At 33.7% G+C, this 72,089-nt stretch overlaps 13 protein-coding genes across 13 annotated transcripts in view; 6 read left to right on the forward strand and 7 right to left on the reverse strand.

Moving 5' to 3' along the window:
• The window catches only part of LOTGIDRAFT_228109 (hypothetical protein), a gene marked incomplete at both ends in the record, with an annotated part of 2,281 nt that extends 1,900 nt beyond the window's left edge, over nucleotides 1-381 (forward strand). The window contains one exon of the mRNA XM_009045888.1: nucleotides 1-381. This exon is cut by the window's left edge and continues 692 nt beyond it. Within this exon, the coding sequence (XP_009044136.1) occupies nucleotides 1-381 (381 nt within the window).
• A 1,229-nt stretch (nucleotides 382-1,610) lies between these two features.
• Nucleotides 1,611-4,991, reverse strand: LOTGIDRAFT_152449 (hypothetical protein; the record flags this gene model as incomplete). Its single annotated transcript, XM_009045889.1, has 6 exons — nucleotides 1,611-1,713; nucleotides 2,451-2,605; nucleotides 2,943-3,142; nucleotides 3,392-3,470; nucleotides 4,059-4,244; nucleotides 4,677-4,991. 6 exons carry the CDS (start codon nucleotides 4,989-4,991, stop codon nucleotides 1,611-1,613), a joined length of 1,038 nt encoding a protein of 345 aa, XP_009044137.1.
• Nucleotides 4,992-8,536: 3,545 nt separating this feature from the next.
• Nucleotides 8,537-11,292, reverse strand: LOTGIDRAFT_152450 (hypothetical protein; the record flags this gene model as incomplete). The annotated part of the gene is made up of 4 exons (XM_009045890.1): nucleotides 8,537-10,310; nucleotides 10,446-10,619; nucleotides 10,840-10,979; nucleotides 11,266-11,292. 4 exons carry the CDS (start codon nucleotides 11,290-11,292, stop codon nucleotides 8,537-8,539), a joined length of 2,115 nt encoding a protein of 704 aa, XP_009044138.1.
• A 2,910-nt stretch (nucleotides 11,293-14,202) lies between these two features.
• LOTGIDRAFT_152451 (hypothetical protein) lies at nucleotides 14,203-14,859 on the forward strand (the record flags this gene model as incomplete). The annotated part of the gene is made up of 1 exon (XM_009045891.1): nucleotides 14,203-14,859. The coding sequence occupies one exon, from the start codon at nucleotides 14,203-14,205 to the stop codon at nucleotides 14,857-14,859; it is 657 nt and encodes a 218-aa protein (XP_009044139.1).
• A 2,627-nt stretch (nucleotides 14,860-17,486) lies between these two features.
• Nucleotides 17,487-21,296, reverse strand: LOTGIDRAFT_228110 (hypothetical protein; the record flags this gene model as incomplete). The annotated part of the gene is made up of 4 exons (XM_009045892.1): nucleotides 17,487-19,659; nucleotides 20,233-20,397; nucleotides 20,832-20,980; nucleotides 21,270-21,296. 4 exons carry the CDS (start codon nucleotides 21,294-21,296, stop codon nucleotides 17,886-17,888), a joined length of 2,115 nt encoding a protein of 704 aa, XP_009044140.1. The 3' UTR covers nucleotides 17,487-17,885.
• Nucleotides 21,297-25,868: 4,572 nt separating this feature from the next.
• LOTGIDRAFT_152453 (hypothetical protein) lies at nucleotides 25,869-28,730 on the forward strand (the record flags this gene model as incomplete). Its single annotated transcript, XM_009045893.1, has 4 exons — nucleotides 25,869-26,004; nucleotides 26,845-26,997; nucleotides 27,326-27,708; nucleotides 28,380-28,730. The coding sequence occupies 4 exons, from the start codon at nucleotides 25,869-25,871 to the stop codon at nucleotides 28,728-28,730; spliced, it is 1,023 nt and encodes a 340-aa protein (XP_009044141.1).
• A 1,494-nt stretch (nucleotides 28,731-30,224) lies between these two features.
• On the forward strand, nucleotides 30,225-31,440 carry LOTGIDRAFT_152454 (hypothetical protein; the record flags this gene model as incomplete). Its single annotated transcript, XM_009045894.1, has 2 exons — nucleotides 30,225-30,765; nucleotides 30,848-31,440. The coding sequence occupies 2 exons, from the start codon at nucleotides 30,225-30,227 to the stop codon at nucleotides 31,438-31,440; spliced, it is 1,134 nt and encodes a 377-aa protein (XP_009044142.1).
• A 129-nt stretch (nucleotides 31,441-31,569) lies between these two features.
• LOTGIDRAFT_152455 (hypothetical protein) lies at nucleotides 31,570-32,731 on the forward strand (the record flags this gene model as incomplete). Its single annotated transcript, XM_009045895.1, has 2 exons — nucleotides 31,570-31,768; nucleotides 32,274-32,731. The coding sequence occupies 2 exons, from the start codon at nucleotides 31,570-31,572 to the stop codon at nucleotides 32,729-32,731; spliced, it is 657 nt and encodes a 218-aa protein (XP_009044143.1).
• A 2,234-nt stretch (nucleotides 32,732-34,965) lies between these two features.
• Nucleotides 34,966-35,606, reverse strand: LOTGIDRAFT_152456 (hypothetical protein; the record flags this gene model as incomplete). The annotated part of the gene is made up of 2 exons (XM_009045896.1): nucleotides 34,966-35,357; nucleotides 35,531-35,606. 2 exons carry the CDS (start codon nucleotides 35,604-35,606, stop codon nucleotides 34,966-34,968), a joined length of 468 nt encoding a protein of 155 aa, XP_009044144.1.
• Nucleotides 35,607-36,147: 541 nt separating this feature from the next.
• On the reverse strand, nucleotides 36,148-36,885 carry LOTGIDRAFT_152457 (hypothetical protein; the record flags this gene model as incomplete). The annotated part of the gene is made up of 1 exon (XM_009045897.1): nucleotides 36,148-36,885. One exon carries the CDS (start codon nucleotides 36,883-36,885, stop codon nucleotides 36,148-36,150), a length of 738 nt encoding a protein of 245 aa, XP_009044145.1.
• Nucleotides 36,886-44,933: 8,048 nt separating this feature from the next.
• On the forward strand, nucleotides 44,934-48,954 carry LOTGIDRAFT_152458 (hypothetical protein; the record flags this gene model as incomplete). Its single annotated transcript, XM_009045898.1, has 4 exons — nucleotides 44,934-44,997; nucleotides 45,087-45,264; nucleotides 46,635-46,808; nucleotides 47,181-48,954. The coding sequence occupies 4 exons, from the start codon at nucleotides 44,934-44,936 to the stop codon at nucleotides 48,952-48,954; spliced, it is 2,190 nt and encodes a 729-aa protein (XP_009044146.1).
• A 3,953-nt stretch (nucleotides 48,955-52,907) lies between these two features.
• On the reverse strand, nucleotides 52,908-54,550 carry LOTGIDRAFT_228111 (hypothetical protein; the record flags this gene model as incomplete). The annotated part of the gene is made up of 2 exons (XM_009045899.1): nucleotides 52,908-53,561; nucleotides 53,986-54,550. 2 exons carry the CDS (start codon nucleotides 54,548-54,550, stop codon nucleotides 53,011-53,013), a joined length of 1,116 nt encoding a protein of 371 aa, XP_009044147.1. The 3' UTR covers nucleotides 52,908-53,010.
• Nucleotides 54,551-58,428: 3,878 nt separating this feature from the next.
• Nucleotides 58,429-58,704, reverse strand: LOTGIDRAFT_68744 (hypothetical protein; the record flags this gene model as incomplete). Its single annotated transcript, XM_009045900.1, has 1 exon — nucleotides 58,429-58,704. A coding segment is annotated over one exon (276 nt), but the record flags the coding sequence as incomplete, so codon positions are not given.
• Nucleotides 58,705-72,089: the final 13,385 nt, after the last annotated feature.

Below are 72,089 nucleotides of genomic sequence, written 5' to 3' on the forward strand. Positions count from 1 at the left end.
GCGGAACACGTCGATTATAAGATGGCGATGAAGGATAATATAGGCACTAATATAGTTAGAGCTATTACACTCGAGGACCTCAAATTCGTTGTTGACTTTAAATCAGTTATTTTAAAAATAGATCTTCAGGGTATGGAACATTCGGTGTTTAAAAACAGTATGGGATTCTTCGACCAGCGAGATGTTCCTTATATCTTCATGCACTGGCAGTATGACGAATATAAGCAAGCTACACTTGAGACTGCTGATTTCCTGGTCCGAAAAGGATATCAACCTAAAATAACTATTAATGGTAATAGCGTTGGTGTGAGTGCTTTAACTCGGGATCAACATCTGCTTATCTGGGTGAAACAATACGCTCAACCAGAACAACAGGAGTGATTTTTAAGTGTTTAAATGGATTGGAAAGGGACCATTTAAGTGTATGGGGATCAGATAAAGCACAATTTACTACCCGACGGCTGCAATTTCAGAAACACGTTACAACGTTATGACGTCCGGAATACTGTTCATTCGATAGATGCTACTATTTCCCCGACACTCAGGTCTCTTTCCAACCCTTTTGAAAGTGTTTCATCTCATCTCCTAAGGACATCCATAACAGAGATCGTAAGCTAACAGTGCAATAATTACCCTTTTCGTCCTCTTAAATACTCTGTTTTCTAGATGTGAATAACATAAAAGTTATGATTTTTTTTGAAAAAAATGATGTAGCTTTGCCGATAGGATTTAATTTCAGCTTAGCATTCAATTTATTGTAGTGTTTAGGTTATTGTAGAATATCCAGGCGTCAGATATATTCTATGAACTGTGATTAGCCGAAAATTGAATTAGATTTCTTCCAGATTCCACCTGTGTTACTAGAGATACACTTTGATTATGATATAATCCATAGAATTAATCCATCATCTTATTATATCCATCATAGATTATAATCTTCATAATCCTGGCTAAATGATTTAAGATTCATTTTTGACCCATGGGAAAGCTTTAAATTGAAATGTTTATAGAAAAAAGTTTTAGTCTTTGAGGGAAGGTGTTGGTACATATCTTTAGAATAATGTAAATATAATTAATTAAACAATTGAATAAAATAAATGTGTTAATGTTTTGCATTCATTAATTAAAAAAAGGTCATCAATGACATCTGAATAAAGTATTGAACCTGAATCACATGGTGACTAAACTTCCGCTTAGTGCTGATTGTATATAATCACGAACCCAAGGCTCTGTTTTCATCATCTTATTCAAAAATTTCCACACAGAAATATCTCGTGACTTAGTTTGTGATAGGATGACGGACTTTTTCCACAACGGCTCTCTGTTCCAATACATGTCGTGGTGGTGACCCGGGGGGCCTCTCCCAAGAAAATGTGGGAAGCTTGGAAGTACATCTTACGCGATTTTGGAGGTGGGAGTGAATTTTTTTCATTTTTCTCTTGGGAGGCGGAGTTGCATGGTTCCAAAATTACCGCCTCAATACGGCACTGATTTTGCATTCCATAGTTGCTGCTGTAGGAAGGTATAGTTGTGGTTTATATATACATAATATAGAAATGAGAATATATGGCTTTCGTGATAATTCCTGCTATTCCTGTCACTGTCTTTTATCACTCCAGTTTCTTTGATTTCCGGAAAATATCAGCTTGATTGGGTCTGGATGTCAGTAGATATAAGGCTTGTTCATCCAGGAACTGGGGCCAGAATATGCATCTGAAATCAGAAAGAGCCAAGAGAGTTCATTTAATCAACTTACAGACTGCATTCCTTAGGCTTTCTAGCTATAGTTTTAGCATCATATGTTCAGCCATTTAGGTAGTGTTGCTTATATGATGTGGGGAAGATTTTAAAGCATGTTTTCTATCCATTTGTCTTGGGAATAATCCCGGTCCACAGGTAAAGCATCAAGTTCTTGCTTACACAGACACATTATAATGTAAAACAGACCTGTTCGTTAACTGATTTTAAGTTCAAACCACAGAATGGTCTACTGTTTAGTGCTGCAGAAATTCTCAATTGTGACTCCATTAATATTAAGAAGTATATGAAGATAATATTCTGATAAAAAAAAAACACTCAAAAACTTACTCGTGATCTGCGTTTTCCAAATTGAGAAACATTTTAGTGTTCAAGTTGACATGAAATTCAACAGCATCATAACGTCCGGACGATCCGCTGGAAGAAAAGCTTATATATAGTTATTCCCCCTTTTTGATATACCGTCGATCGATCTTCAGTCCGTTTTGACCGCTATTGATGCAAGTCGGCAGGGATTACAAAGACAAGATGTTTTTCAAATAAAGGGAGACAAAATTGACCCTTAAATTGAGTTTTCTAATGCTTGGCGCTGTGAGTTCGAAGGCATCTACTCGCATCTACACGATTCATAAAAGTGTCACTGTCAATAAGAATAAGGATAAGGACATCATGTTTGATTTCATACAACTTACCCAGTTGTATTGGTATCGATTTGTTGGTACCAGTTTCTATAAGCAGTTTTAGCACCCATTTCCGTTATAAATCCTTTATTATCTTTATCGAATGTTCTGAATAAAGATTTGGCTTTTAAAACTTCCTTCTCTGTTAACAGTTCTACTAATTCATCCTGTAATTCGAGAAGGGTTGTAGTCCTGTCGATAAGAGGTAAGGCGAAAGGGCTGAATGCATTGGCTGTGGTATAAAAGTTTTCTTGCATTGAGAAGGATTCGAACCCATGGCACCCAATAGCATAGACGACAATCCAACACAGCTTTAGAGGGCACAGGCAACAGCAAAATCGTTTTATATTTTTTTGAAAAAAGTTGACAGAAAAAAGACTGAGGACTAAGGAGGATGATCGTTTTCATCAGATGTAATTTGTATATATATAATTCACTGAATCCATTTCACAGATTTGGACATGTATATAAATCTGAGTCTTGAAATGATGTAAAGAAAGTTACCTTTGGCCTCATCATTAAAATCTTTTGAGCTTCATGATTTATAAATTCCCACCAATCAAGAGAACCATTACTATCAATATCAGCCAATCGAAAGTCGAGTTTATACCTCTGCATATCAAAGTCATCTGGTTGTTTCCACTCTCTGTCCGAGTGCTCTGTTGCTCTACTCAGCACGTACTCACTCAATGATATGACCGAATCTGAAAACATTGTCCTAGCAGTCGATCATCGACACACATTTCATTTGTTAGACGAAGGAAATAAATTCATTATTGGATTATGAGCAATATTTCAGGGGGAAAAATCTGACCAGACGCGGGGAACTAGGTACTATGCTTCCAAAACGAGTTTAGGATATTAATATGGGTGAACTGGACTGAAAATTTCGAGTTCAGATAAATCAAAGGCGGAATCAAAGTGAATCTTCAGAACAAAACAAAAATGATTACCTTGGTTTCTGTCAAATCTCTCAAATTTTGTGCCCAAATCTTCCATTTCTTCATCTGTTAACAGCAACCCAAGATTTCCCTACAGATAAAACATGATTGTCATGTTAATTTTTAGCCAATATACCTTGACCAAGTGAAGGACCAGATGGAGAAAGCCAGCATAGACCTAATTCAAATCGTAATGTTAACAATATCCCAAATTCGACAAAAATAATGCAACGAGTCCATTAGAAATGATTGGTCATTTACAAGGATGAGCAGACTAATTGTCTTCACTGTCTTCACACCTCCTTATATCTCTCTTTTATTGGTATGAGGAGAAAAACTAGCAATGACCCTGGACCCTCTTTCTGTGCTTTTCCTCCTGGCGTACGACTTTTATATTACAGAGAATAAATAAACCAAGTATTAACGATCCGTACAGAAAAACGAATAACGAAATCCGAGAAACTTTTCAAATGAGGAAGTATATCAATCAGTAGTGAGTAAGAATTTCATGAAAAGTGGAATCATGTGTATAGAAGAATCAGAATACCCTACTGTCTGGCGCCACACCCATCATAGTCAAGAGAGGGAACTGATCTCAATAATTATTATATTATAAGGAAAAATGTAGCTAACACCAGAATCCACGAGGAAGCATGAGATAAGTGAGCACAATACTTACACAGATATAGCAGCTCCAGCCAGTGTTCGTTTTAGCTCTAGCACAGAGTTCTTTATCAATCACCCTACACTCTCCAGACTTATTTAAACATTGTTTATGAAATATCCTCGTACATACTCGACATGGGTACCCCAATTCAAATTCTATGGGTTGATTACATAGAAAACATTTAGTGTCTGATTCAAACTGCAACGCAAAAGTATTGGTTAGTTAACTGTGGCTTGTAATGAATATATAATACATTATCTCCCTTTAGTACCTAATAATATAATACAATCAGGTCATAGAATCCCTCATCTTATTGATCAATATAGTTTTCTAAATGAAACACATTTGTTAAGATTTAAATAATATATAATATATAGTTAAAGAAGATCAATAACAACGTTAAACATAGTTAATATTTACTGCCAACATGTTACAATTCCATTTTTTCATCTTTAACGTTGTCATTGATCTACTTTTATATTTTATATTTTTCAGACCTCTTATTGGAAATAAAACATGCCACATGCAAGTTTAACCAAAGAATTTCCTAATGGCCATGACTCATCAAGCTCTGGAAATAAAAGTTGTATACATAATTGGATAACTGACAATGTAATAGAAAAGTCTTACAGCGGCCCAAAACGGTTTATCTGAATTTCTGGTGACTCTTCCGAAATCTGGAACTTGAGTGGACTTTCTTCTGAATCTAACAGCATCGTCGTCTTCTGAGTAAATTTTATCAATCTCTTCGTACATTTCTTTCTTTTCTTTTTTTAACTGATCAAACTGTTTACGAAGCTCAATTCGATCGTTTTCACGTTGCCGCCATTTTGAAAATTTTGATAACATTCCGACAGCTTTGACTTTGGCTTGAAGAGTAATTCGCTTAGTTTCATTGTCTGTACGACCATTTTGAGGATCTGATGTTGAAGCTCCACTACCCATGATTTTGTTTAACGTTAGACCTATAAATAACAAAGAACAGTGAAGGGAGATAGTTTCCCAGTATTTAATATCTTTATATTTATATTATATATAGTATTATTCCCATGGGCTGAATGTTGAACATGTCTCTTTGTTGTTTGGTCCTGGATCTAATTCTGACCCATTTAAAGTAAAGAGTTCCCCTTAAAATAAAAACATTTATTACGTACAAAGAGCCCTAAAATATTCTCACAAATGTTTCGTACCGCTGACATGAGTTTATAATATCGATCCAAGAATATTCTTAACGACCTGGTAGGCGGTAGTCAAAATTGTCACCCTACTTTTTAGCTAAACTTGTAGGTGGACCGACGTTGGCTGATTTCTATTCCGAAAAATGTGACATATTGTTAAAATTGAGCACCGTTTGTTGAACTCTGTAATTTTGAAAGAGGTGTATATGTGTTATTAATGTTCAATGTGTATATGCTTCATGAAGATTTTTATAAAGCGAAGAAAGGCGATATAAGGATAATATAGTATAGCCTACCTGCAGTATAGACGAATAACGATAGTCCACTAATTACAATCAGTATAGAGAAGAAATAACATATAACTAGGCTAATCGCATTAACAAATCATATTGGCATACACCAAGGATTACCAATTTATCCTATGTTATTACTTTATTCAATCGATGATATTGAACTTTCATTGGAGGGTCAAATGATATAGGCATGTCATAAAGTTCAGCGTAGTCGTGCGCATTTGACTCCGATCTAGACTTGCTGACCGCTATAATAAACGAATGCAAGACTTTTCCATTCCACAACCAAGGTTTAAAATTCTCTTTACTTTCACATTATAGGTGCACGACATTCGGTGGCGTTCTAGGGCGGTATTTCGAGGTCATGCGAAAGGTCGTGCCCCCTCCCCTCCCTACAGGCCTGTGAAAGATCGAATGCATTCATCCACGTCCATCTGCATGAGGACCCGAGGCTCCCAGCTTCAGGCATTTTCTAGATACGCTTCTGTCGACATTGGAAACAACATATAAAGATTGCCCCCATTTTTCGGTGTTCAAACTCTTTTCAGCCTCTGTGATTTATTATTGTAGTAATAATCGCCATATCCGCATGTTAGGCATACTCACTTTTCTGTTGCCTCTGGGTTTTCTCGAAGATATTTTAGGGCGTACACATAGAAAATAATTTGATTTTGTTATATTCTATCATGTATGGCTTCCAAAACAAGGGACATCGGTCGACATTGATAAACAAAACACTTGTCAGAATATTCACCCATAATTGACCTCATAAAGAAACAATCCCATACAGATTATATTTCAATCTTAAACTTCTTACATTTACTGTTCGCGCACCTGTTTTTATTTGCGTAATTCTTATACATTCCTTACTATCAATACTACTTTCTGGCTTTTATATCAAATCACATACAATTTATGGGTTAAATCGATTTACTGAGGAATGTGTGAAGATAATAGGTCATGTGATATTGGCTTTCCATTCAAAACACCAGATTTCACCTGCGGAACCAACCCGTATTAGGATATAGATTTCCCAGTTGGAAATTTAGGACAAAAGATGCCGAAGAAATGTCAGTCAATATAACGAGACATATAAAATTAGTTTTCTGCTTAAGATGTCGAATGAAAACTTTCCTTGAAATTGAATAATCTTAGTCTCAAATATGGAAATGTGTACACCATAATATCAGCATCAGTGATTTTAGTTGTGAGCAACCCAACTCAGGTGATTCCTCTCTTCAAATTATCGATCAGCACTGCTCAACTTGTATGTAAACGGATGGCGAAAAGTCTACTTATGGTCTAAACATTTAATTTCCAATGGCCCCTCTGACTGCGATTGAATGAAAAACAAAGTAAAGTATTGTCTAAATATAAAATATATTGGTAACAAAAGTAAAAATCATAACAAACTTTGTTTTAAAAACAAAGAATAGTCAATAAAATGTTATAGAACTTCGGTTTAATACTACGAATGTTTTATTTTTTTTTATCACACAACGGTCAGTTCTCGGGTACATAACACAGATTCATACAAACGATATGCAAATTAGGCCATGTATTCATGCACAAGGTAAACAGAACAACAGGGGCATGAAATTGTTCCAAATAACATAATTTTGACTAAAAATTTCAAGTTAGTAATCACATGGTTGTTTTTACAAAGATCTTTTTTGTTACGCGCAAGGACATTTTGTAGAAAGGTGTAAAAATGCTGACCTAAAAATGAAGGACCTATATAGAAAAAGTGGAATTTAAGGAAAATATGCATTTATTGTTAGTTGCGTGATAAATAGAATCTTTCACTCCTGTTTATGTCATAAGAAATTCCTTGCCGGATTAAATATTTCCCTGCCCAAGGATTGTGAAATATTTAACCCGGCAAATCATTTCATAAATTTCATAAGACATAAGCACACCTTTAAGATCCTCTATATATCACACGTTTGTTTGGGCACATTTTTTAAAGGGGGTTCAACTATACCGACTCAAAAAGTCATGTAAGTCATCATTTTCAGGCATGGAAAAAGCGTCTAGTCAATCGGATGGGACAATAAACTGAGGCCCGTGTGCTACAGACTGGACACGTTAAAGATTCCTCAACAGTTGGAAATCGAAAAAGAGCAGGCTAATGCCGCTGTCCTGGCAAAATTTCCCTCATTGCACCCTGCATGGCGTTGCCCGTCTTCATTAGCCCACATGGTGCAGAAGAGTAGATCGTAAAACTCCATTCATTTCATTTCATCATTATTAAGGGGGGGCCAACATTTTCTAGCTACGGGCCTGTGTTCAGATCAAAGGCTTGGACTCAGTTCACTTAAGTATACATGTACATTTAAAGCTATCATGCTCGAATTAGACTAAAATTAATTATTAAAAAATTTAAACTTTCAATCGCCATACTTGTTGAAGAAATGTGGCCGCCACACACCCACGATAATGGCATTTAAGACATTCCCATAAATCAAATTAATATCTATTTTACTGTTTTGAAAGACAGGGTTGGGTAGTTTTCTGGTTAGTTGGTTTCATTATGAGTTGTGATTATCGATGTTGACAGTCTCAATATCAACAGACTGATGAGCGTGTCTAATCTGACTTTTATATTGGGTGAGTGGCGGCCCTATTTCTTCAACAAATATTTCGACTGCCAGTAGTTAATATGACAGGTCAATGGCGGACATATAGGCGTATTTAGAAAAATAAATATATCGTTTATGTAATACAATGCAGAAAATCGTATGCAGATCGAGCCGTAAATACACACTCCAGTGTTTTCCGTAGTTAGTCATAGTTGCACACATCGGCGCATGTCCGGTTTCGCAAAATTGTGTCGTTATATATTTAAAATCTAATGACCGCGGAGTATAGGTACCAAATAGTTCGAAAATGACCATACCATATACCGTTTCGTCTGTGAATTCTGTCAAGAAATCGAAAAAAAAATTCCCTGAACAAAGAACGCCCTGCAATGAATTCTAAAGTAATTAAAACATGATATTGATTAGTCCTTTCACAATCACAAATAAGGAAAATATTCCTCACATAAAAATTGTCTTCCTTCATCTTTGTTCAATTCAACACTCCATTTAAATGGATGAAAAAATAGATGACTGGTATTATAGAAGTTTTGATAATAATTTCGCTCTTTGTCCCAGAGATAAGACCCGGATATCATAAAAATATCATCACGTGAAGTCAAACCACCAATCAAAACAGGTATAGCTATTTCGTGAAACAATTTATGTTTAGCAAATATATCAGCATAATATATAAAATCGTTGTTCATTGTGCTAGGGAAGTATGTTATATCTGAAAAACCATAAACAACAGATTTAGTAGAATTACCAAAAATATTTAAACGATTTTCAATTTGTAAATAATCTGTTAGATATTGAGGTGTTTTATTTTGGGCATGTTGATGTTTTTGATGAGAAATGATCTCATTCCAAGCACTAGCAAATGCTCTTTCACCGAACCATTTTCGCCAGTTTTCCCAACAATTTCGCTCACTAAGTCGCAGACGATATAACTGCCCTGTCCACGGCTTGTCTGTAGGTAGATCCAAAACGTTCCACGAATTAAATAACACGTCATCACTTAACATGAGTATTCCCGAAACGTTGTAGTCTATTTTCATAACAACAGACACACATTTATATATTTGATATCCCATGTTGACAGATTGTTCAATAAACGTTAGATTATAGTCTAAATATTGAGTATTCGATTGAAATTGTTGACTATTGTCACCACAATAAATTATATTAGTAAACGTTCTTGAATATAATTCATGTAAAAAACCAACATGTTTGTAAATTGGATGATTAAAAACTATCAACAATAAAATATCATCGATTTTTTGATGGGTGGGTTTAATTTTCACCTGTTTGTCACACATATTCGTAAAATGTTGTGTTTTAAGGGAGACCTTGGGTGAATATTGGATGACCGCCGTGGGAGACTCGTTCTCCTTTATATTCAGTACCGGAAGTGTGTAATTCAGTCTATTAAGATCGTCAAACCACGCCAATAACAATCCTAGATTAGATGGTTCCCAGATTTTATACCGCACCAAGAGTTTGGCAAGTTTTATAGCACACTGTGGAATAGATATATAACCATTACAAGTGTGAGAGTGAAATATCTGCTGATAAATAGAATAAGGTGTAGAGTTGAAGTTATAATTTCTATATTTGGTGTTTCCCTGAGCTATAACAGACAAATCTTCACCGACTTGTTGAAGTAAATATTGCTTCCAATAACTTGTAAACAGTGCTGCAGCCACTGTAGTTTTAGGAAATAGTACAGAATTCCAGAACGAGTCACTATGATAGATCTGTGATTCTGGTACAAATTTTAAGAAAATGTCATGTGACACAGATATAGATGGCGCTGCTTCATTCACATATTCTTGTTTATTAACCGGAAATGACGTATCATCTGTCAGATTAATACTAGGAAGGATACTGATGACGCTTTGTTTACAGTCAGTCAAATAATAAATAAAATTATCTCTCCTATCACCAGCATTCACGATTTTAAAATGTAGAAATGGATTAAAATTCTCCGGTCCTGAATACCTTAAACACCATTTGTGATTAAAATCTATATTGACAAAATCACTGATTGTTTTTAAATCATAGATAACTGTAGCTCCTTGTTGGATGGCGAATAAAATACCAATATTCTTTCTGACTGTACTGGAAACGTTGGAATTTTTCAGATACATGGCAGATTTGAAGTTGAGTTTTTTCTGATCTGTAAGGCCATGGAACCGACATTTTGCTTTGCTAAAATATTAAACAGATTAATCATGTACATATGACCGCATCAAAGTTTTTCTTCGGAGACCTAATGGTAAGCTAAGAAAGAAGATATGACTGATTTGTAACAAATTAAAATTGACACCTGACTAAGGTACCTACCCCCATTGTGTTCTGTATAAATCGTTACCAATAACTAGAACAGTATATCCAGAATTATCACAGAACGTCTTCTCACTTGTTGATGGACTTCTCTCTGTCTCAAGAATCACCCATATATTTCCCTTGAAAACTGCACCGAGGTGTGAATTTCTAGAAATTGTATTCTGGGGTAATCTGAAAATAAAACTATTGTTTTAAATCTGTCAACCGACAATTTTGTTTGGTAATTGGACAAGTCGGAATATGCTCGTAATCAAAAGAGAATTGTCAAGACAAAGATTGGTGAAAGAGAAAGCGCTCACTGATCAGTGCACAATAATAACACACATACAACATACAATAACAGCACAGGCGTTAAAGAGATCTACAGGGCACTTCGATATATAAAGCATACCTAGAATTTATAGCAGGATATAATAGCGGAATCTTCTGATCCGTTACGAACAATTGTAGAATTTCGTCCCAGATGAAGTACCAGATTAGAATAGATGTTAATATCAGTTGATACAGACGTTTTTTTCTTCTTTTTACACTCTGAATATAAATTAAGAATTAAGAATCAACTTTTCATGCAGTTGCGCTGTCCCTGCAAAATTACCTCACTGTACACTTTATAAAACGTAAAACCTCATTTCAATTTATCCCATATCCATTTTTTGTCGGAAATAGTTAAGGCATTGAACTGTTTTTGGTGATAGTAAATGTAAAGGTTAGCGTGGGTACACCCGCTAAAAGACAATCCATTCGGCTGGTCAGAAATCAAAAATAAAAGATTTGCTACTTCACCATAGACTCGTAATTTACAAATGATTTTACCTACCACGAAACGGCGTGATATAAATGGCATCTCTGAAAGCAATATACCTTAACAGCTTTTCAACTACTTTTATCAATGTTATAATAACTCTAAACGGTACTCTATAACTCTTAACCTGCGACAAAGCTTCACTACTAAAAATCATGTAATAATATGTTGTGCCATAGTTTCGCCATTATTTTCGCCATGGCAACGTAAATAAACAAATCAATATACTTGTTATTGATTAAGTTCCAGCAGACGACACGAAAATGAAAGATATGTAGGGATGCAATTACGATGACATGTGTAAGCAAACTCAAACTCAGTCTTAACCCAAACCTCAATCTAAATGCAAAATGGATCATTGCAAATCCTATCCAAATCCGTAGCAAATCCTATGTGTCCTTTAAATCAAACCAAACCCCTCAGTAAGCGAAACGGATGGCCTAATGATAACTTTTTTTTGCGAGAGCTGGCTTTTATGTTGACAGTGATTTCCTTTAATACAGACTCAGTGTACGAACATATGGAAGGGCGTTTCTATTTTGTAAATACCCCATTTACAGAGCAATTTAGTTAGCGACTAACGAAAAAAGGGACTATAAGGGACGTGTTTATCAGCCAATTTTGATCGGACTTCCTTCATAAATCTCTTCACTCGAATTCTTCCTTAAGAGCGCATTTTTTTGACTCGATAAATAAGCATGGCAATATGCGTTCGTTGGGATACGGTTTTCATTGAACCCGTGTAGTGTTGCTTTAGAAAACAATAATAAACGAAATGAAATGCAACAATACGTTCAACCTATGATACCTTCAAAGACTTCACTATTACTTATTTATTTATAAACAGAACAATGCACACCCATATAGGTAACTTTGTATGTAACTCCTACTCACTATTGAACGTGAAAAATAATTGGCGGTCAAGAAGCTAAGTTTATAAGTAGAACGATATACAATTAGAACGGGGTACTGAATCAAAAATCTGTATTTGTCTACAAGGGAATTCCCCGAGGTCACGTGACGTTGTGTTTATGTCCAAATAGCTCAACACAATTGGTAGTTTCGGGTTCAGAATGTTGATAATTATTATAACTCTATATTTTAACAATATAGCAAGGAAATAAACGCAAGAATTATTGTATAATTGATTTAAATTTTCAATAACGTGAAATAGACCATTCAACGCCCTTAATTTATATATATTTTGTATGTATATTCAGAGTGTAAATAGAAGAAAAACAAGTCTGTATCAACTGATATTAACATTATCTATTCCCATCTGGTACCTGGTTTGGAACAGGGAAGAAATTCTACAATTGTCCGTAACGGATCAGAAGATTCCGCTATTATATCCTGCTATAAATTCTAGGTATGCTTTATATATCGAAGTGCCCTATAGATCTATTCAACGCCTGTGCTGTTATTGTATGGTGTATGTGTGCTATTATTGTGCACTGATCAGAGAGCACTTTCTCTTTTACCCATCTTTGTCTTGACAATTCTCTTTTGATTACGAAGAAACTCGGACTTGACAAATTACCAACCAAAATTGTCGGTTGACAGACTTGAAACAATAGTTTTATTTTCAGATTACCCCAGAATACAATTATCAGAAATTCACACCTCGGTGCAGTTTTCAAGGGAAATATATGGGTGATTCTTGAGACAGAGAGAAGTCCATCAACAAGTGAGAAGACGTTCTTTGATAATTCTGGATATACTGTTCTAGTTATTGGTAACGATTTATACAGAACACAATGGAGGTAGGTACCTTAGTCAGGTGTCAATTTTAATTTGTTACAAATCAGTCATATCGTCTTTCTAAGCTTACCATTAGGTCTCCGAAGAAAAACTTTGATGCGGTCATATGTACATGATTAATCTGTTCAATATTTCAGCAAAGCAAAATGTCGGTTCCATGGTCTTTCAGATCAGAAAAAACTCATCTTCAAATCTGCCATATATCTGAAAAATTCCAACGTTTCCAGTACAGTCAGAAAGAATATTGGTATTTTATTCGCCATCCAACAAGGAGCTACAGTTATCTATGATTTAAAAACAATCAGTGATTTTCTCAATATAGATTTTAATCACAAATGGTGTTTAAGGTATTCAGGACCGGAGAATTTTAATCCATTTCTACATTTTAAAATCGTGAATGCTGGTGATAGGAGTGGTAGTTTCATTTATAATTTGACTGACTGTAAACAAAGCGTCATCAGTATCCTTCCTAGTATTAATCTGACAGATGATACGTCATTACCGGTTAATAAACAAGAATATGTGAATGAAGTAGCGCCATCTATATCTGTGTCACGTTCTGGAATTCTGTACTATTCCCTAAAACTACAGTGGCTGCAGCACTGTTTACAAGTTATTGGAAGCAATATTTACTTCAACAAGTCGGTGAAGATTTGTCTGTTATAGCTCAGGGAAACACCAAATATAGAAATTATAACTTCAACTCTACACCTTATTCCATTTATCAGCAGATATTTCACTCTCACACTTGTAATGGTTATATATCTATTCCACAGTGTGCTATAAAACTTATATAATCCAGTATAAAATCTGGGAACCTTCTAATCTAGGATTGTTATTGGCGTGGTTTGACGATCTTAACAGACTGAATTACACACTTCCGGTACTGAATATAAAGGAGAACGAGTCTCCAATATTCATCCAATATTCACCCAAGGTCTCCCTTAAAACTCAACATTTTACGAATATGTGTGACAAACAGGTGAAAATTAAACCCACCCTAAAAAAATCGATGATATTTTATTGTTGATAGTTTTTAATCATCCAATTCACAAACATGTTGGTTTTTTACATGACTTATATTCTAGAACGTTTACTAATATAATTTATTGTGGTGACAATAGTCAACAATTTCAATCGAATACTCAATATTTAGACTATAATCTAACGTTTATTGAACAATCTGTCAACATGGGGCATCAAATATATAAATGTGTGTCTGTTGCTATGAAAATAGACTACAACGTTTCGGGAATATTAATGTTAAGTGATGACGTGTTAATTAATTCGTGGAACGTTTGGAATCTACCTCCAGACAAGCCGTGGACAGGACAGTTATATCGTCTGCGACTTGGTGAGCGAAATAGTTGGGGCAACTGGCAACAATGGTTCGGTGAAAGAGCATTTACTAGTGCTTGGAATGAGATCAGTTCTCATCAAAAACATCAACATGCCCAAAAGATATCACCCGAATATCAAACAGATTATTTACAATTTGAAAATCGTTTAAATATATTAGGTAACTGTACTAAATGTGTTGTTTATGGTTTTTCAGATATAACATACTTCCCTAGAACAATGAACAAAGATTTTATATATTATGCTGATATATTTGCTAAACATAAATTCTTTCTAGAAATAGCTATACCTGTTTTGATTGTTGGTTTGACATCACGTGATAATATTTTTATGATAGCTGGGTCTTATCTCTGGGGTCAAGAGCGAAATCATTATCAAAACTTCTATAATACCAGTCATCTATTTTTTCATCCATTTAAATGGAGTGTTGAATTGAACAAAGATGAAGGAAGACAATTTTTATGTGAGGAATATTTTCCTTATTTGTGATTTAGGAATTGCAATATAGATTTATGCCAAATAGAAAAGTGGTAAGATTACCTCGGAGGACGGAGACGAAAATATCAGAAAAAAATTGTGATCTAATTAGAACTAGATTTTGAAATATTAAAACTATCTCGGAGACTTATTCCATTTAACCATTTGTTTTAAAAATGAATAAATTAATTGAATGAAGTTTTATATCCTACCATCTGCACCTTACAGGCTAATAAAGCCCAGCAATGCCGTGCAGTGTACAATGAAAGAAAGTACAGGGGCATTTACCTATACTCTTTTTACGATTTCGAACTATCGAGAGATCTTTAACGTGCACTATGGCACTCCAGGCAAGGGTCAAAATTTGTTTCCAGTGTCAAAATTCGTTTCCAGTGTCAATTGTCAAAATTTGTTTCCAATGTCAAAATTTGTCTAAATTTGTTTCCAGTGTCAAAATTTGTCAAAATTTGTTTCCAGTGTCAAAATTTGTCAAAATTTGTTTCCAGTGTCAAAATTTGTCAAAATTTGTTTCCAGTGTCAAAATTTGTCAAAATTTGTTTCCAGTGTCAAAATTTGTCAAAATTTGTTTCCAGTGTCAAATTTGTTTCCAGTGTCAAAATTTGTCAAAATTTGTTTCCAGTGTCAAAATTTGTCAAAATTTGTTTCCAGTGTCAAAATTTGTCAAAATTATTAGCCGCTCTGCTACAGCCTGTAGCACACGGGCCTCGGTTTATTGTCCCATTCGAACGACTAAACGCTTTTTCCATGACAGCCCCTCTTACCTGCACCACTGACAGGGGGAAACCGGGTTGAAAAATCTGAAGGTATTACCTCGACCTATGTCAAGATTGAAACCTGGACCTTCAGGTTAGCGAGCAAGCGTCTAACTCACTGAGCCACCGCAGCTCCTTTCTCTGTATTGGAAACCCTTCCATCTCCGGAAACTAAATAAGAATATCACGTCAACGTAAGATTGTCATAGATTGCTGAAAATCAGTTCTATCAGCTTGTAAAACATATACATGTATTTAGACGACGGTGTGATTAAAACGGGTATATGAGAGCAAACAAATGCAAACTAGTGTAAAAAAATGATAATCAAAGCGAGGACACCAGTAACATGTTTTTGTTAAGGTTCAGTTTTAATATTTCTGAATTATGGTTAAAAAGAACAATTAATTCTCCACTTTTCCATAGTTTATAATGTTAGTCTGCTGATCGATAATTGAGGCTTTTGTTTCTCCTACTATTTTCTCATTCGCCAGTTTAAAATGTATATGTTTCTCTATTGGCTCGATACGCTAGAATATTTTCTTTCTATATTGATGTATCGAAAGCAATCGAAAAATTCTAAAATTTAAAAAAAAAATTATTGCATGAAAAAATTTCAAATTTCCAACTTAGTCGCTATTTATCGGATCGATCTGAAAAACACAAGATATAGTCAGAATGCCAATACAAATGAAAGTGCGGCATCAAAATTTTTATAAATTATATAATTGATATATTCATCAGATACCCAAAAGTTTTAATTCCTTCTTCAAAAATTGTAGGCTTAAAATAACAAGCGTTAATGGAAGCACCCAAGTTGAAAGTACTTGAATTGAAAACTTACAGGCTAGAAGTTTCAAAAGGTTCGAATCCATGGGATAAGGTCTCGTTGCCACGCTCAGAGACAGTTCTAGTTAAAAAAATTTTCATGAGTTATGTCCCTTGAAGTTTTAAAATTCAGTCAAGTCGCTATTGTTATTTATTGCACGTTCCTATTTGTCATGTTTGTTGTGTATGTTAAGCAGCTATAACGGAGACTCCAGCACCAGATTTCACTATTCATTTTTAAATATTTACCCACTTTTGATTAGTATACTTCCTCATGTGAAAAGTTCAGTAGCTGCTTCTAATGTTTCGCCAATATGTTCGGATCTTTAGTATTTGGTATATTTATCGACACAGAACATCCAATAAACAGGTGTTGATACTATATATGATCGACTTTCATAATGAATCTCAAACTCAAAACATTCTTCCATATGTCCGTACATTGAGTCTGTAACAGAGGAAATCAGTGTCAACGTAAAAGAGGGACCGTGTGGTTAGTGGTATTTGGTCAGGCAACACCTACAGCAAAAACGTCATTAGAGGGGATTCCCCCATTCCGGCACCAAGCTTGCTGTTTCACACTAGGTTGTTTGCTTTCCTATACGAGTTTTAATCACACCTTCGTTTAAATACATGTTTTACAAGCTGATGGAACTGATTTTAGGCAATCTATGACAATCTTACGTTGACATGATATTATTACGTTTTCGGGGTTGGGAGGGTTTGATTCTCGCAACACAGGCCTGTGATGGAGCAAATACTTCATTAAGAAGTTGGTCTGGAACTGCTGGGTAATTTTCTTGTGTGCTGATCTGACATTAGATGAAATAAAAGCTCGTCTAATGGATCGCTGGTATCAAGGTCTTGCAGCTTGTAAAGCATTATGTAAAGGAATTTTTCCCATTTAGTCTTTACGCAATATGATAATAAGGTTTTCTAATGTACTTTTAGTGCCTTGATCAGGTGTAGAGTAGCGGGGGGGTCTATTACCTCATCCTCGGAATCACTATTCCACCATCCCTTTTGACACAGTTAAGTTTAAAAATGAATAAAAAACTTTAATAATAACAAAAGTAAACATTATAACAGTGTATAAATAAAATATAAAAATATAATATCATAGAACGTCATGTAAAACAAAATGTCAACTGAGGCATTATTTCGTTCAAAATATCAAATTCTATTCAAATATTAAACATTTGCATTATTCATTGACAATTTTGTCAAAATATGAAACAATAATTAATATTGAAACAAATTTTGAAACTTGGAACAAATTTTGACTCTTGTCCGGTGTCCCACAGGCTATGCACGTTAAAGATCTCTCCACAGTTAGAAATTGTAAAAAGAATAGGCTAATGCCGCTGCATTAATATTTTTCCTCTCCAACGATGTTTCCTCTTCAAGTATAGGCCTACATTTATTTTGCTCTCCTTTAATCACAAATAAGGAAAATATTCCTCACATAAAAATTTTCTGCCTTCATCTTTGCTCAATTCAACACTCCATTTAAATGGATGAAAAAATTGATGACTGGTATTATAGAAGTTTTGATAATGATTTCGCTCTTGACCCCAGAGATAAGACCCAGCTATCATAAAAATATTATCACGTGATGTCAAACCAACAATCAAAACAGGTATAGCTATTTCTAGAAAGAATTTATGTTTAGTAAATATATCAGCATAATATATAAAATCTTTGTTCATTGTTTTAGGGAAGTATGTTATATCTGAAAAACCATAAACAACAGATTTAGTAGAGTTACCTAAAATATTTAAACGATTTTCAAATTGTAAATAATCTGTTAGATATTCAAGTGTTTTATTTTTGGCATGTTGATGTTTATGATTAGAAATGATCTCATTCCAAGCACTAGTAAATGCTCTTTCACCCCAAACCTGTCTCCAATTATACCAACTATTTCGCTCACCAAGTCGCAGACGATATAACTGCCCTGTCCACGGCTTGTCTGTTGGTAGATCCAAAACGTTCCACGAATTAAATAACACGTCATCACTTAACATTAATATTCCCGAAACGTTGTAGTCTATTTTCATAGCAACAGACACACATTTATATATTTGATGCCCCATGTTGACAGATTGTTCAATAAACGTTAGATTATAGTCTAAATATTGAGTATTCGATTGAAATTGTTGAATATTGTCACCACAATAAATTATATTAGTAAACGTTCTAGAATATAATTCATGTAAAAAACCAACATGTTTGTAAATAGGATGATTGAAAACTATCAACAATAAAATATCATCGATTTTTTTAGGGGTGGGTTTTATTTTTACCTGTTTGTCACATATATTCGTAAAATTTGTAGTTTTAAGGGAGACCTTGGGTGAATATTGGATGACCGCCGTGGGAGACTCGTTCTCCTTTGTATCCAGTACCGGAAGTGTGTAATTGAGTCTCTTAAGGTCGTCAAACCACGCCAATAACAATTCAAGATTAGATGGTTCCCAGATTTTATACTGCACAAAGAGTTTGGCAAGTTTTATAGCACACTGTGGAATAGAATTAGAACCATTACAAGTGTGAGAGTGAAATATCTGCTGATAAATAGAATAAGGTGTAGAGTTGAAGTTATAATTTCTATATTTGGTGTTTCCCTGAGCTATAACAGACAAATCTTCACCGACTTGTTGAAGTAAATATTGCTTCCAATAACTTGTAAACAGTGCTGCAGCCACTGTAGTTTTAGGGAATAGTACAGAATTCCAGAACGAGTCACTATGATAGATCTGTGATTCTGGTACAAATTTTAAGAAAATGTCATGTGACACAGATATAGATGGCGCTGCTTCATTCACATATCCTTGTTTATTGACCGGAAATGACGTAATATCTGCCAGATTAATACTAGGAAGGATACTGATGACACTTTGTTTACAGTCAGTCAAATTATAAATGAAACTACCACTCCTATCACCAGCATTCACGATTTTAAAATGTAGAAATGGATTAAAATTCTCCGGTCCTGAATACCTTAAACACCATTTGTGATTAAAATCTATATTGAGAAAATCACTGAATGTTTTTAAATCATAGATAACTGTAGCACCTTGTTGGACGGCGAATAAAATACCAATATTCTTTCTGACTGTACTGGAAACGTTGGAATTTTTCAGATACATTGCAGATTTGAAGTTGAGTTTTTCCTGATCTGAAATACCATGGAACCGACATTTTGCTTTGCTGAAATATAAAAAATATCATTTATTTGATCATATTATCAATTTGTCGGAAATATCTTGGTCGAATAAATAAAACAAGGACTAAGGATCTGAAACGCAAATCCAAACAACAAAATGGCAAAACATTGGTAGCAGCTAATGAACTTTTCACACAAGAAAGTATATAAATAATAAGTGAGTAACTATATATAGACCCGATATTACTGACTTGATACATGCAATAAATTGCACTTTATAATGTAGTATGGTATGTTAACTATAAAACTGTGTTATTAGTGCTAACACTGATGACTATACAGTGGTCGCTGCAGAAGTTTGAATTGGGCCATTGTCAATTTTTGGCTAATCTTTCTAACGGGTTGGGTTTTCAGGGGGCACATATTTAGAAAAGGGCTTAAATCCTGCATTTTATGCAGTTTGAAAGGCTATTTCTTCATTATTATAACAAAATGCATATTCCACAAAAAATCTAACTTCAGGCCTTTCGGGTGGCCCTTGGACTCCTGCCCTACATAACTGTGACTATATACCTACAAGAAGCGGCTATCAAGTGGTAAACGATCAAGGTACTTACTTCCATTGTGTTCTGTATAATTCGTTACCAATAACTAGAACAGTATATCCAGAATTATTACAGAATTTCTTCTCACTTGTTGATGGACTTCTCTCTGTCTCCAGAATCACCCATATATTTCCTTCTAAAACTGGACTTCCAGAAATTTGTGGTAATCGGGAAAATCTGAAATTATAATAAAATTTGATAAAAACATCGTTAAAACTAAAACTACCTTTTAGAATCGGATTAAAATGTAACGTCTCACTTTTGGTCAATTAGAGTGTCATTGCTAAATAATAGATTTACTATTTAAGACATTATCTCCATTAAAGTTAAAATAAGAAGTTAAATTAATAGTTAATTATTTTTATGGATATAATGGATTACAGAGGGAATCTGTTGTATAGTTATGACACCAGGCAAGTTCACTGATGAACAAAGACTCATTTTGGCCAAGGTTGAAAAATTCAATTTTATGGTCACAGTAAGAGGTAGTCTACCTTTTATGTCAATATTATCATTCTCTAATACATATAGAATGATATAATAGTATGATACAATAGGTGTCATATTGATTTATTAAAGAATATTGATGTATAAAATGACAAATAACTGACCTAGAGTTGACAGCAGGATCTAATAACGGAATCTGTTGATCTGGTATGAACCATTGTGGAATTTCATTCCAGTTCCAAACCAGGTACCAGATAAGAATAATTAAAGTTAGTACCATTAGATACAGACGTCTTTTTCTTGTATTCATACTCTGAAACAAACAACCACTATATATATATGAATCAAAAATTATAAATTGTCCATATATGTGTTTACCCTGTCATGCATAATTTCTCCTTTGTCCAGTCTATGGAGAAAAAAACGACAAATTATATTTTGACCGTTAATTGAATGATATAAACTCAAAGGAGTAACTCAATGTGTTCAGGTTTTGTATTAAAAGCTCCAATTGAATGCTTTGGATATTTTAAACAAGTTTGAAAAACCTTGAGGTTGACATGTTATGCAAAAATGTATGAAAAATCTAAGAAAAACTTTACCATGAAACGTCGTGAAAGAGATGACATCTGGGCAAACATTGTACCTTTTCCGTTAGTTTAAAAATCTTAACATTACTAATCCTTCACTGAAGCTTCACAACGAAAAATCAATTTATGCTCTGCATCAACTGAAGCCGCTAAAATTATCCACCTAAACATGACATCATAAGTAAGTTATATTTTGTAGCAGGAAGTGACACTCGATCAAACTGTTAGTATGTAATAAATATCCTAATTAACATCGGGCTTAGCGGCTAATTAAAATATCACACATCAATCAAATATCATCCTTTGAAACTTTCCAGGTGGCGTATTGTCTTAGTATGTGAGTTTTTTCTTAACTTCCTGATGAAACATACATGACTTTGCGTTTTACAAGTTGAACTGCCGTGTAAACACCAAAGCCAATCATTTTACATTTTGAGGTGGGTACATGCTAAAAGACAATCTATTAGGCTGGTCAGAAATCACAAATAAAAGATACTGCTATTTCGCCATAGACTCTTTATGGATTTGGAGTTATAGTCCGTCACGGATTGCGACTATTTGCAATCTTACAGCGACATGAAATGCGGTCAAACGTGAGGAAATCCAGAGAAAAAATTATTTAAAACATAAAAACAGTCGACCTCTAACCGTAAGTTATGTGACAAGCGGTTTTGCAGCGTCTTTGTCACGCGTTTATTGCACTTTTATACCGCCCAAGGATATTTTACAACAGTTGTCGGTTTACCTTTTCGATCCTATCGCGTTTTCAACACGCTGCAGAATAGATAGCCGAACAATGGCATTTGTTTTGAACATGTCCACAATTGAACGATATCTGGTATGTCCTACACGCGTATGCCCGCTTATGTCGACCTAAAATCACTCTTAACCCATTTTCCATTGCAGTACCAGCGCAGCAAGAACGACTTTCCAATGTGACAGGTGCAATTAGCAATCTATAATATTTATCAAAAATCAATGCCAAATGGTCGAAACAAAAAAAGAATTCACCTTGAAAGACTCATATGTAAGCGTCACCTGCGCACCAAGGAAGGACAAAAACACTCACGAAATTATTTTTTGACCATTTTTAGAATACAATAAACTCAACTGGTATTTTTAATAAAGGTACTTCATTGAAAGCACCAGTTCAATTATTCCGATATTTACAAATAATTTTACTTACCATAAAACGGTGTGACATAGATAACATTTTAGAATACAATACACCTTAACATCCTTTTCAAGTAAAAAATCTTAAAATTACCCCAAAAGGTTCTAAAAGGTTCTTAAAGGTTAGGGTATAACATTTAATCTTACACTAAACTTCACTACTAAAATCATTTAACAATGATGTGTGTTTTATTTATTATTTTCACCATGGCAACGAAAATAAACAAATCAATAAACTTGTTATCGATCAAGTTTCAGCAGACGGCACGAAAATGAAAGAATGCAATTACGATGATATGTGTAAGCAAACTCAAACTCAGTCTTAACCCAAACCTCAATCTAAATGCAAAATGGATCATTGGATCCTATCCAAATCCGTAGCAAATCGTATGTGTCCTTAAAATCAAACCCAAACACCTCCGTAAGTGATTTTTCTGTTACAGACTTGGTATACGAACACATGAAAGAACGTTTCTATTTGGTAAATACCCTAGTTGAAGACGCCTTAACTATTTCTGTCGACGACTAGGATATAGTCTGGGATTATTCAATGAATTCTCGTTACGACTCTATTTCAAGGGAGATAACAACTAACATATTCGATCTTCAAATTTCAAACGACTTGTTTTCAATCGAAACAAAATGACAACCTCACAAGAATTGTTCGTTGTGTGGCAAATCCATTTATTGATTTGTCACAGGTAGCTCATATTTCGGAAACGGCATCAGAAGTATACAAATTATGGAAACCCTTCATTACACTTTCAGGGGCTCATCTAGGGTAGTGGTTTGAATAGAATAATCGTTTTATTTATTTTGCGGGTATAGGTGATACAATATCTGCCTATATGTTTATATAAGTAATTTTCTAAGCCTCATTGTGCAGAAATACACACATCTAAGTTCAGAAGCTTTAATTGAGTTTAATATAGTATATAATATATATATATTTATAATTAATACTAAGGAGATCCACTCTACAGGTACATTATTAAAACGTTTCTTATGATAATTGAAGTGTGACATTGTGTTTATTGCATATTTTGAAATTGGAATTTGGTGTCGTCGAATTGTGGATTTTCAACAAAGCACGTGCTGAACATTAATTAATATGTTATTATTTGTCCATTATATCTATTTAATATTAATATGTTTACATTATTATCAATTCATATTTGTCACTGTGTAGACAGTTTATGTTTATGAGAAACCAGTTTCAGATTTGCAATTTGATAAGGTTGGGTTTAGTAGTCAAAATGTCATGTTCTATTATGTTGTGCTAATTCAATTTTTTTCTGTATTTCCAGAATTTGTATAACTTCACGAGTTTGGGTTATGTACAACATATGTTGTATTGTTAATTGTTAATTGTTAATGATGAATAATAATATATTCAGTAAAATCTCCAAGAGTATTCCATTCTTCAATTCCGGGTCACCCCAGGTAGTGGGGACCCTTTCCTGCTAATTCAACATAATTCGCTCTCTTACATTCTGGGACTCCTCTGTAAACTAATTTTATTTATAACTGCAGTCTATAATATATATGAATACCAGTCCTAAGTTAACTCGTCGACAAATTTTGATGAAAGAAGTTGTGGACAAAACTCATATGATCAAACTCCTATTACGAGTGACGAGCTTATCTACGTGTGTTGTTTTTGTCAATTGAATAATTGAGAGGTTTATCGTGATGTGGTATAAATTAATTCTAAGAGTTGGAATGTAATTATATAATTGATTTATTCAACAGATACCCAAAAGTTTTAATTTTTTGTTAAAAAATTGTAGGCTTAAAAGCACATGAGTTAATGGAGGCACCTGAGTTGAATGCTAAAAGGCTTGAAGTTTCAAAAGGTTTGAAATCCCTGGGATAAGGTCTCGTTGTCACGCTCTGAGATGTTTTTTTTAATTATTGTACGTTCCTATTTGTCATGTTTGTTGTGTATGTTTTGCAGCTATAACGGAGCGGACTCTGGCACCTGATACCAATATTTATTTTTAAATACTTACCCACTTATCTCCACCTAAACATGCCATAATAAGTAAGTTATATTTTGTAGCAGTGACACTCGATCAAACTGTTAGTATGTAATAAATATCCTAATAAACATCGGGCTTAGCGGCTAATTAAAATATCACTCATCAATCAAATATCATCCTTTGAAACTTTCCAGGTGGCGTGGTGATGAAACATATATGAGTTTGCTCAGTACAATCCACAATACACAAATGCAGTAATAATATTACTAACAGTCTAGATAATAAGGCCCAAGCTGTCGTCACGTTATCATAATTTCACAGACCAACTAATTGTCATTTAGACAGCTGCAAATAAACTCTTATCTTCTAGAAAATCAATCACGAATATACTGCTATTCATACATAGCGTTTTACAAGTTGAACTGCCGAGTAAACAGGGTATAGCTACATTAACATTTAAAAATAACAGGTCGTATTTGGTAAGCAAATATACACGATTGTTCTCGACGGTGAAATGTTCAAACAGTTCGCCGCGAAAGCTCCTCTAACTCTCTGGACCATACGAAACAACGTGTCGTTTTTACATTTTAGAAAGCGAGAGTCAACAATCGATTTTCCGCTCAATTTTATCAGCTGGGCTTGTCACGCTAACAATATTAGGTTTTGCAAGATATTTAGGAAGCTCTTTCATTGTAAATTAAGAAAAAATTTGAGATAGCTACTTTCGTTTAACATTGTTTCTATCGTGTTTCCTGTTTGGAACAACAGTTCGGTTTTGGTCACGTCCTTTAAGTTTCAGTGCCGAGTAAATGATTCTGGTCAGGTACACAATCCCTCTGTAGCATATCACAGTGTTATAATGGTGATTAATGGTGGTTCACAGTATACCGCATTGATGTTCAGGGCTACACTTAACTTACGGAATTGTACGAAGAACACTTAAAAAAAGACCTAAACACCCTCACATTTCATACACTAAAAACACCTTCAATCAATTTCCTACATTCCATCAAAAAAAGCATATTAAAAATACCCTAATATAAAAATAACATAACATTTTTAATAGCCTCGTTTTAAATAATGTTATTTTTAGTAGAAGGGAGATAACTCTTTTTGGATAAAAAACAGACTAAATTAACTCATTTAAAAATAGGATGAGTTTAATTCTAAAACACGAACAACATAGATTCGAAGATTATTCGGGCGACGGTATCTTTTCTTCATTATTTTCTCTAGGTAAAACAATAATTCCAAAAGTAGCTAGCTTTGTTTCAAAAAACAAATCACTCATTTCAACCGGAGCGAAAGCCATCGGCTCAATCGCGGAAGCGGGAAAGAGTATAAGCGACACAGTGAAACAATCTAACGAGTTGAAAGAATTAGAGCTAATAAGAGAACTGCGAAACAGGAGATTAGAAGAAAGGAAAGGAAAAGGTTTTAAAGTTATAGGATAAAAATGATTGTCGCTCACGCTCCAAAAACTTATTTCGGTTCAGGAGATATACAAAAATCATTGAGTTCTCTTCCTGGATTTCCATGGGCGAAATATCCCGGAGAAAAACATCTTCCCGGTCATAATTACACTGGTCCAGGTACTAGGTTAGATCTGCGATTAGACGAAAACGATAAACCCAAACCAGGGGAGGAACCAGTCAATAGAGTTGACGCCGCTGCGCTTAAACATGATATTTTATACAGAAACAAAGACATAAACTTCAGACACGAAGCAGACAGACAAATGATAATAGAACTTGAAAATATTCCAAATCCAACTTTCAAAGAGAGAATGCAAAGAGCATTAATCATTAAACTCTTGAAAGCAAAGATGAAATTATGTATGGGATTAGCGGATGAAATTCATAAAGAATTTAGAAAAACTAAAAACTTTTTAAAAGTCAAAGTGTTTGAAAAAGATGAAATTTGGTCAGCCGATTTAATTCATATGCCAGTCGAAAGAGGATTTAAATATTGCTTAACACTTATAGATTTATATACGAGATATGTATGGGTTATTCCTCTCAAAAACAAAACAGGTTTATCAGTCAAACACGCATTTGAAACGATTATGAAACAATCTAACCGTCATCCAGAAAAACTGTGAGTAGATAAAGGAAGTGAATTTTATAATAAAAATATGAAATCTCTGGGATTTGAAATTTACAGTACGCGTAACGAAGGTAAAGCTGTAGTAATAGAAAGATTTAATAGGACTCTAAAAAATAAATTATTCAAAAAGTTCACGGAATTGAAATCCCAAAAATGGCTTAAAATATTACCAGAGGTTGTAGATGAATACAATAACAAAATTCATTCATCTATAGGTGTCACACCAACACAAGCCTCGAGTAATCCAAATATTATAAAGTCAATTAACGCGCAACATAACTACGAAAATGAAATAAATAATTTAAATATCAAACCCAAATTTAAAGTTGGAGATCGAGTTCGTATTTTCAAATATAAAAGTAAATTAGAAAAAGGTTACGTTGGATACTGGACAAACGAAATATTCATCGTTGATAAAGTAAACACCACATCACCTCCAACATATGAATTAATCGATCAAGACAAAGAACAAATCATAGGTAAGTTTTATCAAAACGAACTTCAAAAAACCGACTTTTAAAAATGAATGTCTTTCTCGATAAATATGGAACCGATACAACCACAAACTTTCAACTTATGAGATGAGCGAAAGAGTTAAATATATCACCGTTTTATTATTTTATGAGAGATGAAATAAATGATCATTCTGCTTTGTACAAAGACTTTTATTTCTTCGATTCTTATGGATTAGAACCCACTGAAGAGATAATCCAATTGACTAATAAACCAATCAAATGTTCAACATTTCAAATTCAATTACCGGGACAAAAGTTTTGTGGTCAGCTTTCACTTTGGGTTTTATATCAGTTGAGTTTAGGAAAACAGTTCGAAGAAATTGTAATAAATTTAACTCATTAAAAATGGCGAACAAGTTTGGATTAGGTTCTTTATCTTTAAAAACCAAAAAACCTAACACTACAGCGTGGATAAATAAAGCAAATCCTTACTTTGTGGATCAAATCGGAGACACTCTTCAAGGTGATTTAGATATGAACAATTTTAGCATAACTAATTTAAAGTCTCCGGAAAACGATAATGATGCCATTCACAAGAAATATTTACGGGAACAAATAAATTCAATTGAAGTAAATAAAAACCATTTAGAAGATAAAATAAGTAATGTGAAAAGATTCTTCATACGTCAACTAAATAATAAAAATTTTGTTAATGATACTAAACTACAACAAGAGGTACAAAGATTAATAAGTTTTATTCAAAAAGAATTGGTCAACGTATCGAATAAAACCGAGTTACAAAATTTAATTTCATTAATATCTAAATTAGAGGATAAGATTGCAAAACAAAAATTAGACATTCAACAATTGATAGATAACATTCCAGATGAAAATGAAAGATACGTTTCAACAGGAATTAAATGCTCTGGAAACTAAACTTAACAGTGAATTACAAAAAGAACTAACAATGTTAAAAAACAAATACAAAACATATATGATAGCGAAATCAAAACCTAAATTTAACAACAAATACAAAATATTTATGATAGCGAAATCAAAACCTATATTCATCAACAAATACAAAATATTGATGATAGTGTTATTCAAAAACAGATAACCACTATTAATAACCTAGTTTTAAAACAGGACAAAAATATACTCGCATTAGAAAAAAAGTTTCTCAAGAAAGAATCATATTATTTCAATCTTCCATTTGGAAATTTGAGTTCTGATCATGCTTCTGTTACTGATAATATTGATAAATCAAAAGACTATGAATATAAAAGATATGGATTTACAGTAAATATTAGAGTATATTCTCCAAATTTAACCTTCCCCTTTAAAATATTTAATTCTCAATTTTTTTTTTTGAAAAAATTGTAATTGAAATTATTTTCACTATACAGTTAAAAGTTGATTCAATATTTTTCACACAAGGATCGCCATCATCTAATAAATTTAACGCTCGTGAAGTTCTTCAGTTTATCAATGGTAGAGTCAATGTAGAAACTAAAGAATATGAAAGTAACGACGAAAATAACAAGGTTGATCACTTATATGAAATTAAAACGAGTGGAAAATATATAGATAGGTTTAGATTGTTAATCATACCAGATAAAAAAAATGATATTTTTACATTAGATGAATTTAATATGATATTGGAAACGGAAAGTCCACCATCAATGAATATTATTAAAAATCCAGAACCACAAAAAGAAGGAAATATGAAATACGAGCAACAGACTTTGAATACGTAAAACTATATTTTGTTAATAAAAGTTTTTCACACGAATATACCTCTTCTACTAATTATTTTACCTCAGTTGATTTATTTACCTCAATCAATATTCATAAAAGTCAACAAGGAAAACAATTTATAATATTTTCATCAATTATTGAAAGTGAAAAAGTGAAAAAGTCTATATACCTGTAGATGTGGGATAAAAATCAATATCGAAAAACCAAAATTTTCAGTTCATCTGAATAAGATTAATGATTCAAAAGAACAAATATCTTTAGTAACTGTAGAAGTTTTTATTATTAAACCTGAAATAATTATAACAGATAATGAAAAAAATATACCAGTTAAACTGAGTGATGGAGTTTGGGATCCTAATATTAAACACTTTCCATCTTTTGCTTTATCAGAAGTTCACTTAATTTAATTACCTAAAAATGGAACTCGAAAGTAGACAAAACTACATGATAGAAAAACAAACTGTACAACTGTACTTAATGTTTTGAAAACCGAATCGATTCTACTCCATGTTTTTCTGCATTTGTTGAATTGTTTTAGTTTTTCTTTTAGGGATAACGGCGGCAACAGCCATAACCGGTGGATTAATGCTTCCAATAATTGTCCCAACTGTATTAGCCGCATTCACTGCCGTTCAAACTTCATCTTGTGGTTTGATTACTTTAGGTTTTACATCAAAACAAAAAGCTCATTATAAAAGGAAAACAGAAATTTCAAATACATATCTTAATAAATTGTTTATATTTTTCGAAAGATCGAGAGAAGATAAGAACATAACCATTGAAGAATTAGAAGAATTCAATGAAATTTTAGATAAATTTGATGTAGAAATATCATCAATAAAAGTTAAAAATTCCTAGTTAAAAATAGTTGCTTTAAAAATATGAATAAAATTGAAATTTTAGACGATAAAAAATTCATATCAATTAAAATTTTAGACGATATTATTGACAAGATTATCTCTGATGAATTAAAAAATATGAATAAAATTGATAAATTCATATCAAATGAACTTTTTGACGATGTTATTAAGCTTATCACTAATGAATTTACAACATTTAAAGGGCAAATTGAAATAGATGGAGAGATAACTCAAGATGGAAAATACAAACAAGACATGAAATTTGTAGGTTTTAATACCAAAACTTTTGTCAATTTCTTCACTGCGCTGGATAATAAATCGGATGCCTCCGATTGGTATTTCACAGGAAAAATGATTTTCCATAAAAACAATTTCAAAGAAATAAAAAGATCAAAAAAGGGTAGTGGTGTAACCCTACTCAAAAAGATAAAAGAATATATCGGTATAAATTGTTATATGCCGAGCGATGGATACTGCTTTGTAAAGTGCGTTAATCGTGTTTTAAACGAAGACTACACGAGAGAATTTCAAGATTTCATCAACAGTTTTTCAAAATCAAACAGAAAAGGAGTTATGACAACTGCTAGAATCTGTGAATTCAATAAGAAATTTAATACTAATTTTCAAATTTAAATGCCCAAACATAGACATTTTCAACCAAAGAAAGTAACCGAAGAATTAGATTGGGTATTTTACTTACATAAATCACATTTCTGTCTCATTAGAAGAAATAACAAAACCTTAGGTATTACAGAAATAGAAGATAATTACGACGAAAACGTATGGAGAACTTGTAGAGATGATAAAACGGTAACGCAAGTTTCACCTCTAAAACTAAACGTTTTTCCAACCATTCACGATGATTGTTTATACGCATGGGATTGCGAAACCTACAACGAAAATAAAGCCATACCTTATTCTTGCACGTTAATTAATTTAGAAAAACTCAGAAAAATGTTAAACAGAATAAATAATCTCTTTCCAGATTTAAAGCCGACAGATCCCATTCCAGAAGAATTTTACAACAAACTCATGACTAATATAGTAGAAATATTTGTAGGTACAGATTGCATCGATCAAATGTTACAACGTTTAGGAAAAATAGACCAGAAGAGAATAACATTAATTGCTCATAACGCTAGCGGTTTTGATAACTGGATCATGATCAAAAAACGTAAAAAAACTAACACAATGCTCTTTAAAAACGCCCAGAGGAATTCTGTCTCTACCTTTAACTAATTCATTCACTGATGAAGATTTACAGAAAAAATGGAAAAGACAGAAAGAAATAAAGGGTAACTCTAATTATTTGCAAAATATTAATTTCATATGTTCCTATCAACACGAATCATCTAGTTTGGCAGCATGGGGAAATTCATCTAATCTACCAATGAATTTGAGAAAGATCGAAGATGTTAATTTTGCAAAATACACTAAAGATAATTGGGAATCTTTAAGACACGAATGGGAACCTTACGCTCAAAGAGATACGTTATGTCTCGGAGCTTGTTTGATAAAATACAATCAAGCAATGAAAAAAACTGTCTTCCAAAACGTTTCCAATAATCTAACGGCTCTTTCTTTATCTTTAAAGGGTTGGTATTATTTATATCATTACAATAAAGAAATGGTTGAAGAAGAATGGTATGAAACTACTAGAATGGTTCCGAAACACAACGAAAAAGAAAACGTAGAAAAAGTTTACTCACATACTCATCCTTTTATAAGATATTTTATCAGACAAAGTATTAAAGGAGGAAGAGTTTCGGCAAATCGAAAATCATTTGAAACGGATAAAATGAATGAGATCTGCGCTATATTAAAAGAATACAATGAAAGTGACACTTAAGGAATAATAGATTTATTAAATGAATATAGTGTTAACCCAAAAGATAAAACGGAAGATCACGCTAAACTCAAAGAACTGGACTATTCTAAACTGATGGCATTTGACGCTAATGGGTTGTACGCTTCCGCTATGACAGAAGGTGACTATCCTAAAGCGGAAAGTGCCAGATCTTTTCGACCAGAGGAAAATGAAAAATTTGTAAAACTCTTTAATGAGCAGAAATTCAGACCTAGAACTGCTATTTTAAAAGTCTGGTTTAAATATCCTACCAACATGTTCTTTCAACCCATACCAGCTCAAGATAAAATAACTTTTACGAATAGAATAGGTAAGAAGGAAACTGGCACTAAAATCAGGTTTAGAAATGGTTTCTGTTCAGATGTTTTAACATCGGTTGATATTCAAGAAATAGTGCAATTCGGTGGTAAAATTATTAAAATATTAAATGGAATAGTATACGAAGAAAATTTTAAAACTCCACCATACAGAGATTATATTTTAATTTTGAAGGAATTAAGGAATAAATACAAAAAAAAGGAGATATGGTTGCTAGTAATTGCATGAAATTATTAGGTAATTCCTTATACGGTAAATCTATTCAGAAGGATATAAATACATCGAGACATCTATGGAGTGAAGCGACTTTTAAAGCCAACTATGATTCACAAAGTCAAAAGCTATGAAAAAGTAAATGAGACCCAATATATCATTCAGATTAATGACGAAGAAAAAGAGTTTGTTCCTCCAAAGGATTTTACTAACACCCACTCATTTATGTGCATTTATATTATCTCACAGTAAAAAAATAATGAACAATTTCATTCACGTAATAGATGGATTTTATAAGCCGGAAATATACTATACAGATACTGATAGTTTATACATTTCGTCTAGCAATTGGGATAAATTAAATGAAGCTGGGTTGGTGTCTGAAAACGAAAATAGCAAAGGGAAGAATGATTATGGTGATGGTGGAATCATATTTGGTTTATATTTAGCGCCAAAAGTAAAATACAATATCATTCTAACTTCCGACGGTATTCTAAAAGAAAAGAAAACGTTTAAGGGTTACTCTAACTATAAGATTAAGGTAGAAGACTACATTCAATTAGCTAGTGGACATGACGTAACGAATGAATTTGATAAACCTTGGGTAAAAAGTTTTACTGATGGAATAGTTATTCCTAATGAAAAACAAAAGAAAGTTTTCAGAAGTTATCTGAATCTCGTTAAGAGAAAAGCACCAAACAGTGAAGGAATTATGTATCCTTACACGACGGAAAAGAATTGAACATGGATGACAACTATGAATTTGATGATTTCGATTATCTAACTATTCAAGAAGAGAATGAAGAGTGTTAATTTTTTTGTTTTAAATGAAGTTGAATAACAATTTCCTCGTTACCAAAATCTATAAACCTATTTTTACCATCTTTGATTTCCAGATTTATATCTTTAATCATAAAGGAATTAAGTGGTAAATATGTTGTTTGAAATGGTTTCTCTATAATTCTACATCCAATCGGTACAGTAAATGTTGGAAGACTGTAAATAATCTGACGTTTATATTTATTGAAAAATCCACCATTTATCAAATTGTAATGTATATTTATCACATCGATATCATTCTCGATATTAGCTTTGTGTGGTGCTAAAGTGGATTGGGTGTATAGTCGTTTATCAAATCCTAGTAACGTATTCAATGAATTTCTACGTTGAAATCAACTTGACAATTATTTCTTAATATCAATTTTATTTTGTTTAGATTCAAATTACCTTCGAATTCGATATTGTTTTTACCGCTCACGCTTCCTGCGTATTCAGATAAGCATTCGTTAATGGCTATGTATTCGTAGCTTCCTGGTAGTAAACGTATGGTTTTGAACGTAACTCCGTTATCTGTTGATATTTTTATTTGGTTATTTTTTTCGTTGATATTTCTAATGGAATTGTAAACAGAGAAATACTTTAATCCCAATTCATATTCTTGATTGCGATCGAGTTCGTACTCATAGTCTAGAGACAATTTAATGTCTGATTGATAAGGTGGTGACGAATAGTTGTTCTTTATTTGACATTTTTAATGACTATTTTCAATCACGCTTTTATAATCATTTTTATCTATGATACCTTTCTCTAGGAGTCTTTTTAATATACAATTTACTTCATTATATTGACTGTGTGATCGATGTCCTTCTTTCATTGCCGCTAATATTACTCGCAATCTATTAAGTAGTTCCTGGTTGTTGTCGGATAAAAACGTTATACCTTGTCCAGATACCATATCTTCGAATTCGTCTATTTCTTGTATGATTGGATAATCTTCTGCATAATCATCTGATTCCTCTTCATCAGGAATAACTTTATTTAAATATGTTTCAACTACTTTCGATCTTCTTGTTTCGGGTCCTGACTTTCTTATTGCATCTAGAAATTTGGAGTATGCTACTAAATCCTTGTAATCGGCAGTGCCAGCATCCTCCCCATTCATTAAATCTATTAATCCTTTCGTTAATGTGTATATATAATCTTTTGTATCGATTATAAATTCGGGGGTATTTGCCCTAAATCTTATTCTAAATCCATTAAACCGTAACCCTGCTTCATCAATGATTGGTGAAATGCTCTTTGGTAAATCTGGGTCAGGGTTTGAAAAATAATGTTTTACATCATCTACTGTCCTAATTATAATACCATGATATTCAATCGCTTTGGGAGGTTCTATAGGAGGGATAAGTCTCTTTTTAATATCCTCTTGAGATTTTAATATGGGTTGAAATAGAGTTTGTAGATTTTCCGTTAATCCGAGTTGTTGTAATCTGTTATTTTCAACTTGGGTTTTTATTTTATTCCTAGCTTTGATATATTCTTTATTTCTTTTTAAAATATTATTCCAATCCAATGTATCTCTGTCCATTCCGTGATTTATCGACAGAATGATTTGAGATAAATCTTTATCGTTTAATTCAAATAATAAAAAACAATTTGCATTTTTTCTAATGAACATAGAATCCATCCCATAAAAAGATTGGGATTGGTATATGCAGTGACAGTTGTGATGTCTTCCTTTCGTGAAGAATTCTTGTTGAACAGCTTGATTTCTTTGCGCTACGCAGTCGTCAAACAACATTAAGTTATTTCGTTTGCTATCAATATTAGACAAGTCTAGATCATTAACATTTTTCGTAAGAAAAACTTTTATATCCGTTGGTTTCTTTCCTTCGATGTAGTTATCTATGATATTTTTTATTTCCACTTCTTCTTCGTTTTCTTCTTAATATTGAAATAGGTCTTGAACATCTTTCTTTGGTAGATATTCTAAAGCTTTGAGGAATTGATAATATGATTGCCCAGGTGTTGTTGTGTAGATATACAAAGAATCGAAATCTAAAAGGTTTGGTGTTGTCAACATGTTAAAAGTGAGATGAGTTTTCCCAGAACCGGAACTACCGCATATACACATGAGCATTGGGTTACTTGGAAATATTTCTGAATGATTAAATTTTTTGCCCATTTTTTATTATTTTAATTTGTTCCAAAAATCACTCCTTCTCCTTTATACTTTGAAAGATATATTCCTTCTCCAGTGCGTATGTTTTTTAAAAATATTCCATTACCCTTATGTTTGACTTTGATTTCTCCTGTGTCAATACTATCTACTAATTTATTTAATCCTTGTTTAACAGTTTTCTTGGTTTCTTCACTAAATCTTTTTCCAAATTCTTTCATTGTGCCTATCATTTCTCCCACTCCTGAACCTTTCTTTTCCGTTTTAGGTTTTTTAACCTCTGCTGCCAACTTTTCCATTGCTAAATTGTGTCTATGATCTACGGCTGCTTTCTTTTCATCGGCAGCTTTTGTAGAAGCAGCTTTTGCAATAGCAGCTTTCTTTTCGTTGGCAACGCTTACACCACCATCTGTAGTACCAGCCACTGTAGCCGCCGCGAATACCAGCAAATATTAAAGGTAGGGAAAATATAAATCCACCTTTTTTTTACATTTGTATCAATTCTTTCTAAATCTATATCGTCTCTTACTTTACAATATTTGTATTTATCAATAAGTTTTTTAGTTATACTGATTTTTTTACCGTTGAAAGTTATTACAGTAGGGGAATCTGTTTCAACAGCTTCTATTATTTTCATAACTAAAGTTTCTACTTTCATTTTTAAGGGTATATTTTTTACTCAATTCTTATCATTCTTCTATCTGCTATTTTAATTAAATGTTTTGCTTCTTCTAATAATAAACAATAACCTGTTACATCTCCTTGTGTTTTTTCAATATGAATATTTATGTTCACTCCTGTTTTGAAAAGATCTTCTTGGTGAGCTGATAGATCAAAACAGAAGATTGGATGATTAAGTGCAAAATCTACATATTCAAACTGAGGTAGATTTCCGAATAATTCACACATGTTTTTATAGTTTCTATACAATTCATTATAATCCTTTGTGGTTGGATTAATTGTTAAAGGTTGGTTAGGATAATTATCGTTATTTAATCTTACTTGAACTTTATGGATTAAAGGATCTTGAGTTTGGTTCATTGCCACTCTAAACACATTATTGTTATTCGTTTGAGAATCTGGTAAGTTCTTGAAACCAACTATTAAATATCTTGCTGGTTTAATAGTGTTACTGATGGGCCATGCGGTGGATTCTCCAGTTAAAGTCATGCTACCTACCGTATTGCGATGAAGAAAAGCTATTTCAATATCTTTATCTCTCCAAAGAATATCTTATCGTCGTTGATTTCTCTTTGTAGATGAATTTTATATGGTAAGCCTATGGAAACTTTTCTGTGTTCCAACAGACCGAATAAAGGATATAATTTCCAATTTACGTAATTACCCCACCTATTATTCTCAACAACATTATTATACTGAAGTACTCGTTTTTCGAATCCATGATTAGCTGCTCGTCCTACTCTTTCTATCGTGTTTCGAGCAACAACTCTCACTCTAGCTAAATCGGCATCATTTGCAAGATTTCTTACCGGTTCCTTTAAAATACTTCCATCACCAACATCGGGTATCCAACCTGAGACTGAATCGAAATCTTTAGGATATAAAACTGTTTTCAACATTGTGTCGAATTCCCCAGGATGTTTGATTGTTTCTATCGGATTTGAACCAGCTTCCAAAACCATCTCGCTAAATAAAGATGGAAAGAAATTGTTTTCTAACGTTGTATTAGTTTGTGGAACACGATTTTCATTGGGAGTTCCATCTTTAATTTTGAAATCGCATCTGAAATAAGCATCGGAAAGAAGCAACCAATTCGATAATGAATTTATTTCGAAGGTAATTCTACCACCATCATTCAATTGGGATTTAGAACCAACAGTGGGTGAGATGATAATATAATCCTCTTTTTTCTTGTTTAATGAATAACGAATCGGATCGTATAATTTACAGATTGGATCTAGTATTTTATTTGCCATTTTTAAGGTTTAAAATTTGAGTAGAAAATTTCCAAAAAAGAGTTATCTCCCTTCTACATTATTTTAATATGCTTTTTTTTTGATGGAATGTAGGAAATTGATTGAAGGTGTTTTTAGTGTATGAAATGTGAGGGTGTTTAGGTCTTTTTTTAAGTGTTAGAATTTATGAAATGTAGGGTATTTTTTAGTGTAAGAATTTTATGAAATGTAGGATGTTTTGCTGTAAGAATTTATGAAATGTAGGGAGTTTAGGTCTTTTTTGGGAGCTTATAGATTGGTCGCATTTTCCCCATGAAATGAAATGGAATGGGGAATTCCCATGCGACCAATCTATAAGCTCATATACTACTTGTATTTGGTAACGTGTGGGACACAAAGAAATTGTGAAATGCGTTCGTGTCTTAATAGACTCAGTTATGGTTCAGTTTGGTATTACCCATGTTTATGACCAAATTTGTCAGCTAACGCCAATATAATTGCCACCTCTTTCCATGTTAACAGATTCTATATTGGTGAAAGATTTCCAATTTGTCGCATGACATTCTGATCAATACTTATTGACTCATCAAAAATATACCTTTATATATAACTTTTAGTTAGGCAAATTGAAAGTAGACCACAGCTGGATATAAACATCTGCTGTAAAGGAAACGACTATTTTCTCCTTCATTCTCCCGCATCCAAATCTCGTCCTATATCCAAAAGTCTGAATGAAAAAATGCATAAAAAAAAGAAAAAAGGGGAAGGGAGGGAGGGTGTCGAAAAATACCACTGACTACATTCGTTTACATTTTATGTTTCAGTTGTCTGATTGTAATACATTTAAAGATTGTCACGTAATCACGTGACTTTTGTTTGTTCAATCATCAGTTCATTTCAGAAAGTACTTGTGTTCTATAAGTATTTGTGTTTTATAAATCATAATGAATGATAAAGGTTTGACAGGTGGGGAAGTGTCGTTCAGCACTTGATTCATTGTTGTTTGTAAGCAAGTGCTATTTATGGCGCCAGGCAGGGTTTCGGTAAAATGTTGTTTTGAATTTCGGGTTTCGTTTGGCGGTTCGGTTCGTTAGTACTTGGATTATTTACATCGTATAAGAGAAAGTGGTTGCTTTACATTCCATAGTAGAAAATATAAAATAAAACAATCGTCCTATAATGGTCAACACAGAGACTTTGTATGATATTATTAGGAAAATATACATTAATGATCCTAATTACACTATTCATTTATTTCGCACCTTCGCCTTTGTTGTTTCTTGAATGTAATGTAATAAAATATATAGTTTTCAGAAGTACTAGAGATAATTCTTTCAAAAATAGATCAAAGAGGGATTTCTCTTTCTATTACAATATATGTCTCTTCTATATATGGTAGAATCTCCAGAAGGGTCAGTCGCGGATAATGCTGGATTTCAAGACTCAAATTTCGCCGATTTGCTTAGCTCAATAATCCCCGTTAAGGTACGATAGGTCAAACGGATGGCGAAACTGTCCCTTTTATATATTGTGACATGAAAACTTGTGAATACAATTGAAGCTGTATGAACAAGCCGTATAAATTCCCTCTATTTTGTGGTAATGTTTACACTTCGATGATATGAATATGAATGTCAAGGTGATTTGTAGTCCGAAACATTTGCCTCCATTCAGGTTCTTTGGGCAGTTGTCTGCTGGTGTAGAGTGTAAACTGGGCCCGTTTTGTGGAAATTTTTCGAAGGCGCGGGTTTTTAAACCCATTTATTTTAATCGGATCCTCTAAACCCAGATATTTTCGGAAAGGTGGATAGGTTTGCAATTCAGCCATGCCAGTATTAATGTACCAAAAAAAATTCATGACACGTCTGTAGTTACATCAAATCATTTAAGACTGATGCGCAACAGAAGTTCAAAGATCACAAGGAGATGTGGTATATCTCAGGGCCTAGGTTTTTACTATCAAAATAGCAATCAGAATAGAGGTTGGGATAGAGGCAGATGGCTAGACTTCCATTGAGAGGGGATCTCGAAATGTATGTCTACGTTGCACAATAAGAGATTTGATCAAACAGTATGGAGTTTTATCCGAGGACAGATTCGCATTGAGCGATGTATGGATTCTTAATTTTATGGATAATGTATAACGTGTACTAACTTTATAGTTGGATGAAGTGTCGTTTCTTCCTGTTACTCTCGAGAAGTTATTTATAAAAATTATTATCTATATATTGGATTATAATGTCAGTATTACCTGATAATATTCACGTTGTTATCTACTGATAATAATTCAATGATTAAAAAGTTAAAAAAGTGCTTTCGCATCTCTTTAGCGTTCATAAAAAAGAAGACTTTCGTTTTCTGGAGATGCCCTTTCGAAGGTGTAGAAGCGTAACCCCAACAAGGTTTTGGTTGACAGATAACACTAACAGAGAATTTTTTAGAAAATTCATTGCACGATGCCAACTCTTCCGTTCTGTTTTCAGGTAAAGTGTTTTTTTTTATGAAATTTGACAGAGGTCTTTCAGCTTTGTAACGGTGTATAAATTATTATTCCCGCTGGATGTGTGAACCATGCCAATTTCCCGTTTCTATTTCTGAAACACCTTGATAGAAGTGATAAATTATTCAGCAGATGAAAATATAAAGGAAAATATAGCTTGCCAGGCAAGGTAATATACGCCTATTGGCTTCAGCTTTGATTTTAAATAAAACACATTTAACAGTACAGTAACAATCACCAGTTGGAAATATTTTAACTTCGGTCATACACTTCTTTGGGATGATACTGAACAATATTACTAAGTTTTGTCAAAAAGAATAGAGCCTTTAAGTTTTTACGAGATAAAAATTAAATTCGTTTTCAAGAACGAGGTCAACTCACATAAAAAAAAGTTTTCAATTTTTTGATTTTCAATAAAGTTCATCCATGAATGATAATAAACAATTCCACCACGTTTTATCAAAACACGTCAAGAATCGCTCCTTCTAGAGGGTTTAGCAGCTAAAGATTGAACGCGTTTTCAAGAACAAGTGCAATAACTAAATACTACATATATTTTTCAATTTTCTGATTTTCAGAAGGGTTTATCTTCGGTTGATTACAAACACTCACACCAAATTTCGCCACAGTCCTTCAAGAATTGTGCCTTCTGGCGTCTTTACGAGCCAAAAAATGAACGTATTTTCAAGAACAATGGGCTACTATTCCTTTTTTCAGATGGGTTCATCCTGGGGTGATTACAAACACTCACACCAAGTTTCGTCATAATCCATCCATCATGGACTGACGGACGGGCATGGGTGACGCCAATATATGCATTTATGTATGAAGTTTTATGCATAAAAAATAAAAACTAGAGCCACTCGTGGCACAGAGTGGGACTTTGCAAATGTAGCAAATTGCAAAAGACCCCGAAAAAATCAACCATCGGCGATAATTATTTCAAGTGCAAGAACAGCCTAAAGTTGAGAAAATTTAAAAAAAAATTCTAATACCGGAAGTAGACGACAGACCTCACAAATGAAAGTATCAGCTGATAGCCAAGGTCAATGACCTTTGATCTTGTAAAGTAGAAGGTCTAAAAAGGTCAAGATCAAGAGGTATGAGTCATCAAAATTTCAAATTGCACACGACTATAAAACCGGAAGTTGATTATTATTAACATGATAGCCTTTGTTAGCTGTTCGTAGCAACTAACATTTACCTCTGGAGGCGGAAAGGCGCCTTTGTTATGTTCTAAGCAGTAATAGCCACTAACAACTTCTTGAAATAATCAACTAATAAAAGGCGAATCGGGTGAAGAAATTGTGAAATGCGTTAGTGTCTTTATATACTCAGTTATGGTTCAGTTTGGTATTACCCATGTTTATGACCAAATTTGGCTTATGTAGTGTTGATACAAACAAAAATTTGATATTCCAAAAATGAATTGGTGCAATTCCAATAACAAGTATCATTGTATGTCTGGCCCTAAACGTGTCTATATCCCGTAAAATATCACGTCAGAAGAATAGGTACAGCCAAATTTGTCGGCCTACGCCAATATAATTGCCACCTCTTTCCATGTTAACAGATTCTATATCGGTGAAAGATTTCCAATTTGTCGCATGACATTCTGATCAATACTTATTGACTCATCAAAAATATACCTTTATATATAACTTTTAGTTAGGCAAATTGAAAGTAGACCACAACTGGATATAAACATCTGCCTGTAAAGGAAACGACTATTTTCGCCTTCATTCTCCCGCATCAAAATCTCTTCATGTATCCACAAGTCTGAATGAAAAATGCATAAAAAAAAGAAAAAAGGGGAAGGGAGGGAGGGTGTCGAAAAATACCACTGACTACATTCGTTTACATTTTATGTTTCAGTTGTCTGATTGTAATACATTTAAAGATTGTCACGTAATCACGTGACTTTTGTTTGTTCAATCATCAGTTCATTTCAGAAAGTACTTGTGTTCTATAAGTATTTGTGTTTTATAAATCATAATGAATGATAAAGGTTTGACAGGTGGGGAAGTGTCGTTCAGCACTTGATTCATTGTTGTTTGTAAGCAAGTGCTATTTATGGCGCCAGGCAGGGTTTCGGTAAAATGTTGTTTTGAATTTCGGGTTTCGTTTGGCGGTTCGGTTCGTTAGTACTTGGATTATTTACATCGTATAAGAGAAAGTGGTTGCTTTACATTCCATAGTAGAAAATATAAAATAAAACAATCGTCCTATAATGGTCAACACAGAGACTTTGTATGATATTATTCGGAAAATATACATTAATGGTCCTGATTACACTATTCATTCATTTCGCACCTTCGCCATTTTTGTTTCTTGAATATAATGTAATGTAAAAATAAATAGTTTTCAGAAGTACTAGAGATAATTCTTTCAAAAATAGATCAAAGAGGGATTTCTCTTTCTATTACAATATATGTCTCTTCTATATATGGTAGAATCTCCAGAAAGGTCAGTCGCGGATAATGCTGGATTTCAAGACTCAAATTTCGCCGATTTGCTTAGCTCAATAATCCCCGTTAAGGTACGATAGGTCAAACGGATGGCGAAACTGTCCCTGGACAGCAAATATAAAAGTATAAATAGATAGCCAATGCCAGTGATGTTTGATCCTACAAAGGTCAAGGTCAACAAAGGTCAAGGTCAAAAACTGAAAATTTTGAAATTCCAAAACCCGTTCCCTTTTTTGAACTATGAAGCGGAAACAACCGAACTTTTAAAACAAAGTGGCTCAAAACATGAAATAATTGTATGCAAATTTCCATTTTGAACAAATGTATACTTTGCGAGTTATGCCCGTGGCCAAAAATGTCATAAATGAGTAATTTAACCCCGATGTGCCACGCCCACCTCAATTTTTTTTGCATAGGTTAATTGATATTCAAAATGTTACGTTATGTTCCAAATGTCAAGCTCCTACATAATACAGGTCAAGAGATATAGGTTAACAAATGTCAACAAAGGTCAAAATCGAAAAATGAAAATATCCAAATGTAAAAAACCCGTTCCTTTTTTGGAACTATAAAGCTGAAACAACTGAGCTGTTAATACAAACTGGCCAAAAGGATGAGATAATTGTGTGCAAAGTCCCTTCTTGAAGAAACGTATCCTATGCGAGTTATGCCCCTGCCCCAAAATGTATGCAATTAGTAATTCAACCCGGATGTGCCACGCCCACCTCAATTTTTTGGTCATAGGTGAATTCATATTCAAAATGTCTAGTTGTTTTCCAAATATCAAGGTTCTACATCAAATAGGTCATAAGATATACATACACCAAGCTCAAAAAGACACAAACATTGTAAAAAAAACACTCAAATTTAAAAAAAGTACGAATTTCAATTTTGCTTTAAAAACTTATGTTATATATCGTTAGAAAGAGTATGAAGAGCACATTACGAATCCGAAAAAATTAACCCTCTAGGTTATTTAGGTCACGTGCTAGAGCAGTCCAAAGTTGCGAATTTGGCTGTTTTCAGACAGCCATACAACCGGAAGTAGATGTCGAAGTCAAATATGAAAGTATCAGTTGATAGCCAAGGTCAATGACCTTTGACCCAATGAGTAGGTCATCAACGGTCAAGGTCATGAGATATGAGCCTTCAAACTTCGAAAAAATTCAATCGGAAATTGCAAAAAAGCAAAAGCGAAATTCAAAAATCGGCTCCGACAGTTTTTTTTCTGATTTTCATTTTCTTTCATTTGACACCAAAATTAACAAAATCGGATAAGCCGTTATCTCTGGATAGATTCTGACGCATTTCAGAAAAATCAAAATGGCGACCAAAGTATCACCTTCGGACCGGATTTTATATTCTTCGTTTTTTTGTCATAACTTTGGTTATCGATTCATATAAGTTTCGTCGCGCTAAATTAATTACACCGGAAGTAGTTCAACCGGAAGTGAGAATCGATTTCCCGTTTAAACCGGAAATAAAGTAAAAAATTTGACTATACAATCTTGTTTACATTCTTAAATTGTCTTTGCTCAATTTTTTTTTAGATTTATCAGACAAAAAGTGAAAAAGTTTTTTTTTTGGGTCAAAAATTGCAAAATTCGGCCGAAAAATGTGTGCAACAAATATTCGATTTTCGAAATTTTTTAAGTGCTATCATATCAGGAGTTACAGTTAGATTCTAGAAATGAAAACCCGAAGAAAATCGACCCAAAAATGCCATTTTTAGAGCCGATTATTCTTTTTTTGCACATGTTGAGCTGATAGACGAAGTGCTCAGTTTATAATTTAAGGTTGGAAAACTGTATAACTTGTCCTACGTACATATATTAGAAAGAATATGACAGAGAAAATAAAATAAGTTGAGGATAGAGAAGACCATGTCTCAAGTACAAAGGGGTTACATTCAGCCTGTTTGATATCGATTTGACCTTATGCATTTTATATATCAAATTTTCGTAAGTAATTGTAATCAAATGGCGAAAACCACAACATTATATTCTGCAGTTCATTCAAATTCCGTGATGAAACAATTTTCGAGTCGAAAGAAAAAATTTGTCAAAAAATCTGTATTAGAATTGCACTTTTGAGTGTTAAGAAGAAACGAAATGTCAGCGGATCGACGCCCATGTATGCATAGTGTCCTCATATGGGTACAGCAATAAATTTGAATTTCATTTTCATAACGATATGCAGACACAAATCAACGTACCAATAATTCTGGGACTTCGAACACTGAACTGTAACTCGTCCGTTTTCTTCTTTCGCCCAAACATTTGTTTGTTTGAACAGGGTATACGTCGTGTTTTCTGATGAAAAACCCGTTCCTTTATTCTAGTTTTTCTATTTTCTATTTTGATGTGACGAGATCTCACGGTGCATGAATAAAGTTTTTTAGGTTGTAATTGAATTACATAGACATTCGAGAATATTAGAAATACAAAACACGCGATATACGTGTGCAATGAGAGAAAATTTACCAAAACAGCCTCGTATCCTTCTTTCTCCGGAGTAATAAGCATTTTTATAATGGTGATCAACCAGCTTCTTCCCTCTCAATTTTTCATTTTTTCAAATTTACCAAAGTATTCCATGTACAGACCTTAATGCATTAAATTCTTTCGCAAATCCTTTAGAATTGTGTCAATTAAACCATCGAGGTATTGTTTTTTTTCTTTTTCATTCATTCATTCATTATATTGTCCCCATAGGCTGAATGTAAAATAAAGAGTTAATTATTAATGCCCTTGAATTCAATGTGACAAATGTCGCATATTAATTTGTCTCTATTGCGATAATTCGGTAATTCTATAGAAATTGATATTTTTAAATAATTTGTTAATTTTTAGTAAGGTGATAATAATATTAGCATGAAACATCTGCCTCTATTCCAGCCCCTGTTAGCTATTTGCATAGTTTCGGTCTGTAATAATACCAAAATCTGTCTGAAATATCATTATACAGCTACAGAACTTTTTATTATTTCAAGCGAGAGGGGTATAAAAAGGAGCTGCTTAACAGAGTATTAAGAAAACGAAGTCTGTACCTACTGATACTAACTTTAATTATTTGCATCTGGTATCTGGCATGGAACCAAGATGAAAAAAAATCGTTTGTTACGGATCAGCAGATTCCGTTATTACATCATGCTGTCAACTCTAGGTAAGTTATTCTATCATTTTATACACCAATGTTCAGATATATATTCATTTGATACAATTATATCATTCTATTCATAGTATAATCTACAGGTCTTAACCAGGACCTTGCGAGTGTATACAGCTACTCGTATCGTTGTGGGTTTATACAGCTACTCCTATCCAGAAACTTGCGAGTGTATACAGCTACTCGTATCGATGTGGGTTTATACAGCTACTCGTATCGTTGTGGGGTTTATACAGTTACTCGTAACCTTGCGGGTGTATACAGGTACTCGTATCGTTGTGGGTTTATACAGATACTCGTAACCTTGTAGGTTAATACAGCTATTCGTATCGTCGTGGGATTTATACAGCTACTCATAACCTTGCGGGTGTATACAGCTACTCGTATCGTTGTGGGTTTATACAGCTACTCGTATAGTTGTGGGTGTATACAGCTACTCGTAACCACGCGGGTGTATACAGCTACTCGTATCGTTGTGGGTTTATCATCTACTCGTATCGTTGTGGGTGTATACAGCTACTCGTAACCTTGTGAGTGTATACAGCTACTCGTATCGTTGTGGGTTTATACAGCTACTCGTATCGTTGTGGGTATATACAGCTACTCGTAACCTTGTGGGTGTACTTCTAACCAGGACCTTGCGAGTGTATACAGTTACTCGTGTCGTTGTGGGTTTATACAGCTACTCGTATCGTCGTGGGTTTATACAGCTACTCCTAATCAGGACCTTGAGAGTGTATACAGCTACTCGTATCGTTGTGGGTTTATACAGCTGCTCCTTACCAGGACCTTGCGAGTGTATACAGCTACTCGTATCGTTGTGGGTTAATACAGCTACTCCTATTGTTGTTGGTTTATACAGCTACTCCTTACCTTGCGGGTGTATACAGGTACTCGTATCGTTGTGGGTTTATACAGCTATTCGTATCGTTGTGGGTTTATACAGCTACTCGTATCGTTGTGGGTTTATACAGCTACTCCTAACCTTGCGGGTGTATACAGCTACTCGTATCGTTGTGGGTTTATACAGCTACTCCTAACCTTGAGGGTGTATACAGGTACTCGTATCGTAATGGATTTATACAGCTACTCGTATCGTTGTGGGTTTATACAGGTACTCGTATCGTTGTGGGTGTATAAAGCTACTCGTAACCTTGTAGGTGTATACAGCTACTCGTATCGTTGTGGGTTTATACAGGTACTCGTATCGTTGTGGGTGTATAAAGCTACTCGTAACCTTGTAGGTGTATACAGCTACTCGTATCGTTGTGGGTTTATACAGGTACTCGTATCGTTGTGGGTGTATAAAGCTACTCGTAACCTTGTAGGTGTATACAGCTACTCTTATCGTTACGGATGTAGTGTAATGGACAAAGATGTATTTTTTTCTTTTCACTATGTTTTATGACTCATTTACATATTCAGTGACTTACGATGGCTACTTGACACAATTCATGTCTACCTCATTGCATTTGTTTGATTTTACAAGATAAAAAAAATTGTTCAAGTTACATATATATATAACTTATCAACTATGTAACAGGGGGAAATAGGTTAAATAATGTCAGCAGGGGCTGTTGTCTCTAAACACAATGGCTACAACATATACAATAACATCTTGATTAATCTTTCAGATTACCCCAGAATACAATTTCTAGAAATTCACACCTCGGTGCAGTTTTCAAGGGAAATATATGGGTGATTCTGGAGACAGACAGAAGTCCATCAACAAGTGAGAAGAAATTCTGTGATAATTCTGGATATACTGTTCTAGTTATCGGTAACGATTTATACAGAACACAATGGAGGTAGGTGATCATTTATCACAGTTGTTATTTGTAGGAATATATCAGTGTTGTCACAAAATAACATTGTTCTCTATTGGATTAAAAAGTTATAATTTTTTAACGCTAACAAGGTTTTTTTTGTATAAATATATTTATAATATCAAAAGATTAAGAGAACAGACTGTCATCTACAATATCTTCTCATAGGTAAAGGGTCATCCTGGTTACCACAAATAACACGGTTTTGTAATGTTAGATATATTTCAATGTGTTAGAAATGAGTGAAATAGAGCATGGTTTTAGATACTTTCATTGATATATAATATACGATTCAAAATATTACCTTTTAAGGAAAAACATACAAAAATATTCAAAATATTTCCAATATTTCAGCAAAGCAAAATGTCGGTTCCATGGTCTTTCAGATCAGGAAAAACTCAACTTCAAATCTGCCATGTATCTGAAAAATTCCAACGTTTCAAGTACAGTCAGAAAGAATATTGGTATTTTATTCGCCATCCAACAAGGAGCTACAGTTATCTATGATTTAAAAACAATCAGTGATTTTCTCAATATAGATTTTAATCACAAATGGTGTTTAAGATATTCAGGACCGGAGAATTTTAATCCATTTCTACATTTTAAAATCGTGAATGCTGGTGATAGGAGTGGTAGTTTCATTTATAATTTGACTGACTGTAAACAAAGTGTCATTAGTATCCTTCCTAGTATTAATCTGACAGATATTACGTCATTTCCGGTAACTATACAGAAAAATGTGAATGCAGCTGTACCATCTATATCTGTGTCACGTGGCATTTTCTTAAAATTTGTACCAGAATCACAGATCTATCATAGAGACTCGTTCTGGAATTCTGTAATATTCCCTAAAACTACAGTGGCTGCAGCACTGTTTACAAGTTATTGGAAGCAATATTTACTTCAACAAGTCGGTGAAGATTTGTCTGTTATAGCTCAGGGAAACACCAAATATAGAAATTATAACTTCAACTCTACACCTTATTCCATTTATCAGCAGATATTTCACTCTCACACTTGTAATGGTTATATATCTATTCCACAGTGTGCTATAAAACTTGCCAAACTCTTTGTGCAGTATAAAATATGGGAACCGTCTAATCTTGAATTATTATTGGCGTGGTTTGGCGACCTTAATAGACTCAATTACACACTTCCGGTACTGGATAAAAAGCAGAACGAGTCTCCCACGGCGGTCATCCAATATTCACCCAAGGTCTCCCTTAAAACTCAAAATTTAACAAATATATGTGACAAACAGGTGAAAATAAAACCCACTCTTAAACGAATTGAAGATATTTTATTGTTGATAGTTTTCAATCATCCTATTTACAAACATGTTGGTTTTTTACATGAATTATATTCTAGAACGTTTACTAATATAATTTATTGTGGTGACAATAGTCAACAATTTCAATCGAATACTCAATATTTAGACTATAATCTAACGTTTATTGAACAATCCGTCAACATGGGATATCAAATATATAAATGTGTGTCTGTTGCTATGAAAATAGACTACAACGTTTCGGGAATACTCATGTTAAGTGATGACGTGTTATTTAATTCGTGGAACGTTTTGGAACTACCCCAAGACAAGCCGTGGACAGGGCAATTATATCGTGTGCAACTTGGTGAACGAAATAGTTGGGGCAACTGGCAAAAATGGTTCGGTGAAAGAGCATTTACTAGTGCTTGGAATGAGATCATTTCTCATCAAAAACATCCACATGCCCAAAATAAAACACCCGAATATCTAACAGATTATTTACAAATTGAAAATCGTTTAAATATTTTTGGTAACTCTACTAAATCTGTTGTTTATGGTTTTTCAGATATAACATACTTCCCTAGAACAATGAACAAAGATTTTATATATTATGCTGATATATTTGCTAAACATGAATTGTTTCTAGAAATAGCTATACCTGTTTTGATTGGTGGTTTGACATCAAGTGATGATATTTTTTTGATAGCTGGGTCTTATCTCTGGGATCAAGAGCGAAATTATTATCAAAACTTCTATAATACCAGTCATCTATTTTTTCATCCATTTAAATGGAGTGTTGAATTGAACAAAGATGAAGGAAGACAATTTTTATGTGAGGAATATTTTCCTTATTTGTGATTAAAGGACCAGGCATCTGTTTGACCAATCGTACCTTAGTCTCAGAAATCGAATTTGTTAAGCTTATCAGTTATACTGTCCATAGCTCACAGTCGAAGTTTGAGCCTTCAAATCCACGTGTGTCTACAATTATCCTGAAACTGTGCCAAATATCTTGAAAATACATATATAAAAAATAGAATTGGCAGTTTTTTAATGAAGCCAAGGGTAAAATTAATACTAATCTTTATCCTGAAAATAATTTACACCGTGATACGGAATATACTGACCTTAATGACATTGCCGATGTTATTGATAATCATTTTACAAATATAACCGATGATATTAAACCAAATTATAAACCCCTTTCTCGTGAAAATATTACTTGTATTGAAAACCATGTTTCAAACAAAGTTCCACAAAATCAGTATTTTAAAATTGATTACATTAAATGTAAGGACGTTCTTAATTTACTTTTGTCACTTGATTGTAAGAAATCAACTGGTCCTGATTTTATTGGTCCTAAGGTATTACGTTTATCAGCTGATTATATTACTACTTCTCTAACTTATATTGTTAATTTATGTATAGCCAAAAATACTTTTCCTGATACCTGAAAGACATGCTAAGATCAGACATTACAAATTTCTTTAATACATTTGAACTTTTCTATAAATTTCAATCTAGCTTCCGGAAACATCATTCTTGCAATACTGCACTTTGGCACTGCAAAAAATGTGTGACTCTTGGCTTAATGCAATTGATAATGGGGAAATGTCAGGAGTTGTCTACTTAGATTTTAGTAAAGCTTTTGGTATGTTAGACCACAAATTACTGGTAGAAAAATTGAAATTATACAAATTCCATTACAGCTCTTATACATTGATTAAATCTTATTTAAATTCAAGGAAGCAAAGAGTATCTCTAGGTGCATGTCAATCCGACCTCAATTCTGTAAAATGTGGGGTGCCACATGGGTCAAATCTTGGTCCTCTCCTCTTTCTCATCTTTATCAATGATTTACCATTTCATGTTAGAAATTGTGCTACAGACCTCTTTGCTGATGACAGTACTGTACACTTTTCTCACCATAACTTAAATTGTATTAATGCCACCCTTCAAGATGATATGTTTAACATTAAAACCTGGTGTGAGGATAATGGGATGGTTATAAATGCTACAAAAACCAAGGTTATATGTTAATTGGTTCCAATCTGCAAACAACAAATAACCAATTAGCATTAACTGTAAATAATGTACCTATAGAGAATGTTACTTATACTGATTTATTAGGCATTATACTATTGACCACCATCTTGAATGGGATTTCCAAATTTTCTAAAGTTCTAAAATTTTCCTTCTCAGTCAAATTAAAAAATGCATTCCATTAAGCTTACGTAAAATGTTTTATAATAGTTATATTTTACCATTTTTTGATTATTGTTCTACAGTTTGGGGTAATTCCAATAAGAGTAAATTAGATGTTTTATACAAATTACAAAAACGTGCTGCAAGTAGTATTTTAGATGAAAAAACATGATTCACCTTCGGCACCATTATTAAAAATTTTAAATTGGTTGACACTGTATCAACGTATTAGATGTAATCGTGGCATAATGACATTCAAAATATTTCGAACTGGACACCCTGAATATTTATACAATAAATTTACGGAAAGATCAAAATTAACGGAAACCAGTATGACACTGAGATCAGAAACACTCCGAACATTAGACATACCGAAATGTAATAAAACTGCTATGATGAGAACATTTCAATATACAGCTTCTTTACTTTGCAATTCATTACCACAAACTGTAAAACATAATCCTTCTTTATATACATTTAAACAAGAACTGAAGAAGTTTGTTCTTACTGACAATACTGATTAATATTATTGATTCCATAGCATTTATAACCGTTTCTTTTGTTTTTCTCACCATTTCATTTTACTTAAAAAACTTATACCATCATATATATCATATAAGAAACACAGTGTTTACATTCTAATATTTTTCACCACATCCGTGTTGCATTGTTAATGTATATATTATGTTTTATGAAATTTTCTGTATTTTTATTATATACTTAGTATATAATTCGCAGTTTCGTGGGGAAACATAGTGGTTACATTTCTATATTTCTTTCCTCATTCATGTTACATTGTAAATGTATATATGTTTTATTTTATTTTCTGTGATTTTATTCTTTCTGTAATCTTGTATATATTTTGTAGTTTAGTGGGACCTATTGAAAATTAGACTTCTGTCTAAATAGGTTGCCAAATAAAGTTATTAAAGTGAAATTCCTCGTTTGAAGAAATTTTGCGATTTTTGTACATTTCTAGTACTTCTAAAGATCATTTACATATATTCAAAACTCACATCACCCTTGAAAATGGCTAACCTGTAACTTTAAAAGGGCAAACTATGATTTTTGGTGAAGATGACACGAGGATTTATCAACCTGAACAAACCGGCCGAGATGAATATTACATCCCTGATGTTGATAAATTCCATGATATTGTGAAAAAAAACTGTTGCATATTGCGCATAAACAACTAAGACATTTCGTATTTTAGGCACTGAAGACTGTTATCTAACAGCTGCCAGTGGACGTGTCACGTGTTACATTGCCTGACAACCTATCTTTTTTATGTTTTGGTACACACTCAACTTGATATCGAATTTGTTAAGCTTAAAATTGTGCGGTCGAATTACGTGCGTTGAATATTTTCTATCAGAGAAAGCGATGTATGCTCTCAACCAATTACAAGATTGTTGTTATTGCATCAATGCACCAACATGTCATATTGTAGCATTAACACTTTGTCGGTGTCAGAAATTGTTCTCAATTTCCGGGAATGAATATCGAGAATGTTCACACTTAGTGTCAGCCCCTCTGACCTGCATCACTGACAGACAGAGAAAAAATTATTAACTCGACATATGCTTTGATTGAACCCTGGATCTTCAAGTTAGCGATCAAGCGGCTAACTAACTGAGCCATAACGGCCCCCGCTTGCCGACGACGTTCAGAATAGCTTGGTATTGTGAAGATGACCAACAGGGTCCTCGAACTATTGTGTATTTAAACCATGTGAAATTTCAAAAAGATCTAGGGATAAAAAAAGCAAGACAATTCCGTTCATCAAAATCTCGTCCAAAGTACGGTAAAAATTGTATAGTATAGTGGACTCCAACAAGAAGAAGTACCATAAGGTGTTTCGTAAAGATTTAAAAAAAACATACACACACACACATGCCTCTGAAAGGTCTTGTGGAGGTGGAAGTTAAGTCTTCTAAATTACCCAAGTTTATCTCAGGCGATCTGAAATTCTTTGGCTTCTTTCATTTAATTCAATATGAATCTATGATTTATAACATTATGAATTGTATTATAATTTTGATTTAGGAACACTGCGAGAGTTAGTTCCCTGTATTTTTAAAAGAAATCATATCCACTTGAATCACTCTATTAAAACATTTCATGGAAATGTTTGTATCAGCTAATCCCAATTGCGCGCATAGAAATTGACTTGCAAAGAAGAAACTACCAAATTCTGTCAATCTAGGGAAGCCTATTGGATTGAAAACAGCAAGACCTATAGGACTAAATATTCACCATAATGTAGGCATAGCACCCTTTGTTGTCCCGTTCAATACAACCAGCAATCCCAATTTCTAAATAAAGTGTCTGTTCCACCCTAGGCCTGTACATTTGGGAGAATAAACCCTCCCTTCCCCGAAATATAAAAATAGTCGTTTTGTGAACTGCCAATGGATGAGTATAACCGGTAGTAGTCTTCTCAAAATTTTCATGGTCATCATTTATGGATTTTTTATAGGAGACATTAAGGATTAACCAGGCTTTCATTCGACATATTGGAAAGCTTTCAACTAGATTTCTGGAAAAAGTTGTAAAACTTTAACATGGGAAGAGATGGCAAATGAATTAGTGGAGTGAGTCCAAATCAAATTCATAACAATTTTTAATACCTCCCTTTAAATATCAAAATGCAATGGTTTGTAAAACAATTTGTAATTTATAATTGAACAAAAACTCGTCTTATTCCTGTCACCAATTTTCCTTAGATCTCAAATCTCGAATATATTCAATTAAAATTTGTGATTTTACTAAATTGACTCCCAAACCATAATGTGCGCCATCAAAACTGTTCACTCCTTTGGTTAAGGTAAACGACTGTAAGATAGGGACGTTACTTTGTTTCAAATAGTGTTCAATTTGATGATTATATTTTAACACACTGTCAATACTCTGAGCCGGAATACGAGGGGTTTTTAATAATCCAGGCGCATGCGCGGAATGCCACAAATATCTTGGCCACGTTTTACTATCTTTATGACGTAATAACGGATGTAAAAAATTGTTGGTTGTTGCACTTATATTATAATCATTGTGTATTCCGATTCCGAATACAAACAACGATCTCGGTTTTCTAGTTAATTCCTGCATTTTGGTTGAGACATGCATTACGTGCTCTACTTTTGGAAGTTCGTCAAATTGCATGTGCACTGTATTGTTACACAAAGACGCATTGAAATTAATCCAAGCACGACACTCTGCGTCACTGAATACATACATTCCAACACATCTTGTATGAGTCACTGAAATAGTAAAAAGCAGCACCATTAAAAAATGCAATAAAATGAAAAATCTCTATCATATTTTGGGGTTTTATTATAGTGACAGTGTATAATCAATGTGAAAGGAGGTTGTATAGGACAATGAAGATCTACCTCAACTGGACTTGAGTGTAATCTGAATCCTTGTATTTAGAGTTGAGCTAAAAATAAAATAACTGGGCATATTTAATAAAGATTTTAATATAACTGGTATGTCATGGCTTTAGATTTCGATAGGTCAAATTTCTTTAACAATAGGATTTAATTACAATGCAATCCAATTAAATTCCCTCAAAGCCAGCATGCATATTCGTGTATGGTCAAGTTGTCACTCTCGAACATAAAGCAAAATTCCTAGATAGAGTTTAAACTTTTACATGCAGGAAACAATGTTGTATATACTTACATTGCGGTATAGGTTTGTTCCTTAGAGCTCCATCATACATATTACCTTTCACCAGCATTAACAAGGCTGTGTATAAATGTCGAATGAACGAATCACCAACGAAATAAATAGTCATACCATTTAAAATATTACACATATCTTTAGGAGTTCTTTCTGGAGGATGACAATCTGGGTGCTCTGGCGTCCAATTCGCATGCTCAGCATTTATTTGCTGCCTCATGTCTAAACACCCGGGGCATTTACACTGTTCAATAGATTTACTTGTACACACGTTGTCATAACAACATGGTTTTGCACCCTTAGGGTCACAAAGCGCGCGGAACCACAGCAATGGTCTTTGATTTCCAGTTAACCAATCAAATGTCACGTTTCCACAATGGTCATCCAATCGTTGTAAGGTTCCAGGGAGATAAAAATCACCTCTGGCTTTCTCCAAGAAAACATCCATTTCAAGTTTCATGAAAGCACTCACTTCTTGTTCCACCCACTTTCCACGAGTCATTAATTTTAAAACATTGGGGCAAAGATATTTCGAATGACGTAACGTCCGTTTCCAGGCCGCCATATTGGTTTGTAAGATAGGATGAGAGAACGTTATGAGTAAAATCCAGGCAGTTACCAAACTTGACACGGCAAATAATGCAAGAAACGTTTTGAATATTGTACGAAACCTCATCGTATCACAGGAAAGTTTCATTTAAACCAGGTAGAATAAAATCTTTTCTGAAACGAAACAATCGTTTGAATAAAATAAAGCTGGGAAGGACTAATTAATGACTGTGAATTTATTAGTATTGTGGTCCGAAAAGAGCGAGTACAAATTTGATAATACTGAACCTGCAATAGTGGTACAGAGGAACGTGATGTTCAATAACATTGCGATGATTAAAAAATGAGTGACAGCATTTGGTCTTTGTGCAACATTCGAATCCTAATAGTCCAATATACAACAAAAAACAATTAAATAGTGTATGATATCTGACAAATTCACAGTGTTACAGAGTGGGAGTGAATTTCTGTCTACAAAATCGTGAAGGTGATATTTGATTTAGAAATTCTTGTATTTATTACAGCCCTCTCGAATGTAATGACCTATCTATCCAGAGTTTGACTGTAGTAAAACAAAACAACACTTTTTAGCTCTACCATCAGCATTATGCAAACCAAACATCATGTGCGGGTAAAACAGGTGTCAGACATGCTATCAGAATAGTGCAAAATGAAGGCTTCAGTTTTACCGACACGTGTACGGGTGAGAAAACCAAATTTTAAATTATAGTAATTCATAAACAAACTTGTAAGAAGATAAGATATTAAATTTGAATTGTTGAATAGGTTGCTACAAACATTGATATAGATAATTGAAATAACTTACCCCAAAATTCATCCACTATGACTGAAATCCTTTTGATATTTGCATAATCACGGTAGTAAAAATAACATCCGGTGACTAGGACGTATAGTGAAAGTTTATATTAGTCCGTTAATAGATAAAATACCAAGGTAATTAATCAAAATATTGTTAATGAACTTCCCTAATTAGATTTACCTGTATATAATATCTGTATATAGGTGTTATATTGGTACAGATAACTCAAACATCGCCTCAGGCTACAATCATTGCATTTTCCTCAATTCTGAATTGGTTAACTGAATCTGAATGTAATGATATCTATCTATCGTTGTTTAAACCACGTCATCTTATAAAAAAATAGATTGGACCGTGATTCACTGTATCCAATATCCACTTTTCGGACTTATTTAAGAGAATATGGATGCTATGTTGACGAATACAGAACAGAGAGAGAGAGCTTGCTCTTTTTAGTACAGAAGTTGTCATTTTATATAACGTGATCATGATAAGTTAGATACATATTACATTGTATCGTAAAATCGACTGGACCATTTTCACTAGTTTTTTGCTATCGATTAATGGCATGTATTCTAAGGGCGTGTATTCTGTATTGTTGTGACACCATCCTAGCCATCCTGCTTATAATGTGAGTCTAATTCCAAGGCCCTATATCCACTAACAAATGTTCGTATTTACTTTTTGTATCATGTTGAAGCAAATAATAACTACCTAAAATTTGACACGACAGAATCCCATGTTTCGAGACTCCTACAACCTATAATTCGATAATTCGTTACAGATCCATTCGTCAGTTGGACTCACTCCACTAAAACATTTCATGCAAATGATTGTATGAATGTAGTCCAGACTATTTTTCGAAATCTTCTTTCTCTCACCCTTTTGGGTTTTTTGCATGCCTATTTTTGAGTAATCTTTGGTCTAAATTTTGAATTTGATGTATGAAATTGCATTATTTGTAAGATATGGTGAGATGATGAGAGACCTAAAGGCGGAAGGATAATTCTAAAAATAGTTGTTTTGTGAACTGCCAAACTCTAGCGGATGAGTATAACAGGTAGTAGTCTACTTTCAATTTTAGTAGCTCAAAATTTTCATGGTCATCCTTTATTGAATTTTTTAGGAGACATTGAGAATTGGTCAGGCTTTCATTCGACACATTGGAAAGCTTTCAACGAAATTTTTGAAAAAGATGTAGAAGGTTGAATTTCGTGTTTTAACATGGGAAGAGATGGCAAATGAATTAGTGGAATCCTATCGTCTGAATGCTATTGACAAAACGGTAAATCTTTTTTTCCTGCATCGACATATTTTGTAGTTACCTCCCTTCATTAACTTTTCTTTAGAACGGGCTCAACATTAGTGAACCGGGGGCCAGGTGATTCAACGCGTCCGAAGCCGCGAATATCCGATGTGGTGTATGGTACGGGATAATCGATAAAAAGAGAATAGAAATAGTAAAGGCACGAGGTAAGGGTCCGTAAATGGTCAATACAGACGAAAACAGAAGAAGTGCACGCACGTGGTACACGAAGAGTGAAATCACGAGGCATGGGTCCGGAAATGGTGCTGGCACAAATCGCTACAACTATGCGGTCTGCATTCAAGCTAAATGTTTTAACGTATAACCCATTGATACAGTGAGTTGCCGATTTGATTCGGGTGACTTCTTAAAAACCGTTGTGCCATTAACGATTTTACTTTTACTCTCTATTAGGACGTGTTCAAAAGTAACGTGGCAGTGGGCGGTTAAGTCAGGTCGGGAACAGCAATTCCGAGTGGATCGGAATACTTCCTTCCACCTACCTTGGCAATGCAATGTCGGTCGGATCATTTTGGGTTTCTGTGAATCACCTGAAACCTTTTGCACTTTCTTGTTTCTAGAAAACTCATTAATTCATTAACCAGTTTGTATTTTCAATAACATAAATAATACAGTAAAGAACGAGTATCAGGGTTTGTTATGAGCAGTTTGTAATGATCAGTTTGTCTCGTTTATTAAGCAACTACGGTTAAACAAGTCCTCAATAAAACCAATGGAATCATCAGGAATCAAGGAAACCTGCGGGTGGAGTTTTTAACTGGAGATTTTGGGAAATTCAACCGTTGTATTGGTGTTGTTTATACCAGGGCGCAGATTTTGAACATGACAAACCTTCAACATCACACGTGTACAGAACACACATCTAGCTAGTTAACGGGTAAAATGTTTTCGGAAAAAATTGGCGATTTTAGATCTTTTACGTGTTGGTTGATTTCGGGATATGTGGTTGGATCGAACAGTTTGGGTATTGAGAAAACTTCCAGTGCGAGCAGAACTATTACTGGTTTGTAAGTTATTGGACCCAAAGTTTCTGATTAGAGCATTTCGTCGTGCTGCTGGTATCTGTTGGGAAGTCTCCACAATCACTCTGTTTGCTGGATTTTCAGATGTATCATTGCTTGTTGATGGATTCCACACCGGTAGTCGAATATGTTGTAAGTCTCGCAATGTTCCTATCCATAAGAAATTAAAATCCCGATTTAAAGTGTCAAACTCTGCATTCCAAGTCTCTTCGTCATCAGTGCTTTCAGCATCCGAGTCTATATAGAATGAATTAGGCTGGGTGAGATGGCCATCTACGATATTTGATGGTAGAGGCAGAATGGGCGGCATTTCTCTTGTTTCATAGTCGTCATTTTCCACTTCCAATTTAGGTTCGGGTTGCTGCACTGGTTTAGACTGTTTATTCTGTAAAAGCAATAGGAGTAAAATTGCATACACAATACAAAAAACTACGTAATTTTAAACTAAATGTCTTTTGTGTTCAAGATATGCGATTCGCATGGTTTAATGAGGATTCCGCACCATGTAAAGTTGCATTGTTAAAAATAAGTTGCTTGTTTGCATCAATAGCAGGTTAAATTAAACACAGAACAACTTCATATTTAATGTTTCTTAAATCCCTCAGAAAAAACGTCTGCAAATTGACTAAAGGGTGATTTCATCGAATGAATATATCATTCTAAAGAAATGACAGTAAATTTTCAGAAATAATCGTAACCCTTACCGTAGTGGATTCTCCTCTGATTTGTCGGTACACATCTACAATACTGGCAAGTTGAAAGTTTTTTTGCAAGTGATTAAGGTCGGCTGAGATTAATTCTACACCAATTCTACAAATTGGACATCTTAAAATATTCTTAACACATGGTTTGGCTTTCACGAACCCTTCTAGGCACGTGTAACAGAATGAATGAAGGCATGGTAGCATAACAGGATTTCTATAAAGTTCCAAACATAGCGTACATGATAGTTCTTTCTCCATAGATTGGTGGTTATCTTGATCGCTTGCCATTTTCTGAAATACAAATATGAAATAATGAAATATAAAAGTTATCCGCCTTGATTGACTATTGGTTGTACAACTCAAGGCCTTCAACGTAGGATACAAACAGGAAAATCTTTCGAGCAAAAGAACAGCAGTATTTCTGGCCCATTTGCATCTGTCAAAATGCTCTTAAAACGTAAAGACCACGCTTCATGACCCCATCATAACTACATGCCACTTTCTCCATGTCAACGTTTCCGATCTGTTCTCACAAGAGTGAAAACCAGACCAAACACCTTAAAAGTATCATCCGAACCTTTGTGATGTACTTTAATTCGTGAGAAAATCCAAAATGATAATAATTTATCTTATCAATATTTGTTTTGTGCATTGTTTGATTGTAAATCGTTGACCTGGTCACCTCGACAAATACTCATCAGTGAACTTAATTAGCTACATGATGTAGGCCTATGATTTAAATTCCTAATCGGTCAAGGCCAAAAATACTAAATAGTGTCAATGCATAAGATGTCAAAATTAGCCCAATAAAGTGTAAATATGTAAAACAATAAAATCGAAGCTATTTCGATTCTGGCAAATTACTCACGAAACCAAATTCAAGATATTTCATGTTTCATGTCATCTGAATGGTCAATCACTAAAATCAATTTCAATTGTTTTATCATCCAATTAGATGTAGGGTTTCCAACTTTTTCTTCTTGTCAGCCCTTTTAGGACTCTTGCTCAATTACATTACATCCCCACCCCCTGTATTTCTTCAATTGTCAAATCAAAAAGCATCTTAGTTAAGTTTTCGAAAATAAGGCCCAGATTTTAAACTACTCAAAACAATATTGTACATGTACCACATCTAGTGGGAAATACTCCTCTTTCTGTGAATGTCAAAAGTGGATAAACGTCAGGTACATATTTATGTTTTTATTATCCAGGATTAACCAATCAACGCAGAATATATTCGTAAGAAATTTAAACCATCCAATGAAAATTGCTAGAATTTTTTATTTCAAAATCCCCAAGTTGTCATAATGATTTAAGAAGGAAGAAACACGACACCGAATTCTCAAACGAAACTTGACATAAAAAATAACATCGATATATTATAATATTTACCGTCTACCGAGTAACATAAAAACATAACGCATAATATTGTTCTGTCAAATGACATTACTCACTCGTTTAATAACTTATCACTTGACGTTTATCACAAGTTACACGTTTCACCCACAGCGTAGGAATTTTAATGAGTAATCAGAAAATCACAGAAGTATCCTGTTTCCTGCTTTTAGATGGTATCATTAAATCGTTATTCCCAAATGCAGAAAAGTAGGACGTAAAACTCCATTCATTTAATTTCAGTTATTCCCAAAATTTTTATATAATTTCTGTCGTATGTCTGAGTACCAATAATTAACAATCTATACCTATATCTGTCGACCTAGTTGGACAGCTGGGGTATGTAGGATGGTAGATGACAAGTGAATGTCTGCTTCTTGGATAAGCTTATATCGCAGACTGGGCGGTTGGGATTCTAAAATCAATTTTATAGTATATGTATCTATAACAGAGTTCTCGTGACGTCATATAATTTGAATGATATTGTATCAATGAAAGGGGATTATATACGCCAGTCCATGAAATCTAAACAATTATTGTGAATTAATATTTAAAAGGCAAAATTGGAAAAGCCGTAAAAAATCAAGTTTGATAGGCTAAAATCCTTCTTGACGATATATACACACAACATACGACACAGTAAGGGGTGGTGAAAATTTCATGTGATTGTGTTAAACTCACAATGTAAAAACATTTCTATTTAATGACAATAAAAACAATTTTCATATTGGTTTATTGCCAATTTCATTGACGTAAATGTTTTTTTGGTTGACAATAGCTGACAGAAATGGAAATCTACTCGCAAATATTGACAATTTGAAAACGTAATGATCTTGTGTAAACAGCATTGTATTGCAGGTAATTATATATATTGAATTCAGTACACTTCAGTTAACCTGCCGCCCTTAATAACACCATTTTACACTGTCTTGTAAACAGGCTGATCAAATAATATTATTCTTTTGGACGTTCTAAGAAGTGTAAATAGAGCACTGTCCTAAAGTGCGTTATCTTCAAAGAACCAAGATACATTGAGAAAATCTGTGATATAACTAAGTTACCCAAGCACTTCGGTTCCCCTTGTGGATTTCAGACGGTACTGGTCCCGGCAGTGGTCATAGGGGCCTCCACCTGGAGAAAATACATCTTACGCGATTTTTTGCAGTGATAGTAGAATAACCTTTTCATTTTCACCATGCCCCCCTTCCCCCTAAATACACCACTGCCCCTGGCCACGTCAATATGTTAACGTTACATAGAGGTAATATTGTTTGAAATTCTTTACTGGTCGCTGATTAAAGGACCACACTGAAAACGGAAGAATGTTCGAAAAAGCTTGACTGTACTTTAGAAATTGCTTAAAATTTGTATGTCACTGATTTGATCATAATAGATATAGGATCTATCTGGGATTTCTTATTTTATCGGAAAGGGGAATATTAGTCAACCAATTTCATTAAAAACCTTGACGTCATTGAAAGCGTTAAACACAAAGAATGTTTTGCACACGTGATAACCCCTTGTGTGTATGTACATCAGTGGAGGTTTCAATACGGTAATTTCAGGATATTATTGAACTTCCTAATTGATCAGAATAAGTACATAAGTACATGTAATCGTAACTCGTCCTTGAACTTTTCAAAGCTTTTCCCGGAGATTATACTGCTCCCGGTAAGCCTGTTACATTATATGCCCTTCTGACATGTAACTGAAAAGGACAAGCGTTCAGTATTATGAAAGAAATCCTGTATAGACAACTCCGATGTCCAGCATTTCTTTCTAATTTCGAATAAATGGTCTTCAACGTGTAACCTTCTGTCAGTACAACAGTACACTAAGACATGACGAATTGTGCGAGGTCTTGTCATTTCAAACATGTTGTCGGTGTGAAATGTTAAATTGATAATATTATAATGAAGAGCACACTTTCAAGGTCTCTCGTCAAAATGCTCAAATACGTTGCCTTACATTGCTCAAAAGAAGTATATTATATAAATCCTACATATTATATGGTAAATTAAACTCCTACTTCCTATAAAAATGAAACAATATTGCGCTTAAATTTGCGCTTTACAGAGTAATACTCTTGGGGTTGAAACAGTGTGAATTTCCAAACCCACACACACGTCAATAAATGCGAGTAGAAATAAAAATGCAAATGAGATGCTGTCTGACGTGACGAGGAGTAAAATTACATCACTTTCATTCATAAATAAAGATGAGTTTCCCACGCTAGGATTATGAATGAATATTCTGTTTTCTATGTAACATTGAATAAATCGGAGCTTGTGACAGTCTTCAGGAGTGGAGGTGGTAAAGGTGTAGACATCCGGTAATATTGACACCATCCCATTACAGTGAATATCTTATGAGCAACCCAGGTGTATATTACTGAGATAATTCAAGACAATATTTAAGTCCCATGATGTACCGTCCTCCGAGACGTTAATGACATTTTAGAAGTCGCACATCGAGGAAGACAATTTACATATTCACAAAATATTCAAATTAAGAGTTTCACATTATCCTTTGTCTTGTTAGGATTTCAACTCCCTGTCATGATTCACTAGTTCAGTGCAGTTCAATTAATGCCACTAAGGTTAAAAAATTCATTTAAATCTCAAAATATTGCGTTATTGAATAAACACTGTATAGTGGCATTATTTTAGTGGTGACAATATTATAACACTCAAACCTGCGATCTGGCCACAGACAATCCAACTTACTATCAACTGCGCTGGTCAACAAATCATAGGAATTTAAGGTTGTAATATTGCGGATAAGCAATGTTACGAAAGCACAGGCACATAGGGTGAGGGTCGAGTAAGGGCCACAGAATCGCCAAGGGGGGCTCGTGAACAGAGTCCTTCCCTTTGTAATGTGATAAATGAATTAGTCGAGGGGCATAGCTGAGCATATCTGCGACAGCCCATTTTCTGACTCACTCTGTAGTTTCTATTTTCGATCAATGAACTGAACATATACTGTTATTGGTATAAGCTTGTATGTAATATAATAATATACACCAAGTCAAGAAGACAAAGAAATAATATATCACCCATTAGACAATATATAATATAACATTGATATGATCATACTTTTCTAAAGCCTACCTTGTTGCACTAATGAAGTAACTTATTGGCGGATTTTTGTCCATCATTTGTCCATAATTTGTAAATTCTCAGTCACAAATATGTCCTTATTATATCACAGTTGCCACATCACGACAGGCGTTGTCTTTAGGCGAAAAAGTAATTGGGACATCGTGTTACGCTAGAAATACAGGACTAACTCCTGAACACGATCAACAATTTAACGTGAAATTTCAAAATAAATATAGAATTGTGTTAACTAACCTGTGTCGTGGGTCCTCTGTTTTTATTTTGTGACTATATTTTAACACCCTGACCTCAACAGCGTAATATTTACCGTTACTATTTATACTGCGATTACTCGTCGCTGGTAGTTGATCAGAATAGTTTCACACGGTTCGGGACATTTGCGTCTCAATATCTGTGAAGAGATATGTTTAGCGGGGGATACGAAATACATTTTAGGCAGTTAAAAAATAGCTTGAATAATTGATGCGTTCAAAAGGCAAAAAATTATACTTAGAAATATTTAGATAAGAATTTATTTTCAATAAGACCTCTACCGTCTTGAAGATAAAATTTCGATCCGGGAAATCCCCTTGATATTGTTTGACGTCAAACGGCTATAAATAGCAAATCATGTGCCATCTGAATGAATAGATTAACAGGAAATCACCAAAGTATAGTCTATTATTCCCGTTGGCCTAGGGTTAAATCTGTACAAAACCCTTATTCAATCGCATTACCCTAGGGTCAAGGAGTCATCTTTACTATTTAACCAAGGCCATAGTGTGGGTCAAGGAATAAGGAGAATTTTAAGTGGCTAGATTAGATTGATTATATCGAGTGTAAATTGATTAAAAGTGGTAAAGGTATACTACGGTTTAGGGTGACCAAATTAAACGAGTCTTTGATCATCAGTGGACTTACTAGGTGTCATGACTATACAAAACAATCCAATAAATCCATAAAACTAAGTAATAGTTCATTTTGAATCATGTTATTAAGCGTGTTTCAATAATTATTTACTTCAATAGAATGTAGAGAATCTATTCTTTAGTTATGGCACCTGGTAAGTATAACTGATGAATATAATCAATATACACTTGTTGACCGAGTTTGAGAATAAATGTTATGGTTATGAGGCGGTATTCCTTTAAACATAGTCCACTATATATGAGGATAAAGAGAATATTTCGACTCGATGCATTTGTTCTTTCGTTAAAACGACCAGAAACTTTCCCTTTTGCTGACAGGGGAAAGCCGAGTAAAAAGATTTTCTAGGTGGCATATAATTGAAATGGTCAAAATAGTCTGGGTGGTAATTTGGTAAGGTGAAAATTGGTTCATTAGCAACTAAAATACTCGATAATGAAATAGTGGGCGACATTACCACTTTTTGCTGACACGGATAATAAACGTATTAAATCCGAAAAAAAAACTGTTAAAATCTGAAATTATATTGGATTAATCTCCCGGATTTATAAACACATTTATCACAATTTGTGACACTTTCTATCCTGTTATAACCTGATAATATTAAAGAAGAACTAAAAGCTACAACCCACACATCAATATCACTGTCGTTTTTTGTTTTGCAGAAGACCAATTTAATATATACGGTTTTCTAATAAGAACTTATATCGGTTTTGGTCGTATTCATAAAGTCTCCAAGAATGTAAATCTGACATCAAAAGTTTACATTTCCTCTATAATGAACTTTTCGACCTGAGCTAAAATGACACAATAATATATTGGAACCATTTTCAATGGTATTTTTTAAACGAATAATACATGTACAATGTTTATATGATATATTTCAAAACTTTTTGTAGATTTTGTAGTTTAACTATTATTATTTAACAACATTCAGAATAGCAATATAAGACCAATTGTTCACAAGTTAATAGGAAGCACGGTAACAGAAGCCAGGAGATCATTCCATACAAGCACTCCGACAAGCATGTTACATTTTGTGTTTATTGCCGAGCATTGTGTTAAAACGGACAGGTGGGCCATTTTGGGGCGTTGATTTTAGTATTGAATATATGTAAATAATCTTCCGGAGTACAAGAAATGTACGAAAATCGCATCATTCCTTAAAAAATACTTCTAGCTAGAAATTTTACTCACTGTGAAAAATTTCTATATATGTCTTTTCTATATGACACAGAATATCTCAAAACGACAGATAAACACGGATAATACTGGACTTGGAATTTCGACGGTGAGCTGTGAAGACTATTACTGATCGGCTTAGCTTAAAATAAAGGTCACTTTTCTGAGACTTCGCGCACTTGTCCCTTTAAGTGTAATCATAAAGAAATCGCTGTTTTTTTTAAATCTTTCTAGAACATTATTTTAAATCTGAGCTTAATATAAAACAAACCACCGAATGCTGATAGGTCAGCGATATAACAATGTCAATATTGTAAGAAAGGCTAAAATAAGGCGATGTGACAAACTGTATTTTCATGTTCAAAAATTTAGATTTCAAGTTCAGGCCCCGTATTCTCAAACGATCTTAGCGCTAGGATGTCCTAAGTTCTAATCTTCTAACATTGATTCTAGGACATCCTAGTGCTAAGATCGTTTCGAGAATACGGGGCCAGGCCTAAAAGTATTAATGATGATCGATGTGCTTCCACTGGGTATATTTAACACAACGTTTCGACGGTATACATAATCTTTAGGATCATTTATTCCTTCGTAAGATATTGAAATTTGGCCATGTGGACCACCTTATCTGATCATGTGATATTGTAAGCAGTTATTAGAAAACCCTTAAAACGCAACAGTCAGTACAATGGAAATGAAATGAATGAATGGAGTTTTACGTCCTACTTTTCTGCACCATGTGGGCTAATGAAGAAGGGCAACGTCATGCAGGGTACAATTAGGGACATTTTGCCAGGACAGTGACATTAGCCTGCTCTTTTTCGAATTTCAACTGTCGAGGGATCTTTAAAGTGCGCATCCAGTTGCACGGGGCATAGCTTTATTGTCACATGCGAACGACTGCGATGGAGCAATATACGATATTGTATTATGATGCACTAGACATATTCGTGATTTGAATAAAAATAACAGCAAGACAGAATATGTGTTATTTTAATTTTATATATTATACATACGGAAATTGGACAGGGTTGTATAGGCGAAATCCTTTTCTTCAATCCTTTTCATATTATTGTAAATAGAATATTGTCTTAAAAAAATAAATATCAGCAAGACAGTTTGAAGTTTTTCTCAGAATGTCAGGAATCGAACTAGTAAGACACAATGTCAGGAACTTGAAGAAGAAGATAGGAATGATGAAACAAGTCTCAGGAATTCGGTCATTCTGGTATATTCATTACATCAAAATATCAACGACTATTTCTTACAAAACAAACATTCTGATTGTAACGTATTTTCTCTTTCCTCGTTCTTTCCCTCGAGAAAATTGATTCACTGGTTACATTATATCAGATATGATAATTGGAAATTTTTATTATTAGATGCAATTTTACAAAGAAATTGTAGTACACAAATTTTCTTGCAATAAAATAAAGACCGTTTTGCCTAACTCCTTTAAATAGTCGTTTTAACATCCTGATAAATCTGAAATAAACATATATTATATTTTGTAATAGTGACCACAGAAAGTCTTAACTGAAGTTAGTCAAACAACTGCATCAACCTCTGTAAGACCAATAATCTATAATTTCAGATATGATTGATCCGCAATTCTGACACGATTATTATTTTTGTCATAACATACCTATCAGCTTCATCCAGGACCAATATTTCTATAGAATTGAGGTTAAAACCAGGTAAATTATGGTATATTCTCTAATATAAATTACACAATTACGTCTTAAAGCCCTTTTGAAACCGGTGTCAGAAACATCACAACTCTACGATAAAGATGGTTGTTCGTTGTTAGATGACAAGTGAACGTCCGCGGATATCACAGACTAGGTAATTTGTTGGTAATCGTGGTAGTTGGTAGTAGGATCTGGATCAATTGGATGGTTCGATACTGTTGGTCTCAGTGGCGGTGAAACTGGGGGCACAAATAGGGGCAGGTTAGCAAAATGGGGGGACTGTCCAGGCTAAAATTCAAAATGTCGCAACTCTGCTGAGGCGTCATAATCGCAAGCCTCTCATAGTAAGTCAGACATGATTCTCCCAAGAAAAGAAAATTTTCATAAATAAACTTACATTATTCAGGTCACTGATTGATTGATATTGTTACACTTATGAAATTGGTCGACCAGATTGATCAAAATTAATCTGATACGATTATACAACGTGTCTAACAAAGGTAAGATACCACAATACAGGGCTTGACATTTCTATTCAGAATGACGCTTTGATTCTTTTTCAGATAGATCTTAATCTTTTCATAGTTTGCATAGAGTCATTCTTCGCTCTGTGACTGCAATTTCCGTTCGCAGAATCATTTTCTTGAGGCCGGAAAAGAGTGGAAATAAGAAAAGATGGATGCTATTTGAAGGTATGCTTAACACGGTGGGGAATACTAAGGTGAATATATAATATAAGTTATGAAAAAATATATTTCTCTTATTATAGATATCTGTGACGAGAGTTACACTTCTGAAGTTGAAAATTCCTTGACAATCGGAAGTAGAAAGAAAGACTATCAATACATCAAAGCACTTGGTATGGCGTTACATGTCTTCATTGGCCTAAAAAGATGAAAAAGCGAAGAAGCCCCACTAGAAAAATGGTTTGTACCCTCAATTGTATCCCGACATCAATTTTAAAAATTAATAAACAAAATACTTTTTTACGTTTTTTGCCCTAAATATGTGTTAGAATGAAAATAATTGAAGTCATTCCATCGTATTATTATGATAAATCATGAAAACTTCCTGTAATGCTCGTTTCTATCATGAATCAAAAAGGTAGTGTGACCCAGTGTTGTACTAGTATTTTTAGAAAATATTTGTTATGAATATACCGAACCTTGACACTGAATCGTCATAAAGCAACAAAATTACTCTCATTCTGCTCAGTAGGCGCCGTAAGTATTTCGGGTAATTCATACCTTTCAAATGTTAATAAACTGAGTTGCCTCCCTTAGTGCGATTCTCTAAAGTACAATTCTCAAAATAAGAGGTGATAGCAGTGCTCGGCCACCAGACAAAAACAGAAATAATTCTAAGGATTTCAGAGGTGGCTTTACGAGTTGACAATGTTATGTTATCTATAATAAATAACGTAGTATTTTCAGTATTTGCAGCCATAAAGATCAGAGAAAAAAGGAAATTATTCTATATTATTAGACTATAGTGTGCAGTTTTTTTTTAGATCTTCCTATGTCAGATATTACCAATGACGTCATAAAATCAGTATATCGGCATGTGAATATTTACACGAGTATTTTCATGAATATCTATTTGACGGTACGTTTAAAAGATCAAAACATCTATAGATTTCTTACATGCGGTTACAGCTGGGTCGAGCGGAATAATAAGGAAAGGTTATCAGATTTTCACACTCCGAACCTACAACCTATGCCCCTTTAACCGTCGCCACCAAAATATGCTGGTATCACAGACTATAAATATGATTAATCCCAATGATGTAAGCACCACCTTGACCAGTCTGCCATTCAGATTAACCGTGTCAGATTCTGAAGAGGATAAAGCACATGGATCTTAATGTAATTAATTAAAGGATGATATAGAATAGAAGTCGGACCAATTAGATATTTATTGATTTCGAGGTGTCAGAAATTCTTTCTATAATCAGGTATTGTCTGAGCTTGATTAGTCTGATTACACCCTGCAATTTTTAATCTTGGTAGAACTTGATTTGTAGATCCCATTACGGTATGAGATTGTTTCAGAATATAGCTCTAACAGTCTTAAATGTGACGTCAGACTAAATATATGTTATTGGCGATATTGCCCGGGATTAAAGATATTTAAAGGTCTGAACGTAATTCTTCTTGGTTTCAGAAAGTGATGTATAACGAGTGATGCCTTTCCAAGTCCAGGCTACAGCAGCTGGTGGGAGGAGGGCTTCTGAAAAATCTTTCTATTACTCTAGTCTTACATTACTGGGTGTTAGATCGATGGGTATGGACATGAAATGAAAATGAAATGAATGGAGTTTTATGTCCTACATTTCTGCACCATGTGGGCTAATGAAGACGGGCAACGCCATGCAGGGTGCATTGAGGGAAATTTTGCCAGGACAGCGGCATTAACCTGCTCTTTTTCGATTTCCAACTGTCGAGGGATCTTTAACGTGCACAGCCTGTAGCACACTGGGCCTCGGTTCGATGGGTATGGAGAGAACATGTAAAATCGTTTGCACCAATAACACGGAATAAGAGATTCTATTGCATATTATCCATGTGTTTTATTCAATGTCAAGTCTTAGTTGGGGCCCTGTCTTCTTTGGTTTGTTTTACATTCTATAACTGAATACAAAATACACAGGGGCGTTTGTTTAAATCATTATATGGAGGGGCCGAGCAGGGTTCACAGAATTGACAATTGGGGCTTACACAGACATTTAAGAACTCGATTATAACACAATTTGAAACGGGGGTATGGGGGGTTCAAGCTGGGTCAGTATAAATTCTAATCACACCAATACTTATTATTTACATGTTTATTTTACCTTAATGAAGTAAACAATAAATGTAATTTAAAATAATAAACTTAAATTTCTACAGATTATAAACTTCAGCTTGCAAATACTACCATATGATAATTATTTTGTCGGATGTACATGTATGTGTAGATATGCTTATTGCTACCCCACGTGGTAGAAAGCAAAAAAAAAGTTTGACACTTTTTCAAGAACGACTCCTGAAACTAAAATTATAATGTACCAAAAGTTTCGTCATTGTTCATCCAATACTACCTTAAAACTCGGCTTTAATAATACAAAAACAAATCAGGTTTGCTATTTAAATATGCAACCTTCTGAGAATCAAACTATTTGTGATGATGGTTGAGTAGAGCCATTGAATTAATATCAAATAATAAACATCCTGTTCCCTGATAAACAAATTTCAACTAAAATTTAAAATAAAATTTTTAATGAAATTTGGTTTCTACCAGATATTTCCAAAATGAATAAATAATATGAAAAAAATACCTGCCATAAACCGGATTTCGAATCAAATGAATTTCAAATGAAACATGTCTTTAATACAGTACTTATATAATTGTAAAAGATTCACCTAAAAAAAATCTTTTATGTCATCCGACGCCTGGATGTTAAACATAATCAACACAAATGCTATAGTAACCATTTGTCTTTGCAACAATCACTATAGGAATACTAAAGAAAATATTTCCCAACATAATAACGCAGCCCAAATATTGAAATTAAAAACGTTTACGTGTAAATATATATATGTATATCTATATTCAAGAAATTAATCAAACAGCAATAAGATAATTTAAGAGCAAATTGAAAAGATACCAGGTCTCTGCAACGACAATCTATTGATTTGACTATCTTACAGCCACCATTCCTACTAAAAACAGTGTATTGATAAGGTCTTGCATTCGATTAACCGTTTTCATTTTTAACAATCTAAGAAAATAAATACAATAAATACGGAGTCTTAATATACATTTTCATTCTGATTGGGGATTTTAAATATTATTAAAAGGTATGCAAATCCCTGGATCCGAGTATACCTTAACATTCGTACGGTAAAACTAAAAAGAAAGAAGTTCACGCACAATAACGGAGGGTAGATTGATTCTTTGTATTAGTAAAAGGTCTTTCAGCTGCAATATGACTAGATTCTATTCCTAATATTGGATCACTATACGATAGTTCTATGTACAAGAATTTATCATAATGTCTAAGAAGTATCATTTGAACAAAAACGATGACAATAAGGCAAAATGGTTCGGTAATAAATACATTGCACTTGTAACTAACTAAATACAACAATAATACTACATAAATGATTCTTATGACATATATATCGTGATGTAATGATGTTCACAGAAATTCACAATGACGTCCGTCGAAAGGAAAGTAGCTTCATTTAAACAGCGATATTTGTTTTATATCGACAGTCTTTAATTAGTTAGAAACGTGCTGACTTACATCAAGACTCCGATAGATAGTTGTTACAATTGGCGGCTTCCAGAAGCATGTAACCTTGACCCTGACGGTTAGATAACTCGTTTTCTCTCTTTTCAATCAATATACATATTTTTATCAGTTAATCATCCAAACTAGATCTAGTCAGTCTTGATCAGATGTAATCAGTTTTGGCCAAAAATTAAGAAGAAAGATAAGTAAGCATGTTTCGCACTAACCTAAGTTTATATCGATACAATTTTAACTATGTCAGAATAAATTGGAAAGCCAAATGAATCCTTTGATGTTTTAATAACTACATTTTAGAAATGATAATTGTACAGATAAATTGTAACAAAGAAAGCGAACTTAATCCTTCAATGTTACATTTCAGAAACTTATTTACATACATAATAAAATCAAAATACAAGTTAAACATTAAATGATTCTTGATAGAAAATATAAAACTGTTAGGTAAATATGTCAATATCGCTATAGTTAGTTATGAACATGGAGGGGATCATGACGATAAACAAACTACAATTCGCATCTGCTGGTAACTCAACAGTATTCTACGAACAAATATTGTAAGGCGGTTTCTAAACTTTTATATATACCGAGGACACTGATAGCATCCTTTTGTACCTTTCTATTTTCGTCAGCTCATAGCTGAGCGCTTTAATAGGTCACTATCGTACAGACTTTAATATTTGGAATTGCAAAACATCTGACCTGAATTTGCGATGTTGCAGATCGATGCTACCACTATTCCCGCTACATACACAAAATTTTAAAAAACCTATTTAATATCTCTAAAGAGTATGATATTCCATTTTCCATATAATGAAAATCCCTTTAAGGGATCCCCAAAACCTAAACTGGATTCCTAGGAAATCTTTCCTCTCAATAAAAGTACCATAGCAGCAAACACAATGCATGTAGACGTGGAACTAACAATCGAACGCGGATCATCTTCACAATGATGTCAAGGTATCAAACAGAGTTCTTAATGCCTTGAGATTGTGAAGATGGACATAGACATGTGTGCGACTTTCGAGATGTAGATCTAACTCATCCGAAATATGCCACTTTCCAGATCTTAGCACTAATTTAGTTCAAAGT

The sequence above is a fragment of the Lottia gigantea genome (genome assembly GCF_000327385.1).
Source record: "Lottia gigantea unplaced genomic scaffold LOTGIsca_1, whole genome shotgun sequence".
NCBI classification, from domain to species: Eukaryota; Metazoa; Mollusca; class Gastropoda; family Lottiidae; genus Lottia; species Lottia gigantea.